Source organism: Lactuca serriola, chromosome 5 (genome assembly GCF_051521515.1).
Source record: "Lactuca serriola cultivar US96UC23 chromosome 5, Lser_US96UC23_V15, whole genome shotgun sequence".
NCBI lineage: Eukaryota > Viridiplantae > Streptophyta > Magnoliopsida > Asterales > Asteraceae > Lactuca > Lactuca serriola.
The window spans coordinates 146747390-146819478 of NC_136412.1; the positions used below are offsets into that span (position 1 = coordinate 146747390).

General features: G+C 35.9%; 1 protein-coding gene, 1 long non-coding RNA gene and 1 pseudogene across 3 annotated transcripts; 1 reads left to right on the forward strand and 2 right to left on the reverse strand.

Moving 5' to 3' along the window:
- Positions 1-20848: 20848 nt before the first annotated feature.
- Positions 20849-21348, forward strand: LOC145051305 (uncharacterized). Its single transcript, XR_013683524.1, has 3 exons — positions 20849-20957; positions 21044-21101; positions 21299-21348. It is a non-coding gene; the product is annotated as an uncharacterized LOC145051305 (long non-coding RNA).
- A 21682-nt stretch (positions 21349-43030) lies between these two features.
- On the reverse strand, positions 43031-45511 carry LOC145053068 (uncharacterized). The gene is made up of 7 exons (XM_079001040.1): positions 45374-45511; positions 45146-45275; positions 44823-44980; positions 44635-44707; positions 44233-44424; positions 44056-44149; positions 43031-43882 (listed from the first exon to the last, which is right to left on the reverse strand). The coding sequence occupies exons 2-7, from the start codon at positions 45269-45271 to the stop codon at positions 43230-43232; spliced, it is 1296 nt and encodes a 431-aa protein (XP_078857166.1). The 5' UTR covers positions 45272-45275; positions 45374-45511; the 3' UTR covers positions 43031-43229.
- Positions 45512-57773: 12262 nt separating this feature from the next.
- LOC145053069 (uncharacterized) lies at positions 57774-61993 on the reverse strand (annotated as a pseudogene). Its single transcript, XR_013684344.1, has 6 exons — positions 61789-61993; positions 61343-61500; positions 61170-61241; positions 60385-60579; positions 60055-60148; positions 57774-58658 (listed from the first exon to the last, which is right to left on the reverse strand). The product of XR_013684344.1 is annotated as an uncharacterized LOC145053069 (transcript).
- Positions 61994-72089: the final 10096 nt, after the last annotated feature.

Genomic DNA, 72089 nt, shown 5'->3' on the forward strand with positions numbered 1-72089 from the left:
GGTCATATGTTGGAAGTAGATATGAATTAAGACTGTCATGAGTTGGCTTGTAGAGGTCTAAGATGTTGGACAAAGGGCTACAACACTCATGAGTGCTCATAAGTTCTGAGTATTGGATTCAACCCGCGCTCATTGGAATCACTTCATGGATTTTATCACGAGTGATCATGAGACGATAATATCTTATATTCTTCAAACCTAGAGATATGAGTTGTTACTATGAGTTGGTTGTACATTGATTGCACGAAAACGCATTCGGTAACTCGGTGTTATAAAACGTGCCTTTGTGTATGATTCAACAAGTAGTAGAACAAGCCATATGAGTCGAAGTTTATCCATTCCTTTTACCTTCGGGATAAAAGCGATATCTGTGGGCCCCTCGATGATTTAATGATGATACATGTGAGTGCTTGGCCAAGCCAGGACTGATTTGATTTGTTCAATCAGTCAGTCATCATGAATCGGAAATCGGGAAACAACAAATGGACAGAGAGAATGATTATAATCCATGTCTCAGTCCATATGATATCTAGAATGGAGGAATATATGATCCCTTATCTAATGGACAAGTTCGTTGACAAGATCAGAGTTCGACAGCGGCTTTAAGAGCTACGATTGCCAGTTAGGTTTTGAAGTCATACTCAATAATAGTTTTAGAATTATCCAAGTGGGAGACTATTGGATTAATGTCTAAGTCCATAACTATATTTGGTATGTACTTGACCCGACCCAGCATGGTCCATTTGGGTTGCACTTCACCGGCACAATTTATATGGATAGTATTTTGAGAATAGTATATTTATGATTTATATTAATATATTATAAGTTCTAATATATTAATATAATCATATTATTTAATTAGTATTGATCAAGAATTAATTTATAATTAATTAAGTGATTAAAATGAACTAATTAAATATGGACTCTTAGATATATATGTGTAGTGGGCCAAGTTCATTTAGGTTGGGCTAAGTCTTCATGGATAGTCCATGGAGCTTTAACCCATGGATCCTAGGAAATGAAAGGTCATGGGTATTAGGGTTTAACCCTAATCCTCCACATTATATAAAGATGTCCTTGGTTGGTGAAATGGGCATTAGTGTGGGTACACTAAGAGGGCTAGCCAATTTCACTAGAGAGAACCAAGTATCCATATTCTCTAATTAAAGTCTTCCATGGTGTTTTGGTGATTTGTGATTCCATTTGAGGCTTCCACACTATTGGGGCTAAGCTCTTAAAGCTTGAAGACATCAAGCTACACCAAAAGGTATGTCATCTAACTAGTCTTTGTAGTATAGTTACCTCATAGTATGCTAGTTAGGATTAAAGCCTTGGAAAGTTCTTATTTGCATGTATAATAGAGAAAACATAGATCCAAGGTTTATAGGGTTGCATGTACACCATAGGAGTGTTAGAATGCTCAAAACCCAACAATTTCATATGATATGTGTTAGCATGTTGCCCAAAAATGTGACAGTGGATGATTTCAAGCTAACCGCCTTCCCGCTCACCTTCACTACTAGAAAAAAACCCTTTAATGACGCGCAAACAATGATACGCAGTGATTTACGATACGCAAAAGAGTGCGCCCTAAAAATAATGTCATTTCTTCTAAAATTTGAAGGATAGAAGACACGCATTTATGTGTGCCCCAAAATTAGTGTCAGAAAAGAAAAAAGAATGTGTCATGTAAAGGTGTCGCTTTATATTTTTTTTAAGAAGGCACGTTCTCCGTATTTTTTTGGGAAATGAAATCCCAAAAAAATTAAACACCCCGCCTGATACTCCTTCTTCTCCTTCTAAAATCTTCTAAAATCCTCTGCTAAGAACCCTAAATCATTCGTAACCATTTTCCATTCCCAAAAGAATTAAACATCCTGCCTACTACGACTCCCCAAATCACCCTAAATCATAAATCCCTAAGAACCCTAATTTGTTCTTGAGAAACGGTGCCTTAGATCAAAAACTGTGAATTCAACTTCGAATTAGATCAGGTTCTCTCAATCAAGAAACTCCCCCTTCTATAACTCAGAAAAAGCATCAATGCATGCATATTTCACCTGCGCCGGAGTCAGCCGTTCGTTATCCCATATGGTCATCATCACAACCTCGGGCTTTATCAACTCCTTCTGCAAGATCTTTATCATAAATTTTATCAATCCTAACCTTTCTCTCAATCAAGAAACCCTAACCTTTCTCTCTATTTGTAACAGCCCGGATTTCCAGGTATCTTTTATGTTTATGTTTTTGGTGTTTTGAGAGGGGACTCGGCGAGTTGGAGCTCAGACTCGCCGAGTAGGATCGCGGGTCTGGACGCGGGTTCGCGCTTGGACTCGGCGAGTCCAAAGTATGGACTCGGCGAGTCTGCGCTGTTTAATGAAACCATAATTTCTAGGGTTTGGGACCTATTTAAAGGGCCTTATGGCCGTCATTTGTGCTCACCAGCCCCTTGAGTGAAACCCTAATCGAGTGTGAGCGTTTTGAGCATAGAAGGAGGCCATTATTGATCTTGGAAGTGTCATCTTGCAAGGAAAAGGGAGGATCAGCTAAGGAAAGGCAAGAGGAGCCACTTTCTGAGAGTTTGGGGTCCAGAGCATCACATTTGAGGTATATTCTTCGAGCTATTTCTGCTATGTCGAGATTTATGTTGATTTAGGGCTTATTGAGCCCTTTTATGATAAGATCTAGTGCTTACTTGGTCCCTTGAGTGAGTTAAGTTGTAGATCTGGACCTTTGGAGGTCCAGAGTGTCCCTTTGCCCAAGCTTTTTGTGAATCAATGGAGGTTTTGGATTGGAATCCTTATGCCTTAGGTCAAAATGCCATTTATGAGCCATGGGGTGTGTTATGAACACCAAGATAAGGACTTTACGTGTTGAATCAGTCTAGGAAGGCCAGATCTATGAATTGTTGGAGCAGATCTGACCTTAGAAGCAAGTTTGAGTGATTGCATGGCATGGACTCGCCGAGTCCGATGAGCAGACTCGGCGAGTAGCTTGAAGATTGCCCTCAGATCGCCCAGTGAGTGGTCCAGTCGAGTCATAGGTTGACTCAGTGAGTCAGGGCGATTCTGAGAGGGTTGACAGGTGGTCTGAGTTGAGCTGGGACTCGCCGAGTTGTTCTTGAGACTCGGCGAGTTGAGTCGGGGTGGCCCCGCGATTCTTCCAGGAGGAACTCGTCGAGTCAGGGGGAGTACTCGACGTGTAAAAAGGGAATTCCAGAGAGATTGGTGAAAACGTTTAGACTCGCCGAGTCGCCATAGTGCACTCGCCGAGTCCGGTCAAAGTTGACCGTTGACCGTTGACCGTTGACCGTTGACCGTTGACCAAGAGTTGACCAGTGTTGACTTCTTAGGGGTAGTCAACTTTAGTGTTAAAAAGTGTTATTAGAGACATATGATGTTATAGGGAGATTGTAGCTCGGAGGATCAAGCACGTGTGATTTCGGGATTTGTTAGCTATCGATATTCACGAGGTGAGTCTTCTCACTATACTTTACCTTGAGTAGGTAACCAGAGTTATGTGACTGAGTATTGTATGTTATGTATGCTATATGTTGTACTGCATTATTTCTATGTGATTATGCTGTGCATGTTTACAGAGTTGGAACCGGAAGGTTCCTAGAGTTAGAACATGAGGGTTCACAGAGTTTGGGTGCACGGACCCATAGAGTTATAGCCTCGAGTGGCTAATATGTGTTTTATGTGTGGTATTTTGGGGAACTCACTAAGCTTTGTGCTTACAGTGTTAGTGTTGTTGTTTCAGGTACTAGCGATGACCGTGGGAAGGCGCCGGCTTGATCTGTACACACGCATGGGATTTTTGATATACCTTGATCTTGGGATTTTGTATAATGTGAATTGAGATTTAAACTTGATGTTTTTATGAAAAGTTAATGAGAAATGTTTTTATAAATTGTGAAAAATTATTTTGAAATTTACGGTGTTACAAGTTGGTATCAGAGCCTTGGTTTGAGGGATTCAAGTACACCTTCGGGCGTATTTGAACTCAAACTGAGGATTTGAGAAGTATTTTCAAAAGAGTAAAAGATTTTGAAAAGAAACGCAGAGTAGAGTTGTGTGTACGATGAGTCCACGCCCGAACGGTGATGACGTTTGGCACCCGCAGACCTGCAAGTCCGGCTGTAGCTAGCAGCAAGGTGTAGGATAGTCAATCCAGTATAGATCTATACGCAAACTCACGCTCTCCCTCCAAGAGAATTCTGGCTACAACTCGGGCCATGACATTTAAGGCATGCTCCGACACAGTGGATCACAATTGTTAACATATTCATGTATATGTAATGTTTCTCGTTCTAGTATAGTTGTATATGTTCTCCTTCTAGTATAGATGTATATGTCCTGTTTCTAGTATAGATGTATATGTTCATGTTTCTGGTATAGATGTATATGTTCATGTTTCTAGTATAGCTGTATATGTACATGTTTCTAGTATAGCTGTATATGTTCATGTTTCTAGTATAACTGTATATGTACGATCCTGTGTTACCCCGATGGTAACTAACTAATGATGTATCTAGTACGTATGAATATGGAAGTACTTTTATGTCTATATATGTATATTTGATATATAATTAATATTGAAACGACCTTCGGATGGTCATCCGAAATCCCACCAGACCACATCCAAATCGAGGAAAAGGAAATAGGGCGGATGGCATTCCTAAGCCCTTTAAACATTATTTATACATCTATACATATATGGGCATGCAATTTATAAGAAGTAAAGCATAAATAATAATTTCATAAGACATTTGAACCATAAATATTATTTCAAGAAAAGATCGACTTGATGTCAATCTATAAAACAATTTGAAGGCATAAGTTTGAATAAACAGTATAAGTATAAGGAACATATGTTTGAATCACAGTTTGTAAATAAGTTTGGAAAGTAAAAGAGTTTGTAAAACATTTCAAAGTAAAGCAGTTTGATAAACAGTTTGAACAGTGGTAAAAATCATTGTTTCCTAGTTATTAATCACATGTGATTAAATGCAATCACATGTGATTGAAGCAATAACTATAAGTGTTTGACTTGTATCCCCCCCTAAAGTATTTAAAACATTTAAAATCATTTCAAAGGTTGATTAAAAGGGTATGAACTCACTTGTGGTGAGCGGTTTGAATTGCAGTGTCGAATACCGTGCTAGGTGGCAAACGGAGACTTGTTTACACGCACGAGCCTAGTTATCATATAATAAGCATATATATAACTAATTAGCCAAATAATAACTTAACAAATAAGTTTAAGACACTTAGGAACATGTAAAACACTTTGCATAAGTGTTAAAGGTCCTAATGGTTGCATCTAAGTTGATACGGGACAAGGCAAAAGGGTTTGGAAGCACCAAAGACCTTGTATAAGAGTTCACCACCCAACAAACCCCACCTTTGGAGTTTACGGCCGTAAACTCATGGGTTTACGGTCGTGAACTCCTCACTTGGTGGTTTTGGGTGTTTTAAGGTGTTATCTTAATCCTAGAATTAGCCTAGCTTTGTTGGAATAATCCTTGAAGTAGTTTAAGGCCCTAGAATGCTCCATAGGGGAGTTTACGGCCTAATGTCCATATCCCCTAGAGTTTACGGCCGTAAAATCCTATGGGGTGTTGGATTTTAATTCATTTGAGGCACTTGCACATCTAGGATAGCTTCCATGTTTTTATCTAAGGCTAAAGGGGACAAGAGGCACACATTTGTGCCTTCACTTGGAGTTTACGGCCCAAGTGATGTTCCTTGGCCGTAAACTTCCTTTTAGGTATGGTTTTGATGTCTTTTACTCCCCATTCAAGTCCTATGTGTTCAAGGGTAATTATCTTAAGGCCTTAGGGGTGTTTAGGGTGCATTTAACCCTTGGAAAAGGGGTTTACGGCCCAAGAGCATATCTTGGCCGTAAACTCCTAAAACTTAATGATTTTGGAGTGTTTTGATGTATAAAATGGTTACAAGCATTAGAGGGTAAATGCCTTAAGCCTTAAGGGTGATTTAGGCTCACTTTGGCACTTGGAAAATGGTGTTTACGGTCCAAGAACTCTTGGGCTGTAAACTCCAATAACTTGGTGTTCTTTGATGATTTCAAGCCTCAAATGATTATACATTAAGTCCCTAACTAGTTGCCTAACAAGGAAATGGGACTAGGAAGCTTATAGGCCTCGTTTTGGAGTTTACTCCCCAAGAACGTTCTTGGGTGGTAAACTCCCGGATCTTGTAGTTTAGACATGTAATTAATGTTATAAAGCATATAACAAGTAATAAAACATATCTAGTAAAGTGGACTCACAATCTGGGATAAAAACCCAAAGATCCGTCAGAGAGAAAATGGCTTTTCTCTAGTTGGAATTGTGAATAATGAATTAATTAATTCAGAGATCTATTTACAGTCCTGAAATATTTTGGCAGAAAATATTTTTATTCTGGAAATAGGACTGCAACATTATGAAACTTGGAATGTTCAAATTTCACAAAACCAGGAGCATCCACTCTCCTGATATCTCCTTAAACGTAAACCCTAATGTACACAAACTTGTTCGGAAAAGTATGAAAATCACTGAAACTGGACTAGCTTCTATTGAATAGATAATGTTCGTACAAATGGAAATTTCGGGTTGTCACATCATCCCCCCGTTAGAAGGAATTTCGTCCCGAAATTAGAACTTAAGCAAATAAGGAGTTACAAATAATTAAGCGAAAAGATGAGGGTATTTCTGTTTCATCTGATCCTCGCGTTCCCAAGTGAATTCCGGTCCTCGCTTGGCGTTCCAGCGAACCTTCACGATAGGGATACGACTTTGCTTCGTCTGCTTGACCTCACGGTCCATGATCTCTACTGGTTCTTCCACGAAGTTGAGGCTCTCGTTGATCTCGATCTCGTCGAGTGGGATTACGAGAGTCTCGTCGGACAAACACTTTTTCAAGTTAGATACGTGGAATGTAGAATGTACGTTACGAAGTGTGTCGGGTAAGTCGAGTTTGTAAGCTACGGGGCCGACTCTTGCAAGAATCTCGAAAGGCCCTATGTACCTCGGATTAAGCTTCCCACGCTTGCCGAAGCGTATCAAGCCTTTCCAGGGTGAGACTTTGAGAAGGACTCGGTCTCCCACCTGAAATTCCAAAGGTTTTCTTCGTTTATCAGCGTAGCTCTTCTGTCGGTCTCTAGAGGCTTTCAATCGTTCACGGATCTGGACGATTTTCTCTGTCGTTTCCCGAATGATTTCCGGACCGGTGAGAGTACTGTCGGAAGCTTGCCCCCTGGCTAATTGGGTATCACCCACCTCAGCCCAGCACAGAGGGGATCTGCACTTTTAGCCGTAGAGAGCTTCGAATGGAGCAGCCTTGATGCTCGTGTGATAACTGTTATTATAGGAAAATTCGACAAGGGGTAAATGAGTATCCCATCCTTTCCCAAAATCAATCACACAGGCTCGCAACATATCTTCCAGTGTTTGGATGGTCCTCTCACTCTGTCCGTCGGTCTGTGGATGGTAGGCCGTGCTCATGTCCAGCCTTGTTCCTAGGGAATGTTGTAGTGATTGCCAAAATCTTGAGGTGAACCTACTATCTCTATCGGAGATAATGGACATAGGTACACCATGTAGCCGTACGATTTCCCTAATGTATGTTCTCGTAAGTTTCTCCATCTTGTCGGTTTCTTTGATAGGCAGGAAGTGTGCAGACTTGGTCAATCTATCAACGATGACCCATATGGTATCAAGTCCACCCGTGGTCTTGGGCAACTTGGTTATGAAATCCATAGTGATCCGCTCCCACTTCCATTCCGGGATCTCTGGTTGTTGCAATAAACCAGAGGGCTTCTGGTACTCGACCTTAACCTTTGCGCAAGTAAGGCATTTACTTACGAAGGTAGCAATCTCTGCTTTCATATTAGGCCACCAGTATAGCTTTTTAAGATCCAGATACATCTTATCTGAACCTGGGTGGACGGAATACCGAGTGTTGTGCGCCTCGGTCATGACCAAGTCTCGGAAACCACCGTGTTTCGGGGTCCAGATCCGGTTCATGAAATATAATGCTCCACCACCCTTGGCTTCTAAATTCTTGTCCATTCCCCTAAGGGATTCACTTGTCACATTTTCGGGCTTCATGGCTTCAAGTTGAGCCGCCTGAATTTGCTTAGACAAATGTGAATGGATGGTTATGGATAATGACTTGACTTTGCGACCAGAATATTCCTTCCGACTTAGGGCGTCTGCTACTACGTTGGCTTTACCCGGATGATAACGAATATCGCATTCGTAATCACTGAGTAGCTCGACCCACCGTCGTTGTCTCATGTTGAGCTCCTTCTGATCGAAGATGTGTTGTAAACTCTTGTGGTCAGTAAAGATAGTGCTCTTCGTTCCATACAAGTAATGTCTCCAGATCTTCAGAGCAAACACTACTGCTCCTAGTTCAAGATCGTGGGTCGTGTAGTTAACCTCATGTGTCTTCAGTTGTCTCGAGGCATAGGCGATGACCTTACCTCGCTGCATCAGAACACATCCAAGTCCTTGATATGATGCATCGCAATAGACTACGAAGTCTTCTATCCCTTCGGGAAGGGATAGTATTGGTGCGGTGCACAAGGCTCGTTTGAGCGTTTGGAACGCTCTTTCTTGTTTCTCTTCCCAGTCAAAGGCCACGCCTTTCTGGGTCAGGGTCGTAAGAGGTTTCGCTATTCGGGAGAAGTTCTGAATGAACCTGCGGTAGTAGCCAGCGAGACCTAGAAATTGACGAATTTCAGTAGGCGTCTTAGGTGCTGACCAGTTCTCAATGGCTTTAATTTTGGATGGGTCCACGTGGATTCCCTCTTCGCTCACCACGTGTCCTAAGAATTCGACTCTTCGGATCCAAAATTCACATTTCGAGAACTTCGCATAAAGTTTCTCTTTTCGTAATGTCTCTAGAACTTGTCGCAGATGATCGTCATGCTCTTTCTTACTTCGGGAGTAGATCAGGATGTCGTCAATGAAAACGATGACGAACTGATCCAAGTAAGGTCGGCACACTCTATTCATCAGATCCATGAAGACTGCGGGTGCATTGGTCAATCCGAATGGCATCACCACGGACTCATAGTGTCCGTAACGAGTTCGGAAGGCTGTCTTTGGCACATCCTCTTCTAGCACTCGTAACTGGTGGTATCCGGATCTCAGATCAATCTTGGAAAAATAGTTCGCCCCTTGCAGTTGGTCGAATAGATCATCTATGCGTGGCAGAGGATAACGATTCTTGACCGTCAGTTTGTTGAGTTCTCTGTAGTCGATACACATACGAAATGATCCGTCTTTCTTCTTAACGAACAAGACCGGTGCTCCCCAAGGTGAGAAACTTGGTCTTATAAAGCCCTTGCTGAGCAGTTTGTTAAGTTGAACAGAGAGTTCCTGCATCTCAGCTGGTGCTAATCGGTAGGGCGACTTGGCTACTGGGGTAGCTCTTGGGACTAAGTCGATCCTGAACTCGACCTGTCGTTGCGGAGGTAACCCTGGTAGTTCTTCTGGGAAAATGTTGGGGAAGTCGCTCACTACAGGGATGTTCTTTAGTTCTTTCGTTTCGAGGCTCGTGTCGACGACGTGAGCAAGGAATGTATTGTATTCCTTACGCAGATACTTCTGTGCTTGAATACTCGATATAATGCGAAGACTCGCACCAGGTTTGTCGCCGTAGACTATAAGAGTTTCGATAGACGGGAGGTTTAGACGGACTGCTTTCTCGTAGCACATGATGTCGGCGCGATGAAGACTTAACCAATCCATGCCGATAATAACGTCGAAACTTTTTATTGAGACCGGCATAAGGTCGATTGGGAATGAATGGTTATCTAAAGTTAGGGTACAACCTAAGTATATGCTATTTGTACTTTCAGTTTTCCCATTGGCCATTTCTATTGTGAATTGTTCATTAAGTGCGTGTGGTTGTTGCTTAAGCATGCGAGCAAATTTGTGGTTTACGAAGCTTCGCTCCGCTCCACTATCGAACAGAATGCATGCATAGGAGTTATCAAGGAGGAACGTACCAGTCACCACTGTCGGGTCAGCAATTGCTTCCCCGTGGCCTATAGCTAGTACCCTCCCTGCTCCTCCAGTATTCCTCGCTTTGGGGAAGTCCCTTTTAAAGTGGCCTGTTTCGCCACATCCATAGAAAGTTGGGCTCGTGCCTGAGCCAGGAACTTGGGAGATCGGTTGCGCCGGGAACTTACAGAAACGGACGGTGTGTCCTTTTCTGTTGCAGTTAGAACACTGCATTTCACGGCAGGCGCCGTTGTGGTGGAAGTTGCATTTGTTGCAATTCGGCAAACTTCCAGCATACTGCTTCCCCGGAGCAGTAACAGCAGCAGGGGTTACCGTGGCATGCACTGCCACGATTTGCTGCCTCTTGGCAGCTCGCTGTTTCTTCTTCTCATCCCAGAATTTCTGCTTAGTGTCAGCGGGTTTGGAGGGTTCTAGGATGGCTAGGGTGGTTGTGGTTGCAGGGGTTTTGACTCCATGGTCAATGAGTCTTTGTGCCAAACGCTTGGCACTGTCGAAGGTAGCGGGGTTCGATGCTAAGACATTCCCCTGATACGGAGGCATTAGCCCCCATACGTACCGTTCGATCTTTTTCCCTTCAGTGGGAACCATATTGGGGCAGAGGGCCACCAGTTCACTAAATCGGGCAGTGTAAGCGATCACATTGGTGCCCTTCATGGTCAGGTTCCAGAGTTCATGTTCCAACTTCTGGATTTCGCCCCTCGGGCAGTATTCCTCAGTCATGAGGTCCTTCATCGTTTCCCAGCCAATGTCGTTAGCCACGACGAGTGTTAGGGCTTTAACGTGGCCGTTCCACCACGTTAGGGCTTTCCCATCAAAGGTGCATGCGGCATATTTCACTTTGCACGCAGCAGGGCATGAACAGATTTCGAAGACTGATTTAGTCTTCTCGAACCATTGGGAGAGGGCAATGACTCCGCCGGTGCCATAGAAAGGCTTCGGCTTGCAGTTTGTGAAATCTTTGTAAGAGCACTCTCTCGAGCGCACAGGGATTTCGACTGGAATAGATTCAACAGGGGTTCCACCTCTGCTGGCATCGGATGAGTGATACTGAGCCATGGCAGTTGCCACTGCTGCAGCTACGGCAACATTCAGGGCTGCAGTATCGATGACCGGAGGCGGTGGAGGCGGTGGAGGTGCAGGATTATTCCTATTCCTGGGAGATTTGCGAGGAGGCATCTTTCAGCTATAAGTTTATAAAGATAAGAAAGATGGTAAGAATCAATTTGTAAGCAACGTGAGAGTGACACATGGACTAACTAACCATAGCCCAACAGTTGAATGAGTGTTTGAAATCACAATAAGAAATATTAGTAGGAATACACAAGTGTACAGATTTTTCCCACAGATTGGCTAGATTTCAATAGTACGGGTATTACTGATGTAATAAGTTCAAGGAAAATCGACCTAACAGTAGGTCTTACATCATACCAAAAGGATAAGTTTGACAGTTCTTAGATTCCTAATTAGAGTACTGAAAGTTAGGAATATTTTACAGACAAGTGCTACTTAGAGCACAGATGTTTAAAGGCTAATCCCTAATCAAAAGACAAAGATGTACTAGACATCATCTAATGGCGATGGGAATTCCTCGGGCGAGCCCTGAGGTCGGACACTTGGCGAAACACCTCTTGAAGGTGTCGATCCTGGGCTCTCTGACGAGCTCGAAGTTCTAAGACTTCAGCACGGGAGGCAGCCAATTGTTGCTGCAGGGTTTCGTTGGTCCTCCGGGTCCGTTCCATGTCTTCTTCAAGACGGCGGATGCGGACTGTGTTGACACCTGAGTTGGCATCAATCTCCATGACCTGGTCGATGGCTGCTCGACCTTGCTCGACATTACGAGCTATTCTGCGGATAATGACAGGAAGAGCTCTGTCAGCAGAGCCACCATCGCTGATGTTGTAAAAGCTTCGGTCCCCTAAGTACGGTAAGGGTTGACCATGTTCATCACTCCAGCGATTCAAGTTGGTTGCCCACATGGGAGTAGGACCTGGAAAAGCTGGTCGAGGGTTGTTGTTCGGGGCTTGACCTACAAGCGGTAGGTTGTTGACTTCCGGCTCGGAGTCGGATCCATCAGAAAAGCCTTTTGCGAGGTGATCATCCAAAGGGATTGGATGCTCATCTTCGGGCTCTTCATCGATCCACCCAGCATTGCCTTCATTTGGAAAGTACGGGTCGCCGTGATGGAATCCAGCCATTTAAATCTACGCGAGAAGAGAGGTATAAGAATATAGTATACGTGTAACTAGTAGTACAAAATACACCTATAGTATTTTAAGTTTAAGTTCTACTGATCTTCTTGTGGTATTGTTGGTAAGTTTTTAGACTTGTTAACATATCACAACCATTCTAGGGCATATGCTAATCACTCCTAGGACCAGCATAGTTGATCAGGCTATGCCATTCCCAGGACTGACCATACATCCCCGAGCTCACTTGTGATATTTAACAATCGTAATACTTTTGTTCTTGTCATTGTGACACTGATTTTAGTATGAATGCAGACTAGTATACTTAATTAAATATTTTAATATTTAAAGTATAGACTCTTGGTCAGAGTGTTTTAATCCCTTTTGGGTTTATAGTTTAGTATATCTTTTATGGGTTGATATACTTGATTCACTATAAACAATGCTCTGATACCAATCTGTCACACCCCAAAACCAAGAACGGCGGAAACGTTCTGGGGCGGAGGACGTCATGTATAGTATCACAACACAGTAAATGTAAATAAGCAAACAACATCATCCATTGCATTAAATATATAATTTTAATACAAGCGTGTTCTATACAGTTATAGACACCAAAATAATGTAAAACAAAATAATATGAGATGAGTCTTGAATGCACTCCATCTTCTCAAAAGCTGGCATCGGTACCTGTCTACTGATGACCTGAGAATACAAGTTATTTTTAAGGAGTTTATCAGCATTAAGCTGGTGAGTTCATAAGTAATTTAGTGTCAATGTTTGTTGTCAAAAACGTTTGAACCTGTCTCAATGTATAAGTTTGTAAAATGTAAGTAAGTGTTTGAACGTGTTTGTAAAAGTGTGAATCTCTCAGAAAAACCTATATTTTCTATTAAAGTAACCTTCTACCAAGGCTTAACTGTTTTGTATACTCGTTTATTGTAAAAGTGTGTAATTTCCCAAGTGTAACTATCATTTAATAAAATATAGTTTGTACATTAATGCTTAAGTGAGGTTATCACTAATATATGTAATGGGTAAATCATTGTAGTACTGTAGTTTTGTATAATAGGAACTACTGCTGTACTAACTACCTTAAACCGGATTTATATTAAGATATAATGTGATAAATTGCACCATGCTATCGACTGGTAACAACGACATAATGAATGGTCGTAATAAAGAAATGACGTTTGGCACCCGCAGACCTGCAAGTCCGGCTGTAGCTAGCAGCAAGGTGTAGGATAGTCAATCCAGTATAGATCTATACGCAAACTCACGCTCTCCCTCCAAGAGAATTCTGGCTACAACTCGGGCCATGACATTTAAGGCATGCTCCGACACAGTGGATCACAATTGTTAACGTATTCATGTATATGTAATGTTTCTCGTTCTAGTATAGTTGTATATGTTCTCCTTCTAGTATAGATGTATATGTCCTGTTTCTAGTATAGATGTATATGTTCATGTTTCTAGTATAGATGTATATGTTCATGTTTCTAGTATAGCTGTATATGTACATGTTTCTAGTATAGCTGTATATGTTCATGTTTCAAGTATAACTGTATATGTACGATCCTGTATTACCCCGATGGTAACTAACTAATGATGTGTCTAGTACGTATGTATATGGAAGTACTTTTATGTCTATATATGTATATTTGATATATAATTAATATTGAAACGACCTTCGGATGGTCATCCAAAATCCCACCAGACCACATCCAAATCGAGGAAAAGGAAATACGGCGGATGGCATTCCTAAGCCCTTTAAACATTATTTATAAATCTATACATATATGGGCATGCAATTTATAAGAAGTAAAGCATAAATAAGAATTTCATAAGACATTTGAACCATAAATATTATTTCAAGAAAAGATCGACTTGATGTCAATCTATAAAACAATTTGAAGGCATAAGTTTGAATAAACAGTATAAGTATAAGGAACATATGTTTGAATCACAGTTTGTAAATAAGTTTGGAAAGTAAAAGAGTTTGTAAAACATTTCAAAGTAAAGCAGTTTGATAAACAGTTTGAACTGTGGTAAAAATCATTGTTTCCTAGTTATTAATCACATGTGATTAAATGCAATCACATGTGATTGAAGCAATAACTATAAGTGTTTGACTTGTATCCCCCCCATAAAGTATTTAAAACATTTAAAATCATTTCAAAGGTTGATTAAAGGGGTATGAACTCACTTGTGGTGAGCGGTTTGAATTGCAGTGTCGAATACCGTGCTAGGTGGCAAACGGAGACTTGTTTACACGCACGAGCCTAGTTATCATATAATAAGCATATATATATAACTAATTAGCCAAATAATAACTTAACAAATAAGTTTAAGACACTTAGGAACATGTAAAACACTTTGCATAAGTGTTAAAGGTCCTAATGGTTGCATCTAAGTTGATACGGGACAAGGCAAAAGGGTTTGGAAGCACCAAAGACCTTGTATAAGAGTTCACCACCCAACAAACCCCACCTTTGGAGTTTACGGCCGTAAACTCATGGGTTTACGGTCGTGAACTCCTCACTTGGTGGTTTTGGGTGTTTTAAGGTGTTATCTTAATCCTAGAATTAGCCTAGCTTTGTTGGAATAATCCTTGAAGTAGTTTAAGGCCCTAGAATGCTCCATAGGAGAGTTTACGGCCTAATGTCCATATCCCCTAGAGTTTACGGCCGTAAACTCCTATGGGGTGTTGGATTTTAATTCATTTGAGGCACTTGCACATCTAGGATAGCTTCCATGTTTTTATCTAAGGCTAAAGGGGACAAGAGGCACACATTTGTGCCTTCACTTGGAGTTTACGGCCCAAGTGATGTTCCTTGGCCGTAAACTCCCTTTTAGGGATGGTTTTGATGTCTTTTACTCCCCATTCAAGTCCTATGTGTTCAAGGGTAATTATCTTAAGGCCTTAGGGGTGTTTAGGGTGCATTTAACCCTTGGAAAAGGGGTTTACGGCCCAAGAGCATATCTTGGCCGTAAACTCCTAAAACTTAATGATTTTGGAGTGTTTTGATGTATAAAATGGTTACAAGCATTAGAGGGTAAATGCCTTAAGCCTTAAGGGTGATTTAGGCTCACTTTGGCACTTGGAAAATGGTGTTTACGGTCCAAGAACTCTTGGGCTGTAAACTCCAATAACTTGGTGTTCTTTGATGATTTCAAGCCTCAAATGATTATACATTAAGTCCCTAACTAGTTGCCTAACAAGGAAATGGGACTAGGAAGCTTATAGGCCTCGTTTTGGAGTTTACTCCCCAAGAACGTTCTTGGGCGGTAAACTCCCAGATCTTGTAGTTTAGACATGTAATTAATGTTATAAAGCATATAACAAGTAATAAAACATATCTAGTAAAGTGGACTCACAATCTGGGATAAAAACCCGAAGATCCGTTAGAGAGAAAATGGCTTTTCTCTAGATGGAATTGTGAATAATGAATTAATTAATTCAGAAATCTATTTATAGTCCTGAAATATTTTGGCAGAAAATATTTTTATTCTGGAAATAGGACTGCAACATTATGAAACTTGGAATGTTCAAATTTCACAAAACCAGGAGCATCCACTCTCCCGATATCTCCTTAAACGTAAACCCTAATGTACACAAACTTGTTCGGAAAAGTATGAAAATCACTGAAAATGGACTAGCTTCTATTGAATAGATAATGTTCGTACAAATGGAAATTTCGGGTTGTCACAAACGCGTACCACTTTGATGGAGGAGGCTCATCGGTCGAAATTTTCGATCCATCCCGGGGCCACTAAGATGTATTTGGATTTGAGAAAGGAGTATTGGTGGCCCTGTATGAAGAGGGACGTCGCATGATTTGTTGAGAGGTGCTTGACCTGCCGTAGGGTTAAGACCGAGCACCAGAGGCCGCATGGCAAGTTGCAGCCATTGGAGGTTCCCGAGTGGAAGTGGGAACAGATCACTATGGACTTCATCACCAAATTGCCGAGGACTGCCAGAGGAGTTGATGCAATTTGGGTGATTGTGGACAAGTTGACGAAGAGCGCTCACTTCCTTTCCATTAGTGAGAGTTCTTCAGCAGAGAAACTGGCGGAGGTGTATGTGAGGGAAGTGGTATCTCGGCATGGGGTGCCGATCTCGATTGTTTCGGACCGTGATGTGCGTTTCACTTCCAGGTTCTGGAAGAAATTTCATGAGGAGTTGGGTACTAGACTGCATTTTAGTACCGCATATCATCCCCAGACAGACGGTCAGAGTGAGCGGACGATTCAGACGCTTGAGGACATGCTCCGAGCATGTGTGTTGGATTTTGGGGGTAGCTGGGATGCGTATTTACCCTTGGCAGAGTTTTCCTACAACAACAGCCATCATTCGAGCATTGGTATGCCACCCTTTGAGCTGTTGTATGGGAGGAGGTGTCGGACCCCCATTTGTTGGGGAGAGGTTGGTCAGCGAGTAATGGGTAGTACAAAGATCGTGCTTCAGACAACAGATCAGATTCAGTAGGTCAGACAGAGGTTGTTGACCGCTCAGAGCCGACAGAAGAGTTATGCAGACAGACGTCGGTCCGAGCTTGAGTTTCAGGTCGGCGACTTCGTTCTCCTGAAGGTCTCTCCTTGGAAAGGAGTGATTCGATTCAGGAAGAGGGGCAAGTTGGGGCCCCGGTATATTGGTCCATTTCGTGTGGTTGCGAGGGTAGGCCGGGTAGCTTATCGTTTGGAGTTGCCAGCAGAGTTGGGGCAGATTCACGACACTTTTCATGTGTCGCAGTTGAGGAAGTGTATAAGCGACGAGTCGGCAGTGGTTCCATTAGAGGATATTCAGGTGGATGCGAGCCTGAATTATGCCGAGAGGCCAGTGGCCATCAGAGATCGGAAGATCAAGGTTCTGTGGAACAAGGAGGTACCTCTGGTGTTGGTTCAGTGGCAACATCGGAGGGGATCAAAGATGACCTGGGAGCCGGAGCGTGAGATGCGTGAGCAGCATCCGGAGCTATTTTCAAAGCGAGACTTCGAGGCGAAGTCTAGTTCTAGTGGGGGAGAGTTGTAACAGCCCGGATTTCCAGGTATCTTTTATGTTTATGTTTTTGGTGTTTTGAGAGGGGACTCGGCGAGTTGGAGCTCAGACTCGCCGAGTAGGATCGCGGGTCTGGACGCGGGTTCGCGCTTGGACTCGGCGAGTCCAAAGTATGGACTCGGCGAGTCTGCGCTGTTTAATGAAACCATAATTTCTAGGGTTTGGGACCTATTTAAAGGGCCTTATGGCCGTCATTTGTGCTCACCAGCCCCTTGAGTGAAACCCTAATCGAGTGTGAGCGTTTTGAGCATAGAAGGAGGCCATTATTGATCTTGGAAGTGTCATCTTGCAAGGAAAAGGGAGGATCAGCTAAGGAAAGGCAAGAGGAGCCACTTTCTGAGAGTTTGGGGTCCAGAGCATCACATTTGAGGTATATTCTTCGAGCTATTTCTGCTATGTCGAGATTTATGTTGATTTAGGGCTTATTGAGCCCTTTTATGATAAGATCTAGTGCTTACTTGGTCCCTTGAGTGAGTTAAGTTGTAGATCTGGACCTTTGGAGGTCCAGAGTGTCCCTTTGCCCAAGCTTTTTGTGAATCAATGGAGGTTTTGGATTGGAATCCTTATGCCTTAGGTCAAAATGCCAATTATGAGCCATGGGGTGTGTTATGAACACCAAGATAAGGACTTTACGTGTTGAATCAGTCTAGGAAGGCCAGATCTATGAATTGTTGGAGCAGATCTGACCTTAGAAGCAAGTTTGAGTGATTGCATGGCATGGACTCGCCGAGTCCGATGAGCAGACTCGGCGAGTAGCTTGAAGATTTCCCTCAGATCGCCCAGTGAGTGGTCCAGTCGAGTCATAGGTTGACTCAGTGAGTCAGGGCGATTCTGAGAGGGTTGACAGGTGGTCTGAGTTGAGCTGGGACTCGCCGAGTTGTTCTTGAGACTCGGCGAGTTGAGTCGGGGTGGCCCCGCGATTCTTCCAGGAGGAACTCGTCGAGTCAGGGGGAGTACTCGACGTGTAAAAAGGGAATTCCAGAGAGATTGGTGAAAACGTTTAGACTCGCCGAGTCGCCATAGTGCACTCGCCGAGTCCGGTCAAAGTTGACCGTTGACCGTTGACCGTTGACCAAGAGTTGACCAGTGTTGACTTCTTAGGGGTAGTCAACTTTAGTGTTAAAAAGTGTTATTAGAGACATATGATGTTATAGGGAGATTGTAGCTCAGAGGATCGAGCACGTGTGATTTCGGGATTTGTTAGCTATCGATATTCACGAGGTGAGTCTTCTCACTATACTTTACCTTGAGTAGGTAACCAGAGTTATGTGACAGAGTATTGTATGTTATGTATGCTATATGTTGTACTGCATTATTTCTATGTGATTATGCTGTGCATGTTTACAGAGTTGGAACCGGAAGGTTCCTAGAGTTAGAACCTGCGGGTTCACAGAGTTTGGGTGCACGGACCCATAGAGTTATAGCCTCGAGTGGCTAATATGTGTTTTATGTGTGGTATTTTGGGGAACTCACTAAGCTTTGTGCTTACAGTGTTAGTGTTGTTTTTTCAGGTACTAGCGATGACCGTGGGAAGGCGCCGGCTTGATCTGTACACACGCATGGGATTTTTGATATACCTTGATCTTGGGATTTTGTATAATGTGAATTGAGATTTAAACTTGATGTTTTTATGAAAAGTTAATGAGAAATGTTTTTATAAATTGTGAAAAATTATTTTGAAATTTACGGTGTTACACTATTCACGAGCCAGTAATCGATGCCATCATACGTTTCTTTTCTCCATTACACTCTTTTTTCCCTAAAATCATATATGGGTTTCTATTTACTCATATGATTTCTCCAAGGTTTTGATGCATTCATCGCTTACACATCTCTCAATTCTCTTTATGTTGGTGGATCTACTCTTTTTTGCCCTCGATCGAGGGTTTTTTGGGCTTTCAGGTCTCAGATTTCTTTTAGGCCTTCTTCAACTGTACTCATGCAAAAATTCTTTGGTAAGGGTTTTTAATCTCTCTTTAATTTCAATTCTATGTTGTTTCCGTTAGTTAGTTTTGGATCTATACCATAGTACACAATCACGAACATTCAGATTCTCATGGCTCCTTTACTTTCCATCTTCGTGCTGTTAGTGTTTGTACTCCACGTTGCCTCTGAATCCACGAGAGAAGTATTAGAACAAATCGATGGAGAAGAATTCACTGAGGAGTTGCTGTTCAGGCCACTTCCTGATCAGAAAGTTCTTTCTCATTTTCACTTCGTGAGTAGGGTTCTTCCGACAAATTCTTATGGACATCACGACCGGCGTTTTCCCAAAGCTATCTATAAGTTGGTATGATTACAATAGTTCGTTAATTACTTTACTCAATCAGATTCATTTTTCTATCTAGGCATTTTATTGAATCCTTAGATTTAACAGTACCAAAGGCTTTCTAATTGTTGCTCGCCAAATTGATTTTAGGGTTTAATGATTCATTTATTAGGATGATTTGTGAAGTTACATTATATTATTGTATTACTTTTTTATATAGATTTCAACCAATCGTATTTGTGGTCTAATTTAGGATTTGTGGTCTCATGATTCAAACAATCCATGTGCCTCTCTCAAGCCTGAACGTTGAGAGCACTAGTGGGTGCACCATTTCCAATAGCTTTTAAGGTTTTGAAAGCAATCATGGCTAATTTTTCCAGCTCTTAATGGTCAAAGCGTTTCTTATGTTGTACTCTAGTTCCCTAATGGCACAGTCAACCCACCACACACCCATCCACGAGCTTCGGAGCTATTGTTTATTCTCATGGGTTCTTTAGAAGTTGGGTTTGTCGACACTACTAAGAATCCAGCTTTAGCACTCTCTGCATTTGGTACTGCAAGCGCAGGGACTGTATCTGCTCCAAATCCAGTTTTCAATTCGACCATCAATGATCAGATATTGGCCATGTCATTCAAGACCGATATTGCTACCATTCAAAAGATAAAATCCGGGTTTTCAGGCTAATTAATTGATAAGTACTCGCTTAACAATAATGTTGTCCTTTGCAGAATTGCAGGTAACATTTTTTTTAAATAAATAAAAAATAAGGAGCTTGGTGGGGGTTGATGTTTGTATTGTATGTTGTTGCAGTGAAATGGGTGCTCATTTTTTAGCTTGTGGGAGATATCTAGCTTCTTGTGGTGCATGTGTGCTTCCTCAGTTTGAAGGCGATTCAATTTCTGGGGTACAATCACAACTTCATCATCAACAAAGTACATGAAATTGAAACTGAAATTGGTATTATCTAGCTGAATAGATATTGATTTGACTCCAAATTGGAGTCAATCGAAGGATTATTTCTTCATTTATTAAACGCTGATGTGAATTACCTGAATATCAACAACCAAGAAATAACAACTTCCCACAACTGGTATGGATGTGAATTACTTGAATATGTTTTAGCTATCCAAATATTAATACATCTTTTTAAATCTTTTTTTGGTGGTTGTAGTGGTTTGGGACCTCAAGAAGCAAAAGCCAATTATAAGGTAATTTTATGCATTCAGATTCAGATACTGAATTTGCAAATCGTTACATCCACCAACCAATTTGATATGAATTTTTTACCTTGAAGCTTCTCAGATTCAGTTAGAAGAAGATGTTCAGTTTTGCAATGGCATCCTGATTTTTCCACTCAACTTATTGTTGCTTCGGAGGATGATAATTCACCTTCACTAAGGGTAATGGTTATGAGTTATGTCTTTGTTTATGCATCCATACTTAAAACTCTTAATTCTTGCAATTTACATTTATTTTTGGCATGCAGTTATGGGATATGAGGAACACAATGTCACCATTGCGAGAGTTACTAGGTCATACTAAAGGTATACTGCTTTCTTTCTTACTTAATGCATAAAGAAACAACTTAAAAAAGAAACTCAGGGAAACGATCCTTCCCCAATTAATCTTTATTTTTTACAAATTGCTTTCATTTATGTTTTCCTTCAACCTCCTCAAGTGTACCTTCATTTTCTCAAACATCATTTATCTGAACATTTTAAATGATCTTTCAACTTTTCAGGTGTTGTAGCAATGGAATGGTGTCCTCATGATGGTTCATATCTGCTTACATGTGCTAAAGATAATCAAACTATGTGTTGGAACAATAACTCTGTTGAGGTATTTAGATATTTTTTAGTCATTTTTGTGACAACATTTACTAAAAATTTTAAAATGATCTTTGAACTTTTCAGATTGTGTCTGAACTTCCATCTGGAACCAATTGGAATCTCGATGTGCACTGGTATCCAAAGTTACCAGGGGTCATATCAACATCTTCTTTTGATGGGAAAATTGGTATTTATAACATTGAGGTTTGTTAATTTTCTCCTATTCAATGTTCTCATGTTTGATAATTGTTTGTTTGTATTTTGAGATTTATGAAATGCTTATATTTGTTCTTTGATTCATGTAGGCTTGTGCTCGATATGGTGTTCGTGAGGGTCATTAAGGCTCAGGTAACATGCTTTTTCGTGCTCAATTTCATTCGTTTCTATTAAAAGACCAAAATACCCTTTTTGCTATTGAAATAAATAGTTTCATCTTTTCTATGTATGGAATGGAATGGGATTCAATAACTAAAACTGAATCATATTATTATATTTATAATTAATTTTTTTATATGTTCAATATACATAATCAAATTATAATATATATATATATATATATATATATATATATATATATATATAAGGACCAAATATGCCAACATGCTAAAGTATTATGCTCAAATTCTAAAACTCCAAAGTGTGCTATTCACAATGCATTTGGTTTTTATTACATATAATAATGAGGGTATTTTGGTCTTCTAATAAAAACGAATGAATTTAAACTCCTTCCACTTAGCCAAACAAATATTTCAAAGGATTCTAACAGATTTAAGTTTTGCAAATTTGGCAAACAAAAACCATGGAATGGAATCTCGAATTCCAATTTCATTGCAATCCACTAACCAAAGATGCCCTAATTTCCCCTTATCTTTGGCTTTTAAAATGCACCATGGAATGGAATCTCGAATTCCAATTTCATAAGAATCCAATAACCAAAGACCCTTATTTCCCCTTATCTTTGGCTTGTATATTTTTTCATTTCTGAGTTTTGATATTCTTTTTCCCCCTTACTTATATCATATTATATTATTAAATGTTGGTTTTATATATTTATAATTTCTATGCAGTACCTTTAAAAGCTCCAAAATGGTACCAATGCAAAGCTGGAGTGTCTTTTGGTTTTGGTGGGAAACTAGCTTGTTTCTTTTCACACAACTGGATCTTCATCTGGAGCTTTAGAGGTAATTCTAATGGTTTTCCATTGCATTCTCTTTTGCAAATTGTGAGAAATAGCAACATACTTTGCCTCTTTACCAATATGGCTAATGCATATTGATTCTAACCATATCGGTAAAGACTGAAGTCTGCATACTCACATTGGTAAAAAAGGCAAACTGTGTTGCTATTATTCATAAATTCCCTATTATTTTTAGCTTAACATATTTTTTTTTAATATTGTTTTCAGGTTGATGTGCATGAGTGGGTTACTAGACATAGTTTAGTTAGCACCTCATCTGAATTCGAAGCTGCAATGAGTAGTGGAGAGAGGCCTTTATTACTGCCAGTTCCTTTTTTCCCACCCTTCCCCTCCACAATTATTACTCTAGCTTTTACATTTTTTAAGCTTATCTTTTTGGTTGGTTTGTGTAGTAGGTTGCAGAGGAAAGTTTGTTTCATATAAATGTACTTTGTTATATAGTCTATTTTTTATGCAGAAGTAAAAATGCATCGTGTTTATTCATTTTCTAGCTTTTATGCTAATTCAATTCTTTGATTATTTAATTTTTTAAAAATTGTTTATGGTTGTTGAATTTTGTTTTGATTGATTCTCTATTAGGTATTGCCCTGGTTGCAAGGAGCACAGACAAGCAACAAAGAAATTGGATTTATGGAGGCTGCCTGATATCATAATGTTCCATTTGAAAAGATTTTCATACAACAGATTCTTGGAGACTGTATGCTATCATCAAGCATTATGGGGGACTTGGTGGTGGCTATTACTCTGCATATTCAAAGGTAAAAATTTTGTTTTGATTTCCATTAAGTCGTTGTTTCTGTATTAGCTGGAATAACAATTTGTTCATGAAGAGAATAAACATTTACCTCGGGCAAGAAGTCAAGGTTAGTAGCAAAAGATTCCAAATGAGAAACTTCATGAAACAACTTATTAAATATGGCGTTGCACTTGGGATAAAGTGCAGCTTCCTTTAATGAGTATAGACATTCATAGATATAACTTGAAGCTGCTTCACCTAATAACTCCAGATACACCAGTTTTGGGCAAGAAAGCTTAAGACAACCACACAAGTAGTAATTACAGCAGTTAAGAATTGTCAGCTTCTTAAGGTGTGGACATGAAATACAAAGAAGATCAGCTTTGTCTACCACACATTCATTCAACGTCAAATCCTCCAACAATGGGCAGCTGTCATGAAAAAAATATTTCACTAAATCATTGTCAAATAACTCAACATTTTCCAACTTAAGAACCCTAAGTGCAGGAAACCCAGAAATTCTAGGCAAGATCCGTCAACAAGGTATGTTGGATTTATTTTATTCCAAAATATTTTTTAATTTATTTCCCTGAATGATGACATGGAATAATCATCTTCTTTTCACAGTATCAACTGATGTGATGTATGACAAGTCTATTAAGGCAATCAAGGTGAAAGTACTTGATTCAAACGAAGAGTTTCTTCTACACCCTGCAACTGTTTGACGAAATGACCGTTCTACCCAAAGCGTGGTATGTAAACTTTCAGATTCTATATTTCAAAAAGGGTTAAATGCAAGAAACAACAATGCACTTTCATTTATATGTTTATTATAAAAAATAAAATTAGAGAGAATCCTTTTCATGGTATGCATATCTCACAATCCTTTTCATACACCTTCTGCAACTTTCCCTGTTTGCTAGTAATGTGCGTTTATGTCCATAACTAAGTATGGTTGGAATTTGAATTTATTTATTTATTTTTTGTTTTTCCTTGTTTAAAGGTGATGATTACAGCATAATGATATATTACCCAAGTGCAGCAGGGGGTGGTATGAAAGAATTGTTTAGAAAGGTGAGTTTTTATAATTACTATGTGTATTGAGTATTTAATTTATAATTACTATGAACTAAACTCTCAAAAGGTGTCTTTCAGGTTGGCAACTAAGTGAGTTTCATCCAGAGGTCAGAAGAGTGAGACGTGAGGGCTCTTATATATACGAGGAATTTATGCCAACTGGTGGAACAAATGTTAAGCTTGCTTAAATTCTTGATTGAACATTTATTTTATTTTATTTTCCTGTGTAACTATTCAGGAAATATGGATTGTATTTGTGGTACAGGTGTATACTGTTGGTCCAGAATATGCACATGCCGAGGCAAGGAAGTCTCCTGTTGTTGATGGTGTAGTTATGAGAAATCCAGATGGCAAAGAAGTAAGTGATAGATGCACATGGACCATAGTCATATTCTTTTCTTCTTTTTAATGTTTTTATTTTTTATTTTCAGGAATGTCAGTTCAGGTATCCGGTGCTTCTTACTCCAAATGAAAAACAAATGGCAAGAGAAGTTTGCAATGCATTTTGGCAAGGGGTAGGTTATATTATTCTTATATTGGCTAATGATTTAGTTAATTATATAAAAAATGTTGAAATGTTACATTTATCTACTATTGGAATGATTATTTGTAGTATTACATTTGTCTACTATTGGAATGATTATTTGTATAACATTAACTTTTGTGCAATGCATTGTATTATTTGTATATTGTATTTTATTTTCCATTATGTGACATGAAATGCAAATTTAATATGAAAATAAGTAAATCCATAAATAATTTAAAAAACAAAATTAAAATTACGATACACAAAAATGTGTGTCATCTTCATTTATGACATGGCCTTTCTTGACAGGGGCTTTCTTGATACACATTGCGTGTCATTAACACGCGCGTCATAAGGTTACGACACGCGAATGCGTGTCGTCTTCCTTTATGACAGGGCCTTTCTTGTTACGCATTGCGTGTCGTAAACGCGCGTCGTAATTGCGCGTCGTAAATGAGCGTCGTAAATGCACGTCGTCTCTCTTTATGACAGGGCCTTCCTTGACGCGCATTTGCGCGTCGTCTGAGCCGTTTACGACGCACAATGAGCGTCGTAAAAGGCTGTTTTTCTAGTAGTGCTTGGAAGATAAAGCTAGAGAGTGGTTATTCAACTTACCACCGGGATCTATTCACACATGGGAAGAATTACTCAAAGCCTTCAATAGCAAGTTCTATCCCACATCCCGGATATCAAGCCAAAGAAGTGACATTTTGGGGATTCGTCAAGGGGAGAATGAGACATTTCATGATTTTTGGGAGCGATTCAACAATTTGTGTACAAGTTGTCCTCAACACAACATACCCGAACAACTACTTCTTTAACAATTTTATGAGGGTATGAATGAAAAATATCGAAGGATGATTGATGCTTCAAGTGGTGGTGACAGCTTCAACAAGACACCTCACGAAATCCGATCACTTTTTGGCACCATTTCTCAAAATCAAATGAACTTTGGGACTCGAAATGAAATGAAGAGAAGTTCTCCACAAATGGTTGGTGAAGTTAGCAACACTCAACACTTGGAATCAAAGCTATTAGATTTGACTAATGTGCTAAGTCAAATGGTGGTGGGAAGTGGTCAACAATTGATGGTATGTGGCATTTGTTCAATGACGGGGCATTATACTGATAAGTGTCCCACACTTGGTAGTGAACCGGAGGATGTTAATGCAATGGGAGGATATCAAGGTCAACCAAGACCCATGGGCTTTCAAAATAACTACAACCCAAATTGGAGGAATAACCCAAACAACTTATACCCACCAAAGCAAAATCCACCAAACATTTTGATGAGACCTCAACATCCACAATACCCCTCTCAAAAACCTCCATATCCACAAACTTCTTATAACCCTCCAAATTACCAACAACCTCCACAACAAGGCCAATCAAGTGGTAACCATCAAATGAGCCTTCAAGAACTCGTTACTTCTCTTGCTCAAAGCCAAAGCCAATTTCAACAAGAGACCAAGAACACCTTCTCCAACATTCAAGCACAAATTGGAGACATGGCCACCGCTCTCAACAAGATGGAACAAAGAGGTAAACTTCCATCTCAAACCGAGAAGAACCCCAATGTGAGTGCAATAACTTTGAGAAGTGGAAAAACACTTGGAGAAAGCAACCCTAAAAGAGTTTCAAGAGAAGAAGAAGATGAGGTTATTGTTGTTGAGCCTCCGAAGGTTGAAGTTACTCCAAAGGAGCCGGTTGTGCCAAACATTAATCAAACTGACTCTTCCAACAAACCCATCAAACCATTGGTCATACCACAACCATTCCCTTCCCTGTTAGCCTTTTCCAAGAAGATAGAAGAAGAAAATGAATTATTTGAAACTTTCCGCAAGGTCCAAATCAACATTCCACTATTGAATGCTATTAAGCAAATTCCAAGTTATGCAAAATTTCTCAAGGATTTGTGCACCAAGAAGAGGAAATTCAAGGCAAATGAAAAGATTCAGGTCAATGAAAACATGTCTACAGTTATCCAAAAGAAGTTACCTCCGAAATGCAAGGATCCGGGAATATTTGCTATCCCTTGTACCATTGGTGATTTGCATGTCGAAAGTGCCATGTTAGATCTTGGAGCCTCGATCAATGTGATGCCATATTCAGTTTTTCAATCTCTCAATATTGGACCTTTGGAAGAAACCGGAGTAATCATTCAATTAGCAGACAAGTCAAGTGTGTCTCCAAGAGGAGTGTTTGAGGATGTGTTAGTACAATTTAATCAACTTGTTTTTCCGACGGATTTTTATGTCATTGATCTTGAAGAGAAGACTCCTTCCAAATCATCTATGATCCTCCTTGGAATACCTTTCATGCATACCGCTCACACAATCATTGATGTCCATAAAGGAAATATAACTATGGAGTTTGATGGAGAAACCATTTACTTCAACATCTTTGAAGAAATGAGGTACCCTAGCAACATTTCTTCATTGTATCAGGTTGATGTGATTGAGCCAATAAACAAGATAATCCCTAATGTATGCACAAACAAGATACTCATGGCAGATGATTGTAAGCCTAAGAGGGAAGCTCAAAGAAGATTGAATCATCTAATGATGAAAGTGATCAAGAAGAAGATAATTAAAAGGTTCAAAAGGTGCAAAGAGAAGAAAAAGGCATTTCATGACAAGCACATAACCCAAAAACGCTTTATTCCGGGTCTAAAAGTTCTTCTTTATCATTCACGCTTAAAGCTATTCCCGGGAAAGTTGCGATCTCGATGGCACGAACCTTTTATTGTTATAAAAGTGTTTGATCGCGGTGCGGTTGAAATTAAAAGTTTGGAAACAAATCAAATATTCAAAGTGAATGGGCATCGCTTGAAACTACTTTATGAAGGCTTTGACACAGGAGAATTTAACAACATAACATTGGAAAATCCGAATTAGAAAGGTTGACGGAAGCGGAACTATGTCTTGGCAAAGACGTTAAACAAATGCACTGTGAATAAATAATCTCCGCTTGAAGTTTTGGGTGTTTCTAAGCTTGAAGTTGGTCTAAAAATAATCATATTGAAGTCTATCAATGATCTTGGTGAAGTTTGAAAGATGCCAAAAATCTGCACTTTGCGCGGGTACCCGCGCAGCCGCTGCGCGATCGACCCGCAGCCACACAGATTCCAAGTTCTAAATTACCCCACATGGGATGTAATCTAATTATTGCGCATGGCCGGCTCCCCCACCCGCGCAAGTTATGCGCGGCCGACTACCACCCGCGCAACCCTTGCGCGACCCAACGCCTAGCCGTGCAGATTCCGAGTTCCAAATTACCCCAACATGGGATGTATTCTGATGTGTGTGGGCGGTTGCCCCCCACCCGCGCAAAGTTTGCGAGGGTACCCGCCCAAATATGTCATTTCATAAGAAAATTTCGAGCCATTTCATATGCTTCCTTTGCGCGACCAAGCTTTCATCCATGTGTATTTAGGTGGCCAAGAACTCCATCCACACATCATTGTACAACCCATGTGTTGCTTCCATACCGTCCTCGCGGGCCTCCTCCATCTTGATCCCGGTATGATCCTTCCTTACTCTCATCCTAAGCATTGAGGACAATGCTTAATTTTAAGCTTGGGGTGAGGTATTCTTTATTTTTTATTTTTTATTTTTTTATTATTGTATTTAGGTTGTATATTGTTGCATTTAGAGTAAGTCATTTAGGTCATTCATAAAAAATTGCATAAAAAAATGTAAATTTTTTTTTTGCATATTTTGTTTCTTTCTTTTCTAATTTTCATACTTTTTAGATGCATTCTAGTTTAAGTTCATGCATGTTTGTTCTCTCTTGTCTTCTCATCCCTACATGTACGATAGCGCCGAGTCATAAGTATTGAATCATAGATTGGTCCCGGGTCTTGATATGGAATTCCTTGTATTTGATAAATGGGACACGTTTTGAGCCTCACATACCACTTTGAGACCACTTGTGTGGGGGTCAGATGCAGCTACCTTGATTGGGTCTGGGTGCGGAGGGATGTGGTTGGTCAAACCGATGTGTGCGAGCAAAGATTATCCCGGTATGGTATTTTGAAGACATTGAAGACTCGCATCTTGGTTTTGAGGGGAGTACCCCTTAGTACTCCCAAGTCTCGTCCGAGCCTTGCTTAGTTAGATTCTCACCACCTTTTTAAGATAGGTCATCATTTTTCTAAGGGTCTAGAGTAGATAGCTAGATAGATTTTGTTTATCACACCTTGCATTGAGGTGCTTGATGAACTTTGAAGTGAGTCCCCCAATTTACATCCTTTGGGACCAAGTTTTTTCGGTAACAACCATTTTTTAGTCATATCCCACCCTTTTTAGTTGATCTTGGCACATTGTCAATGATTATTAGGTGTTCATGTTAGCCTCCATCCTATATTACATGGTGAAATTCCTTAGACCTTCCAAGAAGAAAATACAAAAAAAAAAACCCACAAAAAATGAAGAAATTGGAAAAGTGAAGACAATAAGAGACGATACAGATGATTAAAGAAAAGCAACAAAAACAAAGAAGGAAAATGAAGAAAAAGAGCAACACAAAATGAAGAACAACAATCCAAGTTCAAGGCTTCTCTTCAAAAAAAAAAAGATCGAATATCAAGCAACAAATAGCCTGAAATCCAAATAACAGAAGTTCAAGATTGAAGATTTAGGTTGTTAGGTTTAGATTTAGGTTAAGTAGAATTTTTATTATTTTATTTTATTTTTGATTTTTGGTGAGAAAAGGCCCCGACGATGAGACGGTAGACTGTAAAGGATAGTACAACGGAGAAGCCTCTGAAACCGGATGTTTCCCGGAGGCCATGCTGCAAAACCCTATTTCGTATTATACACTTTAGCCTGACAAATGTAGGAACCATAGTGTGTGAAGAGGCACCTTTCCTTTGTGCACTATGGTCTGCATTGGTGATTTAAAGTGCCCCCACTGGGCGCATCTCTATTTCCTTTGTCTTGCACACCGCGACTACATCCAACCATGTTCTATTCGCCCATCAAGTGGTTGAGAATGTGGTTTATGGCTCTAAAGTGGGGAACATTTTGAAGATGCGTAGGGTCCATGCAGGACTAATTCTGACCATGTTGACTGATGTTGACCAAGTTGTATGGTATCTTTCTTTTTCTCTTTTTAGTTTAGCTCATCCTGAGCTCATTTTAGTCTTGTTCTAACTTAAGGACAAGTTAGGTTTAAGCTTGGGGTGATTTGATAGCTTATTTTATTTCCTTATTTTTATTAGTTTGTTTCAGATTTTTAGCTCTTTTTATTAGTATTGCATTGTATATTCTTTATTTCCTTCATCATGGATCGTATCGGGGACTTTTTATTTTGCATGAGGAATCTTGCAGGGTTTTGGAGCTTATCGCGATTGTGGATTAGATTGAAGACGGACTTGTGGGCTCTCGAGGCGCTATTGGGCTTGGCGGATCCATAAAAGGAGATTTGGGCTTAAAAAGATAAAGGCTTGGATGAAGTGGGCTTGTGAAGATCGATCATGGATAATTAATGTGGGCTTGGAGCATCCATTTTTGTAGCTAAAAGATGATTGGCTAGTTTAAATCACATGGATATGGAGGGGACCAAAGGAATCTTTGGTAGTGGAAGGGTGGAGTGGAGGAATAAAGGACCAATAGCATTACAGCAACATTTGCGCGGGTGGAATTTTCGTCGCGCGGGTACCCGCGCAACTGCCTAGTTTGGGCATTTTGGTCATTTGGCACACCATAACCTTGGGGGATCAGATCCATCAGCCACATTCTCGATTTTTCACCGTTGGAGACCTGTAGGAGGCGATTTTGGAGCTTGAAGACTCATTTCTTTTCATCTTTACAAGATATTGGTAGTTTCTTTATGCAATTAGACTTTTGTGGTTGCTTTTCTATTGCCATGAGTGGCTAAACTCTCTGTATTGGTTAACTTTGGTTAAAACCTTTGAATGTTTGTGGGTTTTTGAAGGATTCATGCTAGATTATCAATATCTTATGTTTATGGTTGTAGATCATATTTCTTATGCTTGTTTAATGCTTTGATCATGAGCTTGGCACTTAAATGAGCTATTGTTAGTTTATTTCTTTGATTTTGCATTGAATCATTGAATTAACTTAGAACAAGGGCTTTATGATGGTAAAAATCATCTCTAGTTTATGAATCATAGCTCCTTTATGGATGTTTAAGCATTGACATCCTTTAGGAATTGGGGATTCCTTCTTTCTTAAGGCTAATCAACTTCTTGAGTTCAATTGCTTCAATTAAACCCTTAATCTTGATTAAGGTGTGTTGTGGGCTTCCCCAACCTCCATACTACCTAAGAAGAATCTTGGCATATCATGCTTCATGATTGCTATAACCAATTTGGGATGAATGATAAGCTTCATGTTGAATCCTAATGATAAACACACAAATGTTCATTGTGTTGAATTTCCTTAGTTAACCAACTCTCTCCAATATTTGAGCATCTCACTATCTTACTTAATTGCAAGTTTTTAGTTATTCAAGTCTTTTAGTTTTCTTGTAATGAAACACCCCCCATTTTAGTTTAATTGTAGTTAGTTAGTTTATTTACAATAGTTCTTTTAGATTGAATTTGTGATTGAATACAACTATTTCCCCGAGGATTGATACCCCTTTTTACCATTATATTACGTTTTATTTGCAAAGAAAGGGTGTAATTTGCTTGGTGGGCTTGACATCCCATTAACAGCATAACAACACCCTAACTACCAGGGTACAGATCTAACAGATCATAACAACATAGTAACACCCTAACTACCAGGGTACAAATCTAATAGATCATAACAGCATAGTAACACCCTAACTACCAAGGTACATATATATCAGATCATAACAACATAACATACTAAATCCTGGATAAAATCCAAAGGGACCGACCTAATGTCGTAGACCCTGTCAGTATAGTGAGGAGAACTCACTTTACACTGCTGAAGTCCCAAGAATAAAACTCCCTCTGCTGGTTGACAGATTCACTAACTGTCAACATCAAACAATACCTAATAAATAATTGGGTTCCAAGCCCAAAGATCCAACACACACACAACAAAAGTCCAACAGTCAAGTAATGAGCCAAAGCCCAACATATGGCCCAATTTTCCAAATTGGGCCCAGACCTCTACATGGTCTTTCCTTAAGGCCCATCCAACTATTCCAGTCCAATTCCCATGGCCCAATATCACATACTCATGAAGGCCCAAACTTTGGCCCAGTTTTCCAAATTGGGCCTAACCCCTCATATGGGCCTTACCCTAAGCCCATTAACATATTCAAGTCTATATGATCATTCTTAGATGGTCCATTAATAATCCAATCACCAAAGCCCAATAAAAGGCCAAAGACAAATCCCAAGTCAAATTAGGGTTTCACATAAAATGACAATTAGGGTTAAGTGTTTCTCACTTAACCCATTACAGACTTAATATATTAAGGACTTAATCCATTAAAAACTTAATCCATTAAGTCCATCACTCTTCTAAACAAGTCATATGGTGTGATTGGGCTTAATCATACAATTCCATTCTAATGGCCCAAAAGTGGGTCCCAATAAGTCCAAGCCCATAAATCCAATATTAGGGTTTTCTAAACCTAATTAGGGTTTCCAATCCCATCTTAGCCCAATAGGCCCAAATGATATGTCTTTTGATCAAATAAGGTTCATTAGACTCATTAAGCTTTCACTAGGCCTATTAGTCATATGTTTGGGCTTTTAGGTCCATTTATCTCCATTGGGCCCATTAGGGTTTATTAAGCCCATTAAGCCTCATTGGGCCTATTAGGGTTTCTTAGTCCCTTGACCAAGCATCCAAACGAGTCAAAACACCATCAAAGCACACCGCCACTCGACACAGCAGCCGGTGGCGGCAGCCACCACTCTACGGTGGTAGTTAGGTCTTCTTTTCATTATTTCACTTTGGTTACAAATTACAATATTACCCTCTTAACACACATAACCACTAAAACACATACTAATTACACACACAGCCGTACCGTGGCGGCCGGTGGTGGTAGAGGGTGGCAGCCCTAGCTTTTCAGCCTCACAAAATACACACACCTACATTCGACATTAAAATATACTCCAGCCACCCACCTAGCGGCAACAACAACGATAACAACTTTCTAGAGGTGGCAGCCACCATGGACGGCGGCCATGGTGGTTTATCTTTGGGTCCTTCTATCCTTCAAGCATCCATATGGAAATCAGCAACCCTCAAAGCACCGCCAAGCCTGATACACGATTGAAACATATACACAAACACTCTTAGCAACGGTGGTGAGCGGCGGTGCGACGAACAAGGGAGATGAACGGTCCGTCGCCGGGAATAACAACAACGACAGCCTCCCGCTTCCTCCTCCGATCGTTTGCAACCACAGCATCTGTCGGCGCCCTTGTCTTTAACGGCGACACACGCATCTTGTCCGGAAAATAAACCCAACACCGTGGGTTGCGACGATGGCAACAAGGAAATAGTAGCAACTATTGGCGGAGGAACTCCTTCTCGACAAAGCTTACTCGAATGACAGCAACCATAACCAGGGAGCAGACCTGCTGGTGGTCCTCGTCGGCATCTTCGTCTTCATCATATGGGCAGCAGCTTCGTCGGCGTCCATGGTGGGAGGTGGCGGCAGTTGAAAATGAGAGGGAGGTATAAGGGTGGCGGCTACAGTACCCGATTAGGGTTAGGGTCACGAAGAGCTCAAAAGGCTTTATACCCCGTTCCTACAAAATACAACCCATAATGGCAGAAACAGCCCCTTATTCGCCTTTTCCTTTCAATTTAAATCCAAATGTTACCGAATGGCCCCTCCATCACAATTTCTTTTCATCCCAAGTCTAGAATTTACCATTTAGTCCCTGCCCCCATAAATCCTCACACATTAAGCCCAACTAATACCAAACACTCCTTGACTTATGAAAATATTTATCAATTAAGTCCCAAAATTTACACATTAATCCCCTGAATATTCAAATATCGCCATTTGGCTTCCAGAGACCAACACCCCACTAATTATTATTTGGTTTTGGACTATTTAACATAAAATAATAATATAAATTGCTTCTCGGGTTCCAAGTTTATTATTTAATTATTATATTTTAAATGGGATGTTACACTAGGCTTTAATATCCAGTGTTGATCCACCATCAACACATCTACATAATATGTCGACATATCGTACAATCAAAACAATCAAACAATTAACATGCAAAAGACTATACTAGCATACTTGCCTAAATATCATACCATAATATATCTGCATCATATCATACAAAGGATATATGCTACAACAGATAGTATAATGAGATAACTCACCTAAATTGGGAACTAAAGAAACACAACTACACACTCGAACACATAAGAATTAGTCTCACGAACCACCAAGATGATAATAGAGCCCAAACCTCAGTCTACAATTCATTCCTCAAAGTTTGACTCAAAAGTCAAACTTCGTCAAATGTCAATGGTCAATTTGGTCAAAGTTAGTAGTCAATGGTCAATGCGGTCAAAATCAACGGTTAACGGTCAATGCGGCGTTACCCATTCCTTGGTCGTGTCACGATCACTAAAAGAGAAGCATTTGTAACTTGCATCGCGGCACCTTATTATTCGCATCACGCTTTACGTTAATTCAGCCAACTTTGACCTAGGGTCTTAATCCTTTAAGACCAATAATCAAAACTTCCAAAATACCACAAGATATGAACTTGATGGATAAATTTTGTAACTTTATCCATTTTCATGTATCAAAGCATCCTAACACTAAACCTAGATCCAGATATAAAAATAAACATAACTAGTTATGATTACAACTACAAATAAACATATTAACTAGAACTAAAAGTCTCGTCCAATTTTAAAAGTTCACAAAACCATTTATGATTACAATATATATATATATATATATATATATATATATATATATATATATATATTTCATTTATTTTCTTCAACCTTTTCACTTTACCTTAAAGAGTATCACCTTTAAATTCATATTGACTTCCTAGATATACAAATCAACACATTTAGTTATGATTACAACTATAAATGAACAAAATCACTTATGAATACAAAAGGAGAAAAAATTAAAAACATATAACTAGAACAACAAATATCAATGAATAATTGACATAATCATTTATGATTACTACACATACCTTTATCATTCCTCTCCTTCAACCTTTTCTCTTTACATTCAGGAGAATCATATTCAAATTCATAATGGTTACATAGAAATACAAAATGACCAAACCCAGTTTTGATTAAAAATAAAAATGAACATCATCAAATATGAATACAAAAAGAATAAAAGACATTGAATACAAAAACATATAGATACCTCTTTAAACATTGATTTTTCAATTGTATGTTTCTCAATAGCACCACTTACACCATCTTCAAGATCTGTTTGGTTTTTGAATTTTTTCCTAACTTACTTTGTTATTATGAAATCCCTTTCTTTAAGCATAAAAACAACTACTAATAACAAAAATTACTACAAACATAAATAATATAAAACATAAAGTGTAAAAATAATAGATCATCAAAATCAAGTACAAAAGATGTAAAAACTACTAAATGAAAACAAAATGATCATCTACTTAATAAAATGAAAAAAAAAACTATAGTGAAGTAGTTAAAACAAACATGCATTATGAAAAAATAAAAATAAGAAAAAAACTGAATATAAACAGATCTAAGCTTTCATTTCGATTAACGAAGATGCGACTTCAAATGTTTTTTTTGAAGACACTATTGTGATTTTTGACTTAATTTGGACCAAATGTAAATGATTTCTTGGGTTTTATCAGATAAAAATACAAAAGAGTGTTTCCTTCTAATACATACAAACGAGAAAGTAGAAGACAATCATAGGCGGCTAGAATATGGGTTATCAAGAGAGTATCCTTAATCATACTCTGTGAGTAACTGATTCGATATGTGAGTAAAACAACAATAATAACCCTAACGATATTAATAACGACGTTAAAATTATGAACTCGTCTAATTTTACAATTATGCCACCGTGTGTTTTTATTTACTACATATTAATGAAACAATTGGCTATAATAACATTTGAACATCTCTATATTTTAATCACAGTGGAGTAAACGCACACACACATACATACATAGACACACACACACACACACACACACACATATATATATATATATATATATATATATATATATATATATATATATATATATATGAGTTAGGATTAAATGTGAACTCCAAATATTGTATGAATGTGTGACTAAGTTATGATCAATGAATTAAAAAATATTAATGACTATGATTTTAGGGTGCATTGTATTAATGTAGGATAACAATTACTATATAATTACAATCAATTAATTATAAGGTTATTAAAGAGTAATTATGAAATTTTATTAAATGAGATAAAAGAGAAGTAACTATATGTTAGGAAACCAAGTCAAATATATTAATAAAATCCAGATTATTATTTTTAAAACCAAATCACAAAAAATCACGTATTGAAAATTTTGCAATATTTTTTTTACACATCGCATAAAACGAAACATATTTCATTCTTTAAGAATTACTTAGTCTCATAACATATTGCTTTCGATAAAAATTAGACAATTTCACTATTAGTTTTAAAAAATATTAACAAAATGCTTTTATACAATGTTTAGAAAGTACAAAACTAAAGAATCGGGCGATTTGATTCTTTAACAATAAAAAATTTATTTGAAACTTATTTCATTCTTTAAGAATCACATTTCATTCCTTAAGAATGCATTGACTAATAAATATTTTTGAACTACTGTCATAAAACTAGTGAAATATGTGAAAAAAATTCTTTCTTTAAGAACGACCCATTAATACTTTATAACATTTTTTTGAAGTGTATGCAAATATTATTTTTACACATATTCACCAAAACTATAAACCAACTGAAAATTCTTGATGAATAAAAAAAATATTATTTTTACACATAAAAATATGTTACATTGTGTAACATAATCTTGAAGGATATGCAATAAACTAATATATTCTTTGTATGAATGCTAAAAGAATGAGCATTCAATTTGGCACTATATCTGAGTTTTAGTCACCAACTTTCTTGATACGTATATTAAAGAATTCAATTTAAACTATTTACCAAAATTATAGGAGCAAAGTTAAATGAAATGAGTTACAATAATTACAAGATTATAACTGAAAAATGCATTTATTGATTTATATGTTAACTATTATCTTACCTTTATTAAATGATTGGTCAAACATTGGTTATACAATCACACAATATATAGTGTTTATATATAAACCTAACTCATATATATATATATATATATATATATATATATATATATATATATATATGGTTAGGTTATTTTATTTTTACTAACTATTGTGTGCCAGAATGCACAGATCTGGACCATCGTATGGAATATAATCAAAGGTCATGATTTGAGGGTCTATGATAGTAGAATAGGATAACATGTACCATATAATCACGCAAATTTCAGCATAAGGGCATTTTAGTCAATTAAGCTATATTAAAAAAGGAAATTTTCGGATTTTTAGGGATGATTAATTCCTTTATTTATTAAAAATATGAATATTTTAAATTAATTCAAATTTAAAAATCCGATTTTATTTTGTCATAATGATAGAATGTCAACCATAAACTAGTAAATATATTTTTCGATTTTATTCTGTCAGAATGATAGAATGTCAAACATAAACTAGTAAATACACTCTGAAAGAATACACAAATCAATTCTTGAACTAAATAATATAACAAATAATTATATTGTATGATTGTGATTCATTGAATAATAACAACATTCTGAAAAAAAATAAAAAAAAAACATCAAAATCTAACAAAAACACTAATTTATTCTGAAAGAATATTATTTTTAAGCAGCACTTTATACATTGTAGCATAACACATTCTGGTTTAATACACTCTTGTTCTATATGTTTCTTCCTTCTCCACATCAATGTTAGCCTCTTTAAAACCTGAATCCATAAAGAAAAGATAATCAGGTTTCAAAAATTAAACAATTCAATGCATTCAAATAGAATACAACAAAAAAAATTCTTATAGAATAAACTATTCTTGCAGAATGGTTTTGAATATTCTTTACCTTCTTCATTCTGAAAGAATAATAGCCTTCTTCAAACTAAAGCCCTCTTTATTCTAAAAGAATATTGCCCTCATTCTGAAAGAATTTTTAGGTGAACATTCACTTGGTAAAGCAAACAAGTTATATTACTATAGGTGAAAATCAAAAATTATAAAGTTTGAAAACATTTAAAGCTAAAGTTTGCAAACCTTTAAGTATTATTCAATTAACTAAAATATTTAAGAGAGAGAGAGAGAGAGGGAGAGAGAGAGAGAGAGAGAGAGAGAGAGAGAATGTGAATGGAATGGCATGGAAATATGGAATGGAGTCAGTCATTACCTTGAGAAGGTGTAGTAACACATCGTTTTGATGCCAACTCAGTTGTCCCTAGGAGCTGCAGCTTTCTGGGGACGAAAGGGTAATTATGTGTCAAGATAAACTGAAAGCCACAGGAACTGTATGTATAAATCCATAATCTTCACCATCTACAAAGTAGACACTGATTGTAAAACAACAGGAACAAACACAGAGAACACCCATTGACGTTGAAACCACAAAAACCTAAACAGCCATTAGGAATATACATAATTGAAACAATACCTTACAACTCCTTACCAAATCCATCTTTATCTGAATACATAGATTGCACCTAATAAATCAGCAATAATCAAACCAATAAAAACAACTCATCTCCTTCCCCAAAATCTACGGCGAATCTAATGGAAAATGTTCAAACAGAAGATGAAATTAAACACCTTTAAAACATATTAGAAAACAAACAATTCCAGAATAACAAGATCAATAGTTTTCCATTCCACCTAAAATCGAACAGAAATTAGGGCGACTTACATGAAGAATAAATTTAGGGCGTGAATTGAAACGATGACTGCATGTTTCTGTCTCGAATCCACTACATCTTCCTCTCTCGACTCCTCTATATTGGTGCAATCGATTGGAATAACGACTCATCAAACATCGATTTAAAGTAATGGAAGCAGTACGAGGTCCACCGATGTGGATGGACACTAAGTAATTCTTCTAGAAGGCCATGAATATAAAGGTTGACTGCAATGGTTGGGATCGATGGATGCAGAAAAAAAAAACTTGGAACAACATCGATCTTCTGCTTATACACAGAAGAAAGGGAAGAGGCTTCCCTCCTTTGATCGAAACCATCTCTGACGGATTTTTGCGGCCTATCAGTTGAATATAAACAGGGGAGAAAACGTAGGTTTTAGAAAGTTAATGAATTACCATAATTAAATATACAAGATTACTATAATACCCTTATATGTTTTATTTAATGATTTATTATATCCTCAATTCTCATTGATGCATATATGCACACAATACTTGCTAAAAACATTTGAACCTAGCTCTCTCTCTCTCTCTATATATATATATATATATATATACACACACACACACACACACACTAGTTTATAACCCGTGGGAACCACAGGTTATAAAATTAGTTAAACTTTCATAATAAAAATTTATAATTATTAATCAATCATTTTAAATAAATCATTTCAAATAAATTATTAATTAATAGATATATCAAACTTTAAAGTTATTAATACTTCAAATTTAACATATAATTAGAGACTGTAAATTTGAATTTTGAAATAAGTTGCCTAATATATCTACATGACACATGATATAATATTAATAAGGAGTTATATTAGAGTAACACATAACAAAAAGAGATTAAAACTATTCATTTATTAGAATAAGAATATATATATATATATATATATATATATATATATATATATATATATATATATATATATATATATATATATATATGGAAGGGTTATATGGAAAATGAATGATTAGGGCAACACATATGTGAATCAATGAAAACATGACAATACATCACTTTAGGGGTAACTACATAAATAACTTCCACAATACATTACTTGTGAATAAAGAAATGGACACGTGTCATTTGATTATTGGTTGCAGCATATGTTGCCCTAGTTATTTGTTTTTAATAAATAACTTCCACAATACATTATATTTCCAAAGTTGGCATTTTATATTTTAGTAGACCAAGATCCAAATGCACGATTTACTTAAGATATAACCCAACAAGAGATAGGTTATACAACATAAAATTAAATAAAGAAAATAAATGAAGAAAATAAAATAAAAAATGAAACACTGATTCATTTAAATAGCAAACCATGTGGTTTTATTGTCTACACTCATTAGTAGTTTAAAACCGGTAAATGTGCACCAATAACTTCTAGCGACTTTTTGCATGATATTGTAAGATTAATTGGACTTGTTCCCTCTTATCTAAATGGTTTTGCCTTCTAAACCCAACGGAGGAACGCTTTTCCAACCATTTAGTAATTAAATTTCGAATATATAGGGTTAGGTTCATGTGAGACGGCCTAATTTTGTTAGACCGTGAGACGCAATCCTAGCTACTAATTTTGTAGATAAAAAAAATATTTTTAAAATGAAAAATAATTGAAAATTTTCAAATATTATTTTCGTCATTTATATTTTCCAAAAAAAAAATAAAAAACTACAAAAAATAATAATAATAAATACATTCTTTTTTCTACACATTCTCAAGATTGTAGAACTCGTTACTCGGTACCTGTTCGGCCGACTACCGAGTAACGAGTACTCGGATTTGAAAATTTGTGTAGAAATATTTTTAGGGAAATTATATATGTCCAAATCATAAGATAAAATCATAAGTTGATTGAAATATATAACAAAATTAGATACATGTGAATACACAAAAAATGAAAAACACATAATGGTCTCACTTCGTGAATAATTACTGAACATTTAAGATATATATGTAGTAATAAACACATGTATGTGTGTTAAATAATAAATCATTAAGTATATTATACATATTAATCACCGAGTTGACCGAATTTCACAACACTACTCAGTTCGTAAGTGGCCGATCGAGAACTACTCGGGATTATGTAACTCGCATCGGCAAGGGAGGAGTAGCGAGTACTCGGAGGAGTAATCGGCCAACTCGGCGAGTTTTACAACACTGCATATTCTAATAGAATATTATGATATTTTACATATCTGACAATCTAGTAGAATATTCTAATATTTAAAAAATCACATTAGAATATTTACAATGTAATATCCTATTAAAATATTTCAGGTATTTTAAAAAAAATGGTAATTTATTTTTATTTTTTTATTTTTTTATGTTATTTAGGTAATTAAAGTGACGAAAATAATAATTAAAAAAAGAAGACAAAACTTCAAAAATGGTCCATGTGGTTTTCGAAAATATCAAGTTTAGTCCCTAAGTTCAAAAAACCTCATGGATCGTCCCTGTGGTTTCAAAACTTTTAACATTTGGTCCTTTCGGCTAACTCAGTTACCATTTAGCCGTTAAGTAAGGGGCAATTTTGTCATTTCACTACACAGGGACCATTTATGAGGTTTTTAATTACTTTTTTTTTTAAAAAAATAAATAAATATATAATATTTAATATGCAAGGGGGCCCATCCTCCCTCCCTCTCTCTCTTTATCTCTCTTTCTCTCTCTCTCTCTCTCTCTATCTCTCTCTCTCTCTCCACTGTTCCTACTTCCTACTGTCATCACCATTCTTCCACCCTTTTCTTTAAATAGCCGCCAAATTCCATTATTTTACTTGATCTGAAACAGATTTCCATGGGGCCTTTTTAATATGAATACAGATTCGATAGGTGATGAACACTATGGTCATTCTTTTCTCCTTTCCTAAGTATAATGGTTATAATTCCTAGATCAACACTATAGACTGGTTTAGTGTCAAGTGTAACACTGGTGTGGAATGAATTTGGATATAACAAAGGAAAAGCTGGTGGAACAGGGCAATGTTTTGGTTCTGTCATTTTATCTAACACTTTATGTGCATAGCTTGTCTGATAATTTATAATTAAGGAATGCAAAACGATTCATCCATACCTTAGTATATGAAATCCAGTAGATAACAAGATAACAGGGGAATATGCAAGGATGAAGATATGAAAGTGAGGAGATTAACAAACAAGTTTTTTTAATAAGAGAAATGCATAAATGCTTCTATTTTGTAAATAATTAGGTTAGGCTTAAGCTCTTCATAATTGAAATCTCTTCTGCACTGTAACCCCATCACTACCCGCTTTAACTCACCTACCTTCTTCTTCACCGCTTCCTCCTACAACTCTGACATCCACAACAACTCTGAAAGCTTGTCAGACTTCTAACTCTTACAGTTGTTATAGCTCTTAATCACATCAGATCTGTATTCAGATCTCTTACTCTCCTCCTTCGGCTTCTCCATCACCGGAGACATAACAGATTCTACAATGACATGACGACCAAAACTTCAAATTCCCACCACCAACTCCAGCGGTGGTGGGGTGATGGTATAGAACAATCGATCCCAGATTGTTTTGAAGCTTTCCCATTTAATTTGACACCCTTTACTCTAAACCTATGAAATCAATCATACATAACCTATGAACACCCTTTTTATAAACACGATCTTTTTATGTGGATCAATACGTAAAATCTTCACACACATACACATAGAGAGAGAGAGTGACAAGAGAAATAGAGAAGTAGCAGAGGAGTAAATGTTGAGAGAGAGAGACCCTTTGACATTAGAGAGAGAGAGAGAGGGTAGGACCCCTTGCATATTAAATATTATATATTTATTTATTTATTTTTAAAAAAAAATAATTAAAAACCTCATAAATTGTCCTTGTGTAGTGAAATGACAAAATTGCCCCTGACTTAATGGCTAAATGGTAACGGAGTTAGCCGGAAGGACCAAATGTTAAAAGTTTTGAAACCACAGGGACGATCCGTGAGGTTTTTTGAACTTAGGGACTAAACTTGATATTTTCGAAAACCACAGGGACCATTTTTGAAGTTTTGTCAAAAAAGAATTTTCAGATTTTTCTTTTTATTTTACATTTTAAAAATACTTATAGATTTGTTCTCAAGCTCTTACAAAATTAAATGGACTCAAATAAACCTCAACAGTAACATAAATAACAATTCTCTTATTTAATACAATGGTTATCCTGCGTCACAAGCTACCACACAGCTTTAATACACAAATGCGTGAGGAGATATCCGTTTACACAACAAACGTATACTTCCTTACACACATACAATAAAGTTAAACTCTCATATAATATTGTTCGAGTACATATATGAGCATGTGTCGATCAAACCCTCTTTAATTGATCAACGGTTTCTTAAGAAACTCCCTAGATTTCGTATAATCTTCTGGTACGGGAAGATCTAGTTCCGAGCAAACAAATCGGATTACCTCCGCGGTGGCTAAACCCTTGAAAGACATCTTGTTTATCATCACAGAAATAGAAAACCGATTGTCTATGTCACCATATCCTGTCGAACCACCTAAACCCGCATGACCAAACCCGATCACCAAACCCTCGGCTGATTTAATCCTCTTAAACCCAAGCCCAAATGTCCCATCGGGTAAGGCAAAATCCTTAAAATCTCCAGTTGCTAGGAAAGCGTCATGAATTTTCGATTTAGGGTTGTTAAAGATTTTAGTCACGGCGGTTGTATGGCTGTCGGTGGTTGAGGAATGGGGTGAAGGGATGGTGCCGCCGTCCACAAGGGCGGCGTAGTAGCGGGCCAAAGCGCGGGCCGAGAAGTTTCCATTGCCAGCAGGTTGTAGGGCACGGCGGTAATCAAGCATGTTGGTTAAATTAACCAGAGAGGGAAGCACCGATGGCCCGAGGCTCGCAGGCATGGCGCCATAAGATTTTTTATCAACCGGGGGTGCATCGGTTGGAGGAGGAGGAGGGCTACGAAATTCACTTGTATCAAATGCAGAAGTTACCAGACGAGATTCCACACCTGGATTGTGCATAACAACGAAACTTTGTTATCAACTATCAAACAAATTCAAGGTCATAATACATAATACATAAAAGCACTTGTTTAATCATTATAGAAACTAGTTATGTGGCTAGAGTAGAAAATGGTAGAACTCAGATTTGTTGAGTAGTGAACATTTTTGTCAATCTCACCAGGAGGAATCCCAATATAAAGCTCGCCTTCCAGATTAAGTGGGCGTACAAAAGCTTCTTCAAGAACATCGTTGAACTTCTTCCCAGATGCATGCTGCAGGTTTTCAAAAACGTATACATCAATGAAAATAGAGAAGTATATGAAAATTTCTTAATAGAAGATGCATGTAAAGGTACCTCAATGATACCACCACATAACCAGCCATACGACATATAATGATATATCTGTTCACAACCAGGTTCTGTCTCAGGTGAAGCCATTGCAATGCGTTTTACACACTCCTTCCAATTGCACAATGACACGTGATCCCCAATAATGTCAGCAAGAGCATTGTGTAGGCCGGATGTATGATTAAGTATATGATGAACCTACAGGAGAAAGGAAAAGTGATCGATGTCACTCTTTTATTCGAATGTATAATTAGAAATTATAGATAAAATGTAGAATGGAATGTAACCAAATAAACTATCTGTCCTAAATGTTTTTGCTCTTAAACTAAGATTTGTGCTATATGTTTGACAATTAGGGTTAGGATAAACATTATCTGCTAATTGGCTGCATAAGAACCACTTCCCCACCTTTATCTGATCTTTTCCATTTACAGCAAACTCTGGCCAAAAGTTTGCGACATTATCATCAAGTTTCAGTATCCTACAATGAAAATGCATATTATGTTTATTTCCTTCCATTCCATAATATGATACCATATATTGGCTATAGCTCCCCTTATGAGTGTTAAAATTAAATATCGAATTGACGAAAATACCCCTTATCAGCCAGCCAATGTATCATTCCTGCGGTGACGCCCTTAGTTGCAGAGAAAACAGGGAATAAGGTATCGGGCTGAACTGGACGAGGGTCATCTGCTCCCATGACTCCAGCTGCAGTATCAATGATCACTTTCCCATCTTTGTATGCACAAACCTAACAAACATAATAATCAAAGTTTGCGTAAAATACAATCACAAAACGCATAATTCAAGCGCTTTTGTGCTACAGTTGACAGGTAAAACAAACACTAATACACACCAAAACTAAGTAAAAGCAATATGCTAAACGAATTATATTGGAGGAGGGAGTGGTATGCACCTGGATTCCAAGTATTTTATCAGCATTCCCTAATTCAACCAAAAGGTCTCGCAGCTTGGCTTCTACATCGGAATGGATAGGACTGTCACATAACCATTTTGTAGCAGTGGATGTTCCTTTATTCATGTTGCTAAAACAAAAATAGCTAGTAAACTAGGGTTCGTATAGATATGAGCAAGTGTGATTAAAGAATTAATAGCCACTGATTACAACAGAGCAAAATCATACCTTTCAGAACAGATTTAGGAATAGGACTGATCGTATTTAGATAACATATGCTATCGCTGATCGAGGATGAAATGCCGGAAATGATGTGAAATTCTTATAAAGATTGATCTTTCCAACAATGTTGGGTCCGAAATGACCTTTGCGATTAAAACGTTTAGCATCTTTTCTTTTAAGTTCCATCAATTTTTGTGAACTTTCATATATTTTACTCTTCACTCTCTGCCACATATCTCATGCTTTACTAAAACAAAAAGCAATTTGGCATTATATATTCGTATACAGTATACTCCCCTATCGACATAAAATTTCCCTACCTGTAAGGTCTTTTTATTATTATTATATACCGTTCTACCGACAAAACTTTTCCCTACCTATTAGTTTTTTATTTTTATATTATACAGATATTATTAATAAATTAAGACAATTATATATCATATTAATATTTTTAAAGTAACAGTGATAAAAGTTGATATTACACCATTCAATATATATACTTAATAATTTCACTTTATCAACTATCTTTTTCATATATTTTCAATTGTTTTTAGTGTATATATATATATATATATATATATATATATATATATATATATATATATATATATATATATATATATATATATATATATATATATATATATATATATATATATATATGGAAATCTCCAATAAAGTCCTAAAATTTTGGCATGGTTTACGTTTTAGTCTTAAACTAATTTTTGCTTACAAAAAAATCCTAAAAACCGGCAAAAATATGCATTTTGACCCTTTTTGACCGGTTGGAACCGGCAATAAATTAATTTGGGACTATTTCATAAACTGACCCAAAATATTGTGACTATATCACAAAATGACCCAAAATATTGGGACTTTTCTGTAAAAAAAAAATATTAACAAAAACCTTATTATTATTATTATTATTATTATTATTGTTATTATTATTATTATATTAAAAATATAAACAAGTATACTAATTTTAAATTCATTATTATTAAAATTTTTAATAATACATATAAATACACTTAAATAAAAAATATACTAAAGAAATTATTTGAAGGTAAGGTTGTGGTGATGGTAATGCGTTAAGCATTGAAATCATGAATATTTGTTTGTATGTCATCACTTTGTATATGATAATTTCACATTTCTTATTATTGTTTTCAATTCAAAATATTAACACTTAACAATTTAAAAGAAGTTGCCTATTTGTAAAATTGTGTATAAATAGTTTAAGATAAAAGAATTTATCACTTTGTATATAAAATTTCTTAAGGTAGAATGATTTGTTTTCAAATCCAACAGATCCACAATAGTTTAAGATAATAGGATTTCTCACTTTGTATATAAAATTTCTTAAGGTAGAATGATTTTTTTTCAAATCCAACGGATCCACAATAAATATTTACATTGGTGGCCCACATCAAAATTTGAAAATATTAATTAAAATATATTGTTTAATAGAAATTAATATGACTTGTTTGACTTTATCACACTATATCTGCTATGTTTCCAAAAAAACCACAAGGATGAAGCAATGAAAAAGAGCAACACACATGTTGGTAATTCAAATACTTACACACAAGACATACACGCATATCACACACTCACTATTTGTAAACAATTTGAAAAATCAGTAGCTTCTTTTAAATTGTTAAATGTTAATATTCTGAATTAAAAACAATAATAACAAATGTGAAATGACCATATACAAAGTTAGAATATACAAACAGACATTCATGATTTCAAAGCTTAAAGCATTATTATCCGCTCAACCTTCACCTTTATAAAATGTTTTTAATATTTTTTTATTTAAATGTATTTATATGTATTATTAACAATATTAATAATAACAAATTTAAAAAATAGTATACTTATTTATATTTTTAATAATAATAATAATAATAATAATAATAATAATAATAATGATAATAATAATAATAATAAGGTTTTTGTTTGCAGAAAAACCCTAATATTTTTTGTTTTAGCAGAAAAATCCCAATATTTTGGGTCAATTTATGAAATAGTCCCAAATTAATTTGTTTCCGGTTCCAACCAGTCAAAAATGGTCAAAATGCAAACTTTTGCCGGTTTTTGGGACTTTTTCGTAAACAAAAATTAGTTTAGGACTAAAACATAAACTGGGCCAAAACTTTGGGACTTTATTGGAGATTTCCCTATATATATATATATATATATATATATATATATATATATATATATATATGTATATACACACACTAAATTTTTTTTATAGCATCCCTTTTTATATATACTTAAAAATTTAAGAAATACTTAAATTTTTTTTATAGCATCCCTCTTTATATAATTTACTTGTGATCTTATGAAAACCATTTCTTATAGCATTAATTTCATGAACAAGTATTTTTATTGTATCTTATTTTGTTAAAATTATTTTTATAGCTTTAGGTTAACATTAGTATGTCAAATGTGAAATACCACCAACTAATAATTGATTATCCTAAGTACTTTAAATGACATTAGGTTCATTAATATTTGTGTAACACCTGGTTCTTGGTATGTATTCTGTTATTAAATCTTCATTTATTTTTGTATTTTTGGCCTTCGGCAAGACGAAGGACTGACTCGCCGAGTAGAAGCGGGATGAGGCGTGGGGATTAAGCTGTAGACTCGGCGAGTCGAGTCCCGGACTCGGCGAGTAGCCGCTGTTTGGACAAAAACCCTAATCCAGGGGTTTGCACCCTATTTAAACGACCTTATGCAGCCTCCTTTCCCCCTTTATTCTCCCAAACACTCCTCATAGCAAACCCTAGCCGTTTTTTAGAAGATCTAAGGCTTTTTGAGTGATTCTTGTAGGTTTTGATCTCAAGGAAGAAGGAAGAGCATAGAAGGATCAAGAGGGGACTGAAGGATTCGAGTTTGGTTCATCATTTGCCGTCTTTGGAAGGTATAAAGTCTGAGCCTTGCTCATTCATTTATTAGATCCCTCTTTAAGGTGATTTAGGGCTTTTATAATCCATTTTTGGTGGCCAACCATGTTTGCAAACATGGTTGGGGGTTTGGGCTTCTGTATCATGTCATTTTATGAGCCACAAGTCAGATCTAGGTTGCTTTTTGCACCAAAGAAGTCCCTATGCAACAAAAGAACCATTTTAGAGCCTTTTAAGCTCTAATGTCCCATGCATGCATGTAAAGTTTGTAACTTTACGTGCTAGATCAAGTTTAGGGGCCTGGATCTATCATTTGGCTAAGTGTTGTACATCATAAATCGAAGTTCTTAGTAAGGAATGTGATAGACTCGGCGAGTCCATTTCCTGGAATCGGCGAGTCCAAGGGTTTTGGTCCCATATCAGTGAGGGTCATAAGGACCAGTTGAGTGTGGAAGGGTTTTAGGAGTCCCGAGGAGTGACCCAACGTTCTGGACCAAGCAAAGTGTTCTGGGAATTCATGGTACTCGGTGAGTGCATGAACGGACTCGGCGAGTCTAAGACAATCTTTATGGTACTCGGCGAGTTGTTCATCAACTCGGCGAGTCGAGGATAGAACGTGTTCATAGGATGAAGAGTAACTCGACGAGTTGTTCATACAACTCGGCGAATCAAGACAGGACATGAGTATCAGTTGATGATGAACTCGACGAGTTGTTCATACAACTCGGCGAGTCGAGTGTGGATTCAGTCGGTGTTCATTTAGAAGGAAAACTCGTCGAGTCATCGCCTAACTCGACGAGTAGAGACGGGTATGAGGTCTGATGGAAGGATAGGGACTCGGCGAGTTGGCGAGTAAACTCGGCGAGTCAGGTCAACTGGAAGTTGACTTTGACTTTGAATTTGACTTGGTCAAGGGGTAACATGGTCATTTTACCCTAAGGGCAGATGTCAGTTTCTGACTAAATGTTTTGTGGGAATTATAGTCGGAGGATTTCCAGACCAGCAGCGGCAGCAGTCAAAGGATTCCCACACAGTTCAGCAGCTACGATGTGAGTTACCTTCCAGTAGGGGTGGGTCTAAGGCCACAATGCCGGCCCACCATTGAGGAGTATCTAGAAGATAATTGTCTTTGTGATAATTTATCTTGGTCTGGTATGCGCTTGGTGATGAGTTATATCTGTATGATATGTTACATGATAGGGATAGTTTCCCTGATAGTGGTCCTTAGGACCAAGGGGTAGGTCAGTACCCGAATATGTCTGAAGGTGTGCTTATATCTTGTTATTGTATGCTAGTGGTAGGGGTGGAATAGTCCCCAGTTACCGGTTGAAAGATACCATGACGATTACCGATTGAAAGATACCGATGATGATTACCGGTTGAAAGATACCGATGGTATTGTATGTTATGTGGTATGATGGGGAACTCACTAAGCTTTGTGCTTACAGTTTCAGTTTTTGGTTTCGGGTACCTCTTCATCTAAGGGGATGGAGCCGGCGGCGTAGCATGGCATCACACACACATATGATTTTCCACACGGTGTTTTCTGGGATTGTACTCTGATATGACATTTGTTCATGGTTGTGGGTTTCAAATATGATACTTGGTTTTGAGATGACGTGTTTATATAATATTTTCTAATGAATGTTTCATGAATTAATTAATCAAAAATAAATTTTTTGGGCTTGAATTTTGGGACGTTACAATTTGGTTACGGATATTAACATCTATTAGCCTAACTAATTTGAATGGCATACCACTTAAGTTAGGTTAATATGTATATCACATTGCTATTTCAAAGTACATATTTTATATAGTATACATAAAAGTCTCATTATTTTGGGTAATTATTTTATGAAGTCTCAAAAGAATTTTTTTTTTCAAACAAAAAAGTTTTATTATTTTAGAAAAATCATATAATCTTTCATTTCCTGTTAAAACAAAGAAATAGACTTTCTCGTTACTTTGGACAAAATTTTAAATAATTGAAATTTTCTGGTTAAAAAAAAAAAATAGGACTTTGTCTAAAAATTTTCCAAAAATAATATTCAAACTACAATGCAATAATAAAAGGAATGAAATAATAAAATGAAATGAAAGTACGGTGTCATACTAAACAGATAAATAGAACTACATTTTATTTAACCATAATGACAAAATAGTGTAGTTTCAAAATCAATATTAAAAATCTTAATGATATAAAACATATTTTCAACTTGTCACAAACTAATAGGGGATATATATATATATATATATATATATATCATGATTGTAAAAATCGCTCGGCAGTAGCTCGACGGTCGGCGGTCGATTGGCGATAAGCGATTAATCAGAATCGGCGGGGATTAATCGACATTAATCGGGGACCCTAAATTATTAATAAAATTATTTAAAAATTCAATATTTCCTAAAAAATTAAATATTTGGAAATTTAAAATTTTAAAATTTTGAAATTTTAGTATAATATTTTAAAATTTGAAAGCTTAAAAATTAAAATTTTAAAATTTTGGTGTAAGATTTGAAAATTATTTTTTTTTTTTGAATTTTTTAAGTATTTCCCACCTATGACCCCCGAGGACCACCAAGGCCGCCAAGGACCGCCAAACCCGAGTTTGACCGATTTTGACCAATTCAGCCAAGGTCTAGGGTTGCCACCCTTACTGATATATGAGTCCTACAATTAGTAAAGTTTCGATCTTTAAGGCCAAATTGTGACCATGCATGAGATCTAGCCATTTCCATGGAAGTTAGTTGCTATATTCCAAGTTTAGTTTTATTTGGTGGGTTGTAAGCCACCAAGTAGTCGCCTTTGTGAGTTAAGACATGCTAAGGGACTTAGATCCATAATATAGTCTTAAAGTCTTAACAAAATAAGCAATTTTGAAGTTGATGGCTTAATAGGGTAGTACATTGGGCGTACACATCAGTACGAGCAACGTACAAGCCATGTAAACTGTACGTGTAGCGTACATAGTAGTATGCTCAACGTACTCTCAAGATTTTGGATTCACATCTTTTGGGCCTCGGATTGGGCCAAATCTTTGGACTTAGAAAATATTGGGCCTTAATGGCCATCAAGAGTTAGATAATGGACCAAGGACATGTTTGTGATGGGTTTTGGTCTTAAGAATATCCTATGTGCTCATACAAACCCTAATGCTTGGATCTAGGTTTCTCTATTGTACATGCAAGTTATCCAAGACTATAAACCCTAATTCTAGCATTCAAGTAATCATATTAACATGAGAATAGGTTTAAGATGTTACCTTGATTGTTATGTAGCAATAACAATCCCAAATCTCCTTGTATTGACTTTGGAAGGCTTAGAGTCACAAGTGTCACTCCTCTAATGGTTCACAAACACCATAAGCAAGAGGATGAGGAGGAGAGAGGATGGAGGCTACCAAAACCGTGTGAAACCCTAGCAAGAAGCTTAGCCACGTTTTTGGGTCATAAGGGATCCATATATATATATAGGAGGCAATTAGGGTTATCTAACAAGGAAACCCTAATTTGATTGCTTAAGCCCTAAGCAACCCATGGAGCCCTTTCCTTAAGGCCTTGGACGATTTCATATGGGCTTCCCCCATAGAATTCGTCCACCTTATAATAAAAGGCAATCCATGGCCCAAATTGAAATTATCTTATAATTACAATTCTAGTCCCTTAAGTTTAATTAATCTCTTTTAATCACAAAACTAATTACTAATTAATTCTTGACTAATATTAATTAAACAATATGATTTCTCCTTTAATATATTATTCTCATAATATATTAATAAATCATATTTAATCCTTTCTCTCCATAATTCATCCTATCAAATTGCTTTGGTGAAGGCAACCCAAAAGGACCATGCACCATCGGGTCAAGTACATACCAAAATAGTTATGGACTTAGACACTAATCCAACAGTCTCCCACTTGGATAAGTCTAATAACTATTATGCGTATGACTTCAGATCCTGATCTGCAATCGTAGCTTTCCAAAGCCGCTGTCAACTTTGATCTTATCAGATACGCGTGTCCTTAGATAAGGGATCATATATTCCTCCATTCTAGATATCATATGAGATATTATTTCAAATCATTCTCTTTGTACTATATCTCGATTCCTGATTTATGACGAATGACTAATTGAACAAATCAAATTAGCCCTAGCCCGGCCGAGCATTTACGTTTGTCATCACTAAATCATTGAGGGGCCCAAAGATATCGCTTTTATCCTACTTTGGATAAAAGGAACGGATAAACTTTGATACAATGCTCGCTTGCACTCACTCACCGAATCACACACAATAATATGTTTTATAACACCAAGTTACTAGTGCATTCACATATTATCAATGTGCAACTGATCTGCAAGATACAACTCACACATATCGGTTTCAAGAATATAAGATGTTATCGTCTCACCAATCACTCGTGATACAATTTCATGGAGTGATCCAAGTGAGCGTGGGTTTAATCCAATGCTCAAATCAGATTCATAAGCACTCATGAACGTTGCAGCAAACATTTGCTTATGTCTAATACCTTATAGACAATCCACACACCAATTCACGACAGTCTTCATTCATATCTACTTCCAACATATGAACGTCTATGGCCCGTTCGAATAATTTTACTATTCTCAACCAATTAAATTATTCAGGAAGTCAAAACATGCAAAGTGAAACACAAGAATAATACTAATCCCATATTGCCTCAAACCTTTGAGCATAAATAAAACACCTTTTATTTATCACCATATCGATTACTCATTATTTGTTGTTTCGGTTAATCAACTTCTTACTTGAATTATTACACTTGTCCTATGCTCCTAGCATGCACACAATGTTTACCTATGGTTCTTACTTTGTGAAATAGATCAAATTGAACACATTTTCAATCATTCTCATTTCACAACTCCAAATCCTTTTTCATAAGTGTAAGAATATCAAATTCTTGCCACTTATAGAATATGCTAGATTCTAACATTTTATGCAATGATCCCTTTTGTAATGTCACTTTACTAAAGTCACAAAGACTATTGCCAATGAAATTACAAAGTCTTCTATCGGAGATTGTTACAACACAATTCCTTAGATATGATGTCTCTCACTCAAAGTACATTCCTTTGAACATCCTTTTGCATAAAAGTTTCTAATCTAGACATAGATTTTTCAATATTCAATTCCCATTATGGACACGTTTCCATATTTTCCTTATGACAACTTATTCTTAATAGAATCTTATCTATTTGTAATGATGTCGATATGGTCCATCCAATATGGAAACATTTCCATAATTTCCATATGACAACTCATTCTTAATAGAATCTTTTCTATGTCGATATGGTCCATCCAATACCATGCTTCCAACTACTCACAAGCGACCAATCCTCGTCAAACTTTGGATTGTCCTTTGATAGTTGTTTAATTATTTTAGTCAAAACCAATTCTAGTCCCTTTTTCCCTCTAAATGCGCTCGACATTTGGAAAATTTTAGAATGGTCAAACATTAAAGCATTTGCAATCGATCCTATACCCGAAGCGTATGGGACACGACGCATAATATTTTATTTTCTATGTTCTCAAAATTCGAATTGTGAAGAGGAATGCCGTATTCATAATCGAAATTTAAGAACACACTATGTACCCTTGACTAAATTTATTAACATTTCTCAACCTAATCCTTTAGATTTGAAATGAAGCATAATATTCTCTCCCTTAATTATAGCAAAACAACTTTACAACCCTTACGACTTTGCAAGGTATAACTCTTGTTTTCTATAATTACTATTGCCAACTTGCAATACGTGCCTTAATAATCATACAATCATAACATTTATGCTCCCACTAGCTTTGACATGTATTCAGAAACAGCTTAACTTTTAGAAAAACAATGCTTATTGAATTTCTTAAGTTCATGTTTCTAATACTTAGCGCTTTGATAATCTTTTATCAAGGCTTCTTGAACTTATACACCTTTGCCTTAGATAGTTCATATGTGTGTGTAAACAATTGCCAAACCTCACAATTCAAATTATGGAAAGGGATACCGTAACCATGATTGAATTCGAGAATGCAATTTTACAATTACTATCTTCTTAAAATCTTTCTTAGTGAAAGCATTTCCTCACAATCATTTTCATGAAGGAGAAAATCTTATGACACTTAGATTTAAACGGTGTATGTGTTCCTATCCATGTGAATTTGTTAAAACCAAGGTTTACGACAAATTCAAACTTATATGGATCGAACTTTCTTAATCTTGATTTCTTGCCTTATGGTAACACAGCTGCCCACCATGTCTTCCAAGTAGTTAAAGAGCTCACCTTTTCCTATCAATGTACTTTCCATTGATCAAGGTCCTTGCCTTTTATGCATTCAAATGAGAACTCATAGGACTCACATGCATAATTAACTCGATTGGATTGGCACAGAAATAAAATAATGTCAACACGATATGTTGTAAACCTTAACTCGTGTGCTAGTGATGATCGATAAGGTCTATTTGATTTGTTCTTGAAACCTTTCAAGACCAATAAGACTCCCACTGACTCCTTGACATATAAGATTCTCTTGTCAATTGGTTAGATTTTTCGTTACCTAAATAGTCGACCGATTCAATAATGAAATCTATTTCAGTCTTTGTTTTCAATAATGAAATCAATTTCAGTTTTGGTTTTCAATAAGAAAGTCGATGTAGCATCCCAAAAATACAGGCCAAAAAATTTCATTTTTAAGTAGGTCAATTCATACAAACTTCGATATAAAAGTTTAATAATAATGCTTCATGTTTGAAAACCAGCCACATCATAATAATATGTCAGAGTACATCCCAGAAAATCCATAATGCGGAAAAACAAGAGTGTGTGTGTGTGTGTGATATGCCGCTACAGCGCCAACTCCTTCCCCCTAGCTGAAGAGGTACCTGAAACGAAAACTGTAAACTGTAAGCACGAAGCTTAGTGAGCTCTCCCATAATACCACATACCATACAATCATATAATGAATAGTTAGGAGGTACGGGCCTCGCCCACATTCCGCTAGCTGGGAGATACGGGCCTCGCCCACACTCCGCTATCTGAGAGATACGGGCCTCGCCTACACTCCACTATCTGAGAGATACAGGCCTCTCCTACACTCCGCTACTAAACCATAACATACAAGTATCACACAGACAACGAGTATAAACAATTCGATCATACTAGCATATATTATAATCAAACTCAACTATGAGATATGGGCTCTGCCCACACTCCGATACTAACATATCGTCTATACAGGCCGACCTTGGTGCCTTAGACCCATTCCTACTGGAAGGAAACTCACCTCGAAAAGTAGCTACCGAAAGTCTGCCTGCTAGACGTCTGACTGCTGCACCGGTAATCCTCTAGCTATAAATCCATAAACATAGATTAGTCACTCATAAATACCCTTAGGTCAAATGACTGACCTACCTCTGGTCCAAGGTCAACTCCTTGGTCAAAGTCAACTTCCAGTTGACTGGACTCGCCGAGTCATGGCACAGACTTGCCGAGTCCTTCTCCTATTATCCCAATACTAACTCATCAAGTCCATCTTCCCACTCACTGAGTCACTCTTAACTCACTTCTCAGGATGATTAGACTGACTCGCGATCCGACTCGCCAAGTCCGAGAACAACTCGCCGAGCCCCACGAGCAGATCTCCTACTCGCTTCCAAATCCTCACCAGAGCATCCATCTTGAGGATTTGGTTTCTAGGACTATTGCTACACGTTAAATTGCTGACTTCGCGTGCAGCTATGAAGGGTTGGACCTTCTACACTTAAACCCTTCTTAACTCAGTAACAGTTCATATGACTTGCCGAGTTTGAAGAACAACTCATCGAGTTCCAGGCAATCTTCATAAGACTCACCGATTCGTTCATCCAACTCGTCCAGTCTAAGACCATCTTCATAGAACTCGCTGAGTCCACTTTGGAACTCGCCGAGTCCTTTCAATTCTCCTCCCATACAGACCAAATCTGAGACATGCAACGGTTCCAAACCATAGATCTAAGCTCCTAGGGCATGCTTATCACGTAAAGTTGCAAACTTTACGTGCATGCATGGCCCTATGAGCTCCAAAAGGCAATTCCAAGCTCTTTATGAGGTCATACACTCAATAGGGACCTCAATCACTTCAACCACATAGACTTTACACTTCTAAGATGTCTATAAGGTCCAGATCTGAAGTCCTTTCAGAACATAGAGCATAAACACATGGAGTTTGAGGTTTTAGGGCTTGAAAACCACCAATTAGGGACAAAAAAGGGGATCTAATGAACTAGGGATCAAGGTAGGAACTTTTCTACCTAAATGGAAGCCTCTCACAGTGTAGATTTCGGATCTACTTCCCCTCCTTGCACTCCCCAACCTCCTCCTTCTTCTTCTAAGCTCCAAACTTCGTTCACAAAGCCAAAAATCAATCACAAGGACAATATGGGGGCTAGGGTTTCGCTCTACAGCTCTCTGGAAGTGTTAAGGACAAGGAGGCCGAGTTAGAGAGTTTAAATAGGGTGCAAACCCTCGAATTAGGCTTTTTACCCAAACAGGGTCTACTCGTCGAGTCCGGGACCCGACTCGCCGAGTTCACCGTTTAAGTCCCGTGTCTTTTCTTGCTTCTACTCGACGAGTTGGACCTTCAACTCGCCGAGTCCAAGGCCAAAATGAAAGGTATATAACAAGAGGATACGTACCAAGAACCAGGTGCTACAGTCGATTTCAGACCTTATGGGGTTAAACATGTGTCGTCAAGGAGAAGTGAAGGAATGTAGCTGGTAGAGGACAAAGCGTGTTTTTTTCTTCATTCCGCCTAGTCAACCATGTTTTTTCTTTGGACCGAATTAGTACAAAAATGGGGATTGAATCAACATTTTGGACCGAGTCCAAAGGTGCAACAGAAAAACAAACACGCGGACTGGAGATTTCTGACTGAGTCCAAGCATTAGACCCAGTCAGAAGGTGCATCAAACACCCCCCTTAATATTTTTGATTTCTCCTTTAATTTTGTAAGCTTTCTTAATTTGCGAAATTCAAATTAAAAAGCAATTCTAAAGTTTTATTTTATAAACTTGAAATCACAACAATAAAATCCATCCTTCACAATCAACATAAGAAAGTGACAAAAGTCGTTGTCCATCGACGATAAATGAAAGTAAATTACAATACAACAAACGCGATTTCTAACCTAGACAATATCATCCGTTGGGATGATGACTGACATCAAATATGAATTATGACTTTTTAATAAACAATGATAACAACATTTATTGTAGATTATCTATTTTTTTTGAAAAGGCAAAACTAACTAACCTACTCCTAAATAACCACTTATGTATCTATTGTGACTTGAACCCATGACCTCTGACCTCTTATATCTCTGACCTCTTATATGAGAGACTTACTCCTTACTAACCTACTCAATTGGAAACGTTTTTTTATCAAGAGCATTAAGTTTTTCCACATTGCAATCATATTTATCACAACAATAATAACATTAATAAAGAAATGAGTGGATAGAAGGTCGCTTTACACAATAAATGTAAACTTCCTTCAACTTTTTTAAGTCAAATGTTCTATAAAAATACAAGTACAATAAAGTTTCCATAAAGTACTATTTATGTAAGTATGAACATGTTTTGATCAAACCCCCTTTAATTGATCACCGATTTCTCGATCACTTCAAAAGATCTTGCATGATCTTCAGGTACAGGAAGATCAAGTTCGGAGCAAACAAATCGAATAATCTCCGAGGTGGGTAAATTCATGAAATACATCTTGTTTACAGTCACAACAATAGAAAACCCATTGTTTATGTCACAATATCCCGTCGAACCACCTAAGCCTTCATGACCAAATCCAATCACCGAACCGTCGGTCGTCTTAACCCTCCTGAACCCGAGCCCAAATTTTGCATTTGGCAAGATTAAATCCTTATAATCTCCATTACCCAAGAACGCATCATGAAGTTTTGATTTTGGTGTGTTAAAGATTTTAGTGTTGATTTCATCACTTGCATTGTTGGTTTCGTATTTTTGGTTATTGGATGGCCATGTGGGGTGGTGAGGGTGGCTTCCGAGTGGTGGGAGAGAGGAGGAGGAGTGGCGGGTAGGGGTGGTGCCACCGTCCATGAGCGCAACATAATAGCGGGCCAATGCACGGGCTGAGAAATGGCCATTGGCGGCGGGTAGTATTGCACGGCGGACATCAAGGGTGTTAGATAAGAGAATAAGATCTTCAATTAATTCCGCGGTGAGTGAGGAAGGTGTGGCGGATGTAGTTCTAAACTCGGTGTTTGCCACTAGAGAGGCAAACGTATCGAATTCATTTGTATCGAATGTAAGAGTTGCCAGACGAGATTCCACACCTAGATTATTAGCATAAAAACCAAATTGGTGATGAATTAACAAACATAGTATTTTCTATAGTGATTAAATTCATTAAATACCTTTCTTATTGTTTAAAATCCATTTTAACATGTACATGTCAGGACAATATAAAAAAACACAACGTAGTTTCATCATTTTATAGATTTTTGCACATAACTATTAAGAAAAATATATCATTGTTTTGTGGAAACTAAATTTTAAGAATGTCTTAATGTTGCCAAATAATCAATTTTATGTTTTAAAACGGTAACGAACTCATGTTCTCGATATGCTTGTGGTTACGTGCTATCTCATGTTGAATTGATCACCCCTCTTTAAAATTTGAAACTTTTGGCTAAAATTTTAAACTTTATTACAAATTTTGTTATGAATTTTACCCAAAATTGATATTTTTTTTACTAAATTTTAATACTTTTTTATAATGGTTTATAAGATCTTTTCTTAGCTTTTTCCAACTTTTATATATATATATATATATATATATATATATATATATATATATATATATATATATATATATATATATATATATATTTTTTTACAACATTTTCTTAACCTTCTTTCCTAACTTTTGCATTGCCTTGTATACATTAGCAAACCAAATTTCCTTGCTAATTGTGCGGCACTTAGATTTGATGAAATAACAAAATTTTAATCACAGGAAATAATAAAAAAAAGGTTGGTTTGCTAATATATATATATATATATATATATATATATATATATATATATATATATATATATATATATATATATATATATATATATATATATATATATATATATATATATATAAAAGACAATGCTGCCAATGCAAAAGTTGGAAAAAAAAGTTAAGAAAATATTCCAAAAGAATTTTTTTTTAAGTTCGAAAAAACGTTAAAGAAAAAAATCCGATAAATTGTTATAAAAAAGTCTAAAAAAAGTTATAGAAAAATAAATTTTAAAAGAAAAAACTAAATTTGAAGCGAATTCGTACTAAAATTTTAAATTCGAACCAAATTGTGATAAATATATAAAAGCAGCCAAAAGTGTAATATTTAAAAGTGTGCTCACATATCCAGCTTGAGATTATAGAAGGTAATTATATACAAAACATGAATTGGCTATCCATCTTGAAAAGTTAGTTTCCAAAAACCAGTGATACCCCTTAAAAAAACATAAAAAAAGGTAGTTGAGTAGCTAAATTAATAAAAGGGTGAAAGCACGATGTCCATTTCAATATTTTAATATTGGTACCGAGGAAAATGAGTTTTAAAATGGTCAAAAACTGTATAACGTTTAATCTTTAATCTGTAAAAAAAATAGTGAGGTCGCTAAACTAAGAAATAAACAATAGTCTTTCTTGTTCCATGAGTTTTTCGTGAATCTCACCATGAGGAATCCCTATATAAAGCTCGCCCTCCACATTAAGTGGGCGCACAAAAGCCTCCTCAAGAACATCCTGAAACTTTTTCCCAGATACACGCTGCACAGTCAATAACATATATATCAATGATAATAATCACAACAAAAAAAAAACGAAAAAAGAAAATCCTTCATGTAATGTCGAACAAAAGATGAATCTTAGACCCATGTAACACCACACAAAATGCCAAACAAAGTGGGACACAAGAGACTCAGTCTAGTTTCTTGTGATTGAAAAGACCCTGCTCATATATCATTAAAAACAGTCCTAAAATAGAAGATGCATGTAAATGTTACCTCAATGATCCCACCACATAGCCATCCATACGAAAAGTAATGATATAATTGTTCACAACCAGGTTCAGTCTCTGGTGCCACCATTGCAATACGTTTTACACACTCATCCCAATCACAAAACAACGCAGGATCATTTTCAGAAATGCCAGCAAGAGCATTGTGCAAACCAGATGTATGATTAAGTATATGATTAACCTGTAAACATTATAGAAATATATATACAAAAATAAAGAAATTGTCCCTACTCCCTACTAATGTGTGTTCAAGTGGAATCAGATTATAAATATAACATTATATTTTACTATATATTACATAGAAATGGCTTATGAATAGAAGTGAAGTTTATACATTTCATATTTTTGCCATGAATGTTTTCAATATTGGTAAATTTAGTCCCTATTATTTTGTAATTTAAAGAAAAGGTCCCTTTGAGGTTTTTTTTTACGGAGATAGTCCTTATGTTTAAGATATCTGTATGTTGGCAGGCTTGGCCCCTGTGTAGAAAATAAATTACAATAATTGTCCCCATAATTTAAAGAAAGGGTCCTTGTGAATTTTTATTTTTATAAAAACTATCCATGTGTCTTTAAAAATTACATAAATAGTTTGTACTTAATAGAAATTGCGGATTACTCCGCCCGCACCCCCCACAATATATTATCATGTTTCGTCCCTACACTTTTTTGTTTTCACACTTTGGCCACATGAGTTTCGTATATTTGCAAGTTTGAACCCTACACCTTCGTAGTCACGCAAGGAAAAAATTTGTTAGGGATAAGGAGAACCTTTATCTGATCTTTCCCATTTGTACCAAACTCAGGCCAAATGTTCGCAACATTTCGTCAAGCTTCAGTTTCCTGTGATGAAAAAAGTATCATATTATTATTTCCTTTCATGACATGGTACCACATAGCTCCTCCTCTTATAGGTGTTAAAAATATCGAATTGACGAAAATACCCTTTATCAACCAGCCAGTGTATCATTCCTGCCGTGACACCCTTAGTTGTAGAGAAAACGGGAAACAAGGTATCGGGTTGAACTGGACGAGGGTCATCTTTTCCCATGACTCCAGCTGCAGTGTCAATGATCACTTGCCCATCTTTGTAGGCACAAACCTAACAAACATAATAATCAAAGTTTTTGTAAAATACAATCACAAAGCGTATAATTCAAGTGCGTTTGTGCTACAGTTGGCATGTAAAACAAACACTAATTCAAGCTGAAAGTTCATTTCACTGTTATAAACTCTTAAAGGGACAAGCTTCCTAGATATATTCACAATGATGAAGATATGGAGAGCAAGAAGGTCTATTGCATTGATGAAAGACTGCTCTAACGCACACCAGAACTAAGTAAAAGCAATATGCTAAACGAATTATATTGGAGGAGGGAGTGGTATGCACCTGGATTCCAAGTATTTTATCAGCATTCCCTAATTCAACCAAAAGGTCTCGCAGCTTGGCTTCTACATCGGAATGGATAGCACTGTCACATAACCATTTTGTAGCAGTGGATGTTCCTTTATTCATGTTGCTGAAACAAAAATAGCTAGTAAACTAGGTTCGTATACATATATGAGCAAGGGTGATTAAAGAATTAATAGCCACTGGTTACAACAGAGCAAAATCATATATACCTTTCAGAACAGATTCAGGAAAAGCCTGAAATTATGTGAAATTCTTAAAAATATTCAACTTTCAAACAAAGTTGGGAAAGAAATGAACTTTGCGATTAAAACGTTTAACATCTTTCTTCAGTTCTTGTAAGTTCCATTTCCTGAACTTTTATATATTTTGCTCTTTGCTGTCTGCCAAATATCTCATGCTTTACTTAAACAAAACGTAATTTGGCATAATATCTCTCTCTCTCTCTCTCTCTCTCTCTCTCTCTCTCTCTCTCTCTATATATATATATATATATATATATATATATATATATATATATATATATAAAGAGAGAGAGAAAAAGAGAGAGAAAGAGGGGGGAGAGAGAGAAAGAGATGTTGGATCCAATGAGTATTGAAAAATATGAGGACTACGATGACAAATCTTTGCCGCAGGATTGAAAAAATAAAAGTTAGAGATTTGATTTAATTTATTGTCAATATCTCATGAGATAATATGACGCTTTTTTAATTATTTGCAAGATTTTGACATTTTACGGTAAATGTTAATTTTTTAAAGGTTAAATTGAAAAAAAAAAAAACTCTCTAGCGTTTGAATCCCTCTTTTACTTCTCTTTTCACTCTCTGCCGCATGTGAAGCTCTAATTTGGTGAGTTTTTTTTTTCCATCCACTTTGTTTTATAACCATAATTTTTTTTCTTTAAAAAAAATATGAAAAATACCAAAATTCTTAAAATTTAATTCTCTACAAAATGAGCATAACCATAAAAATTTGGAAAAAAAATTTATATAAAAGAACCCAGAATAAAATTATCCAAAAATTATAAAAATTTAAAGGATACTTCTACTCAATAGGGCTGTGCATGGGTAGGTTTTGGACCCCAACCCGTAAATGATCGGTTTCTGGTTTTCAGAACCAAATAGGATCGGTTTCTGGTCGGTTCGGTTTCTCGGGTTCTGATATCGGTTTGGGCGGTTTCTCGGTTTCTTGGGTTCAACCCATACACTTACGGTTTCTGGTTTTAAACCCATGGGTTTTGGGTTTAGGCCTATTTTCTAGAAATGGAGCAATAAGTTAAATAATTCAAAAAACTTCAAAAAAACATGAGTTTTACAACCAAATTGTCTGTTACAACCAAACACGCAATCAAACTAACACACAAAGTCCGAAATTGTCGATTAGACGATTACAACCAAACACACAAAGTCCAGAATAGTCAAATAGTCAATTACAACCAAAAGTCCAAAACACGCAAACACGAATCTTCAATCCACATCCATGTAAATCTCTTCACCAATTCCCCATTCATCTACAAACCAAAAAACATTAGTATTGATCAATGATTATTAAACTTGTGTAAAAGTATAAAATTATAATAATTGAGTTATAAACCTTTAAAATTCAAGTAAAATTCTCATCCATGCAACTCCCTTGACCACACCCGAATTCCTCTACAGACACAAAACAATAGTATGTAATTAATTAATTATGAACATATATAATTACAAATTTATAATTATGTAAAAAATAGTAAAATATTTACCGGTTTCTATTGGCACCAACTTCTCTCGCGTCTCTTCCATATATAAAGTTGTCATATTTTTAAACTGAATATCAATTGGGGTGTCTCATATCCAATCTTGTGCGCAAATCAAAGCTTCACTAGTCACATGTGTAAGGGAGATTCTACTTTCATCAATCACCCTCCTGCCGATACTGGATGCCCACTCTGATGCAACTGTAGAGATTGGCATTCCTAAAACAAGTTTCGCCACTTCAGAAAATACAGGAAACTTTGTTGAATTAGATTTCCACCACCCCAAAATCTGGAAATCCTCCGCCCTTTTTTCCATCCCATTTGATAAATAAATCTCAAGCTCTGTTTTATTAACCCCATGCCCACGTTGTTCCGTAAACCTTTCAAAATTGTCTTCCATATCAACTCCATGCCCAAAATCAAAATAACTAGGTGTAGAAGACAATGCACTCCTTGTCTTTTCACATCTTTCTCTCTTCGTCTTGTTCTTGAGGTGTTGAAACAAGTCCTCTAGTGTTTTGTTGACATGCTCCAGAATTTTTTTTTGTTTTGGTAGAATTCTTACAATAAATCAACTCCAAGCAATACTCCAAATAACACATCTTGTTGCGGGGATCTAAAACGACAGCAACATGAAGCATGAAGTTCATGTTCTCAATGTTGTCCCAATATTTGTTGCATTTTTCTTTCATCAACTTTGCCATCTTTTTCTTTTTCTTGTCTGTGCTTGCACACATTCTGGTTATGCTTGATTGCATTGTCACAAGTTCCTTAAAAAATATATTTGCTGTCACATACTTGGACCCATATATCTTTTTTGTGACATTGTAAAAGATCCTCAAATAGTCGATAAAATACCTCCCAAAGCAATTAAACAATATCAGATTTCATAATTGAAGTATATATATATATATATATATATATATATATATATATATATATATATATATATATATATATATATATATATACCTAGCAACCTCCCAATCGTCGGCATGGGGAGTCCCCATAACTTTCTCATTTCTTCTTCTTTTTCTCGTAGTCACTTCACCATCATCAACCTCACTTCCGCAAAAAAAATTTAAAACCACTATCAATCGCAAGAAGCCTACAATACAAAATAAAATTCAATAAAAACATTAGTATGTAAATTATAAAAAAATTAATATATCATACTTAATAGTATATAAAATACCTATCAAACGCCGCCTCATACTTTTCTGTCATCTCTAACATCAAAAATGTAGAATTTCATCTTGTGTCAACATCAAGGGATGGTTTCTTACTACAATTAATCTTCACTTTCTCAACACACTCTAGGAATGTAGCAAACCTAGCACCCGATGACCTCACATACTTCACAACATTTCAGATCTTTGTGACGGAACTAAGATGTTCTTCTAACCCGTCCCTAACCACAAGATTTATGATATGAGCACAACAACTCAAATGCAAGTATTTGCAATCCAAAAAACCATGGGTCCCCCAAACATGGTCGCTAGATACCTAATTGCCCCATCATTTGAGGAAGCATTATCCAACAAGCGAAATTCAAAACATAAACACAAGATCCTACATGAAATCAGAAAAATTAGGAAGAACTTAAACAATTAAACATGAAATCAGAAAAAACATGAACCGTATTTCACGATTCAGAGGAGTTGCAGGTCTTGTTGGTGGCGCTTGAGGTTTGGGGCTCCGTTACAGGTCACATTGGCGGCGTTGGAGCCTCGGAGCCTCGGATGTGTGCGAGCGGCTGAGCGCCGGAGGACCTTCACTCTTTACTTCAGTGGGATGCGCCGATGCGGGAATGCGAGTAGGGCAAAACGAAAACGGGATCAGTAAATGACCTAGGCTTCTTTTATTTATCTTTAATTTTTTAATATATATATATATATATATATATATATATATATATATATATATATAATTAAATAATCAGTAAAAAGCATCGAGTTTGCGGTTTTAATGGGTCAGTTTCTCGGTTTTTAAAGAGGGGTCGGTTTCTCGGGTTGGGTGGGTCGGTTTCATGGTAAAAATCAAAACCGAACCCAAAAAATCGATTTTTAAAAATTTAAAACCCTAACCGTCAGTTTTGATTCAGTTTCGGTTTTTTCGATTTCGGTTTCGTCGGTTTTTTTCGGTTTTTCGGTTTTTTGGTTCGAGTTTGCTCACCCTACTACTCAATATAGTAGTGACTTTGTAAAAACAAATTTTCAAAAATAAGTTTTTGAACTATTTATATTTAATTTTAAGAAATATTAATTTTTTAAAAGAAATGTTGAACATAATATGACCCAAAATATAATGATTCAAAATATTTATGATTCAAAAAATAAAACTTTTGATTCAACCTGTTTATGATCCTTAATTTGTTATGATCTAAAAATATTTAAACTCAAATATTTTATAATCTTTATTTATATATTTTATAATTCTAAATTATATGATTCAAAAATATATAATGATCAATAAATTTTTTTAACAAAAACTATATTTTATTGAATATATTATTAATAAAAAACCATACGATTTAAAAATGATCTGAACGAAAATACTAAAATTAAAATAAAAAATTTTGATTCAAAATTTTATGATATAAAAATAATATTATTCAAAAAAGTATGAACGGAAAATGTTATCATCTTTAATATTATTTTTATTTAAAGTTTTATAATTTTTAAACTTTAAAAACTCAAACCGATATTTAGTTTTAAAAAAACAAAAAAAATCAATAAAAACAAAAATAAAGAAAAACACTAGTACCTTCAAGTATATAGTAAAGATATTTCAAAAAAAGAAAGAAAAAAAATAAAAAAGAGTAAATTACACGATCCGTCCATTGTGTCAGTGTCAAATTGCACGTGTAGTCTCTATTTTCAAAAATTAACCCGGGCTATCCCTATAATGTTTTTTTCTTACTCGGACCATCCCTGACAAACATAAAATGAATATTTTACCCTTTCCATTTCTTTTTTGATATATTTTTTGATTTGTTTGTTATTAACAATTTAAAAGAAAAATAAAAATAAATAAAAACAAAAAATGAACCCACCACCACAAACATTTATCCTCTACCACAACCTAGAGTGATGGGTCGCCGGAAACCACACCCTTCAAATACCTTTTACACAAAAAATGAGGTCGTCGGAAAAACATATATTCTCTAATCATACCCTTGTCTTCAAACCTTCGCCGCGGTCTCCACATGCACATCGCTACCCTCCTACACACACCAGCCGGGAACCACCCCTTTCGAACACCACCTGCACACCTACGGTGGTTGCCATAAAATCGAGAGGTGGTAGCGATGGACCGCCCATATTCTTCAACACAACCACCTCAAACACTCCCTTCTACTTGCCCTCTAATAGTGAAACCTTCTTTTATCTTCTCACTTTGATCGAAAAAACCAAGGTTCTAAAAAGCTCGCGAGGGCTCCGCCATGGCGCGCCATGGCTCCAAGGCTTGTATATGCCGCCAAGCTTTACCAAAATGCCGCCTTGACTCATATCATACATACTTATAAAGCTAGCATTTTATCTTGAATCTCATGCATTTGAAACCCCATTTTTTAACTTTCTCAAACCACATTCATTTGAAACTCGTTTTTTAACTAATGCAACTCAAAAGTTTTCTTAATTATGATTTAACACTCAAAAGTTTTATAACTTATATTATGTTTAATTAGCATTTAGTGAAAAGTTTACTATAAAAAGGCCAATCTTTTGTGTCTTTTGTGTTATATAAAATCTTACATGTAAGAAGGATTTGAAGATATTGTGATTCAAAAGTTTTCATATAGTTGAAGCATTCACGATCTAAATATGATGATTTGAAGAAATGGGTTATATCGCATCGATGGTAATTGTAATATAATTTTTTCTTTCAACCAAAACAAATGAAGCTTTTCTATTCTTTCTTTATATTTAGTTTCTCATTTAATCTTTATATGTGATTTGTGTGTATTACTTAATTTTGAATGTGACTCTCCAAACATCAATGTTTTGCTTGGAATATCTTTCTGATTCTTCTTTTTCAAGAAAAATATTTTTATTGCAGGTTAGTGAAGAATTGTCATCAAGTTTCTATGGTTGAATGGTGTTAAATGAAGAAAGAAGAATCATAAAATGGATATAGGTTTTTTTGTTTGAGCAAAGTTGACAAATGTTAGTTTTTTCTTTTGATTTAAATGTATGTTTATGTAACATCTTTATTTATATATTCAACCACCCAATGCTCTTATTTATTTGATTGTAGTTTTTCTATTTTGAATATGTTTATTTTCTATTATTTTTTTGGGTTATCCTACACAACATATTTAAAAGATAACAAAATTTTGAACATTTGATATGTAATTATGATATACTTTTCATGATATGTTCTTCATATGAAAGTAATTTATCCATATTATTACCATAAGAATTACATATGACATTTACGAAAATATATATATTATATGTGATTTGTTAAACATGTATATCCACCTATATATGTTATAAATTTATAATTAAATATCTTTATGTTTAATAATTGAAGGGATTAAAATGATCCATCAAAACCAATTATTTAGAAGAATATAATAATAATAATAATAATAATAATAATAATAATAATAATAATAATAGTAATAATAATAATAATAATAAATATACATTTCCAAGTACTGCATACATTTGAAACTCACACTACAACTCAAGAGTTTTCTAATTTAAATCACTAATAACTTTTTATTTTCCTTTCTTTTATAAGGTTGTAAAGTTTTTCTCATTAAAAACATTAATGTATTTGAAGAGATTTATGATTTAGATATGAAGAGTTAATATAAATGTTATAATGGATGTTTTAGTGTTTTTATGTTATTAAAAGTTATAGTGTTTATTTTTCATATTTTTTATTATTCGTTGTATATATATCTTTTTTAATACAAATGTTATAATATATGTTTTTTTATTTTTATGTTACTAAAAGTTGCAGTTCATATTTTTGTTAATACATTTTGTTACCCGTTATATTATCATTCATTTGATATATAATTTACACAATTTTAAACGGGTTATAAAATTATCAAATAATTGTATATATATCACAATGACTTAAAAGTTAAACTATTATGTTTAATAAAACTAATATGTTAACTATATGTTTGCTTTACTATTAACATTTTGTTTCAAAGAAGAAATATTAAATAATAATTTGGTAAAAGTTATTATTTTAACTATATAATTCTATTCTCGCGCAACGCGCGGGGATTCGCCTAGTATGTGTATAATAATGAATAATAGTAGAAAATACATATAAAAATATGAATTATATACAAAATTGTCGCCTTAAGTCACGCCTTACAAACGACGTGGCTCGCCAAGGCTCGCAAAAGCTTGAGGCTTGACATTACCGCCAAGTCATGCCTTACGTTATTTAGAACCTTGAAAAAAACAGATCGATATCATGGGAACCCTCATCGGTGGTGGGCAGGCTCTTTCTCTCTGTATCTCTCATATCCTATGTGAGGAACCTCTGATGACCATCACTTCAGGCGGCCATATTCTCATCCTTATCATCATACTGCGACAGCCATCAACAAACACATCAAAAGTCAAAGTTTTGATCTCAAAAATCTATTTTTGATCACAAAACAACCCTCACAGAGAGGTCTATGCTGGAGTTTCAGGTATAGGTTCCTTTCTTCAAAGATCTCGTGATTCAACTATCAGGTTCCTCGGGAGGTGGTGGACAAGATTATGTTTGATTTCCATGTTCTTCGATAACAACAAGATTCAGGGTGACCACCTGAGGCATCGATCTAAATCTTGGTTTCTCTCCTGTCACCTGTGGGTTACGATTTGCAGATTTAGGGTTTGGTTAGGTTTGATTTAAATATATTGGATTTAATTTTTGAGGTGTAGGTTTGATTCAGATTTCAGGTTCATTAGTTTGGGGAGGAAAGGGTTGGGAGGGGTTTAATGGTGGTTGAAGATGAGCCAGACGAGAGATGTTTTTATTTGTGTGTTTGTGTGTGATATATATATATATATATATATATATATATATATATTATATATATATATATATATATATATATATATATATATATATATATATATATATATATATATATATATATATAGGATTTAATTTTTGAGGTGTAGGTTTGATTCAGATTTCAGGTTCATTAGTTTGGGGAGGAAAGGGCTGGGAGGGGTTTAATGGTGGTTGAAGATGAGCCAGACGAGAGATGTTTTTATTTGTGTGTTTGTGTGTGTGATATATATATATATATATATATATATATATATATATATATATATATATATATATATATATATATATATATATATATATATATGACAATTTGTATGTGATGGGGCTTACTATATTTTCATTAAATAAAAATATTTTTATAAAATTCAAATTAATCAAAAACATTAAAAATAATTGAAAAAGAATTTAAAAAGGGTAATGTGGTCATTTCATGTTGTTAGAGACTAATCGTGCAACTTCTTAAGATTTAACGGACTCTCCGAGTAAATTTTTGAAAACAGAGATTTAACACGTTTTTGGCACCTGGACAATGGACGATTCGTGTACTTACTCAAGAAAAAATAATAATTTTTTGAAAAAAAAAAAACAAAAGCCGAGCATATATCTATTTAAAAAAATTGAATTTTTTAATGAAAAATAAAAAAATAAAAACAAACGAAAAGAAACTAAAATAAATAATAAAGCCCACTTAAATGATGTTGCATGGACGTTCGCCGCACATGAGTAAATTCTCAAGTCCATATTAGTTACACGGACGTGGTGACATTCGAATGCACCATGGCCAGTTATTTAGGATTGACATTTGTGTCTTTGACGAAATAGGTGGCGGAGAATTTTCCTCGCAGTACTCACTATTTTTTGAGTCCTCACCAGAACCAAACCTTATGTATGATCGGGTGAGGACTCAATTTTCGATGAGGACTATAAGAACTAATCGTAGTTGTTTATCTAAAAAACGAGGGGTAGCGATTTTTTGTATTTTATTTTTATTTTAATTAAAAGCGGCGGTGATATTTTTGAAATAATCTCCAAATTTTTGGTATCTACCTGCACAGTGTAAACCTTTTGAGGGCATGATGGTCAATTGCAATTTAAAAAACCATGGATGTTATCTTATTCATTTTTCCCTTTATTCATCTTTATTCTTCATTGGTTCTCACCGTAATCAGTAAGCAATCGATTATTTAGTCCTTTGTTCGAGCTCGAAATATTGTTCAAATCTTCGATTCGTCATTGTCTTCTTGTTGTTATGGAAGCAGGTAATTATTTGTTTTTATATTTTTATGTTTTTAAGTTCCCTTGCATTCTGTTTTTGCCTAATCGAAGTTCTCAATTTTTATTCATATTGTTCGATTACTTCTCATTGTTTTATTTTTTTCGTTTTTATTATATAGGAAACCCTAGCTCTTTGTATATATGATATTGTGCTTTTCTGTTTGCTTTGGTTCGATTTTTTTAATCGAAATATTTTAAATTTTGTTTCTTGTTTATTATTGCAAAAATTATTAGATTAGTTGATATTCTCACTTTTTTATATCGTTTTTTGTTTATGTAAACATAATTTTATCAAATTTCATTGTTTATCTGTTTGTTTTTAGCGTAAAATGTTAGTATCTTGTGTTAATATTTTTTTATGTTGATTAGTTACTATGTTTCTATCGATTGGTTTTCATATATAAATTCATGTTTATAGTTTCTATGTAGGAAGGGTGGGGTTATTATTTGTTTTCTAGTTTTACTTAAAAATGATTCAAAAAAAATATAGTTGTTATGTATCTACATATAAGGGATTCTCAGTTGTTTGTTTTAGCAGTTATACATATCACTTTAGATGTTTATGTTGTTATCCTAAGTAGCCTAAGTGATTCTTCATGTTGGAAAATATCTTTTGTAATCAATGAAATGATATACTCTATTACAACTTTTTTCTTAATTCTTGTCTACAATAATTGTTTTTTTATTCCTTGATGTTGTTTTGATATTTTTTTTAATTCGTTTTTAACATCATTTTCTTATGTGTTTTATTTATATGTAGTTAAATGAATGAAAAATGTAGAGATTATCTCTTCCAAAAGATGTGAAAGAAAATTTTGTAGATCTTTCTTCTAATAGAAAGGCTTCATTAAGGTCTAATGCTTTGGTAGATATTACGTCTGCTTCCGAAGGAACTTCATCGGTCAAAATTATTGAAGTTAAAAGGGTTGCCTAAGTCATTACAAGTATGAATGAAGATGATGATTTGTTTTCCCTACTGATGCCTATCAAAGCATTGTTAAGAAGGCTGAAATTATATATAGGAACCCTTCAGGTTTAATATCTACAGTTTACAGAATCCTTAATGATAATTAAAAAGTTGTTAAGGAAATAAGGTTTGGATTTCTTGAAGATTTTATGGTTAAAAATTTTAGTAGGGAAATTTGTTTGTAGGTTCTTGAGAGATATGATGAAAAGAGAAATGTTCTTTGTATAAAAAACAATGAGATTTGTATTACTATGAGGT

What these genes read in the sequence shown, in the direction of transcription:
- LOC145053068 (XM_079001040.1), bottom strand. Translation starts at nt 45,271, where the DNA reads ATGAATAAAGGAACATCCACTGCTACAAAATGGTTATGTGACAGTCCT. An exon ending in ATAAAATACTTGGAATCCAG is followed by an intron (nt 44,981 to 45,145) that starts GTGCATACCACT and finishes TATGTTTGTTAG; the next exon opens with GTTTGTGCATACAAAGATGG. An exon ending in TTATATTGGGATTCCTCCTG is followed by an intron (nt 43,883 to 44,055) that starts GTGAGATTGACA and finishes TGCACAATCCAG; the next exon opens with GTGTGGAATCTCGTCTGGTA.